We start from the raw sequence: 72,089 nt of genomic DNA, 5'->3' as shown, positions 1-72,089 counted from the left end.
GTGTTGTGGCTGGCTAGGCATGGGCATAGGCACTGTGCCCAGTACCTAGACTATGAGAACAGACTGCTGACTATGAACGGGCACAAACAAACCCCTATGCATCGGTGCTTTGAAGTCCAAGGAAGCTTCCAGGGTAGGACCTAGGACAAGAGACCATGGCATCATTGATATCAAGTCAATTCCTTCCCTTCTTTGGTGAGTTCAGTCAACCTCAATGGGGGAAAAAGTAGTTTACACACAGGCCTGCTTTTCTAAGACTCTCATCACACTTATCCCAAACCAGCTCTTCAGCTCATAAAAGAAAAAAAAAAAGAAATTTACTTCTTGAACCCAGTAGGCCTGGAGTTGGAGGGCATCTTTACAGTTTTCACTTGGGACATTTGTCTCGTTATAACCCTGGGCTGTTACATCTACCATGACCAAGAGGTAGAACCATAAAATACTAAAATTATTTTTTCACTAATCAAAATATAAGTGAAAGTAAATGTGTTCTTTCCAGAAGGTCACCATCGATGATTTTATGTTGAATCCAAATATGCTGACCTGTTCCAACTATTTCTAAAATAATTTTTGGAAGTGATATTCAGAGATATTTTATGAGCACACAAGAAAGTGTCATTTTATACTTACACCTCATTAATTGTATTTGGTTGCACTGAGTTTTAGTCATTTTCAGTATCACATTCATCCCCAGGGTATGAAAACTTGCCATCAAAGACTATATTCAAAGAATGAGAAACAGCTGAGGGGTCAAGTGAATAGGGAGAGTTTAATCCCATTTCAAGTACTGCTAACCTCATTTAAATGTGAAAAGTAAAGAAAGAGAAAGTGTTAGTTGCTCAGCTGTGTCCAACTCTTTGGGACCCCATGGACTGTAGCCTGCTAGGTTCCTCCTGAAGACCAACTGTAAAGGAGAAAATACTAACTTTGAAAGTCTATGTTTTAGGGAGGGAGAAGACTTTTTAACACATTTTCATTGAACTATAATTCACATAGCATAAAATTCCTTGAAAGTGTACAATTTTTCGTATAGTCACAGATTTGTACAACCATCACTACTAACTAATTTTAGAACATTTTCATCACCCTGAAAAGAAACTGCATTCCCCTAGCAATCATTCCTCATTTCCCCTCACTCCAGCTCTGGTAGCCACTAAGGTGCTTTCTGTTCCTATGGATTTTTCCCTATCTGGACATTTTACTTAAATATAACCATAAAATATGTGGGCCTCTGTTATCCTAAAATCACAGTTTTCAGTGGAGAATGTTGATACCGACTTTAGTCTTTCAATGACAAGAAGAAACAATTTCCTGAGTAAGTTTTCACATAGAACTGTAAGTAATAAAGCATTTTGCAATCAGGCAACTTTTTATTCCTAAATGTCCATAACATTTAAGAATAGTCATCAAGGGACTTCCCTTGTAGTCCAGTGGCTAGGACTCTGTACTCTCAATGAAGGAGGCCCAAGTTCAATCCTGGTCAGGGAACTAGATGCTGCATGCCACACCTGAAGATCTCACATGCTGAAAAAAAGACTGAGGATATTGCATGTGGCAACTAAGACCCGGTGCAGCAAAAAAAAAAAAAAAAGGACAGTTATCAAGTTATCAGTTTAAAATAGTTTTTGAGAGTTTGGTTTTAAAGAAAAAATGATAAAGAACTTTATTCAGTGTTAAAGCATGTCAGTGACAGAATGCAAATAAATTTCCTGATTCTCAAATTGAATTGTATTCTGTACATGTTCCTTAAATATAAGAAAGAACCTACTGATCCACAAATTTGTTTAGAATTTCTTCCATCATATCTCCCTTGTGATAACATATACAAGATAGTCATCCAGGAGAGTGAATAAGGATGAGAACATGATGTTCAGAAAATAAAATGAAAAGGCTAACATAATTAATACTAATAACTAAAATTTTAGTGGAGAGATCACATCACAGGCTCACAACTTCATAAAACAAAAAGAAGATAAAAATATCTTAATTTCCAAAAAGTAAAAGAGAACTTTTAAATGTAACTCAATATTAATTTTCAAAAGGCATTAGAGTTAAAATGCTGCTCATATATTATGGTGGAATGACAAGGAAATTGCCATTTGGTTCTTCCTTCCTCTTTCTCCCATCATGCTCCTTGCCTCTGTTTCTTTCTCCTACAATCATTAGATGCCTAGCACATTTATTGGCACTGGAATTCAGCCAGGAACAGGTCACATGGAACAAGTCAGAGATAGTCCTTGATCTGCTACCTTCAACATCGCAGGGAAGACATATTAGTCAAGTTTGAAGGTAATTAAAAGAAAAAGAAATCAATTTTTATTTTGCACTCAAATGACAAAAATAATCTTAGTCTAAGTGATTGTTAAGATTTTCAGTCTCTGCACCTTATATTAAAAATATCCCATCTCTTCTTCTGAGATGGCATCTGATTGCTAGCAATCACATTTAAAAATTTTTCTCATAGATATAATCCAGTAATGATACTACTAGCATGACTGCTAATTCTGTTTAGCAGAAGTTTTTACTATTTTTTCCTCTTTGTTCTTTTAAAAGCCAAACTGCTCTTTTTTCTGTCCAAACCAGAAATATTTAGATTTTTCTAACTTTAAATTTGAAACTGTTAACATATACTTTCATTCTGAAATATTTCAAGTCAAAAAGATTTGATAGAATGAGGTATCAGTGTACATTTCATCAGCCCCTGCAGGTTTTCCTAGGGCTTTCAAAGCAAAGTACTTCAAATTAGGGGGCTTAGAACAACAGAAATTTCTTGTCTCACAGTTTTAGAGACAAGAAGTTGAAATCAAAGTGTTGGCAAGGCTATCCACCCTCTGAAATCTGTAGAGAAGGATCCCTTTTGGCCTCTTTCTAGAGCCTTTGGTGGCAATCATTAATGTCTCTTGGCTTAGAGATGCACCATTCCAATTCTTAATCATCAAGTGGCCATTTTCCCTCTAGGCAGGTTTGTCTCTGTGTCCAAATTTCCTCGTTTCACATATTGGATTAGCCCCACCCTAATGACCTCCTTTTAATTTGATTATCTCTATAAAGAACCTATCTCCAATAAAATCACATTGTGAGGTACTGAACTGCAACATAACAATTCAACCTGTAATGGCCCCCAACCAAACTGATACATTTTTATTGACCATTGTGTTAAACAACTAGGCTTATTGAACCACTCTACTCTGCACTGTGTAAATCAGCTTTTTTTGTTAGAAAGTTTTACGGACTTTTGAAAGTCAATCTAAAAATTCTACAACTAAAATTTTTCTCCATTGTTCATGAAGAAGAGTCCTGAATTAAATACAAACTCTTAGGTCCAATTTTTTTAAATGTGGAAATTTCCATCACTTTGAAAAGAACTTGACAACACCAGAAAATTAATAAAGAAACATTAGTACAGCACAGAACTAGATTTCCTTTTTTCTTAGCATGACCTATTCCTTTATATCCAGATGACTTCAGCACCTGGATATGATGAGAAAGGTACAGTTAAGGCACTGGGAAATGTTGTTAGCTCTACCATGAGGAAGAATAATGGTAAATAGCTGAGTTTAAAAAACATCTATCAAGTGCAATCATGTGTAGCTATATCAGGCAGTGTGAGGATGCAAAGCTGACTACAACATGGGCTTACCTTTGAGGAATTTATCTCCCCCAAAGAAGAAATAAGATAAATGTTAAGATATCTATTACACAAAATATTTTCAAAAAACAGAGGAGGCAAAGATAGATTCCCATGGAAAATGAGAGAGAATAAAGTAGAACTTTTAAATAGTATATTTCCAACAGTCAAAGAGAGAATAATAGGGATTTAAATAGCTGTTTTAGATATTCTATGGCATTTTTAAGTATTAAAATAATAGTATTTTTGTGGTGGAACACTGTAACTTAGATTTTTTTAAACTGAAATCTTAAACTTTCATGTCTTGAGAAGTAGCCAAATGATTAAAAATTTGAACTGAACCAAGCATTCATTTTTAAAAGCATTTCCATTTCCCTATAGTACTCATGAGAGCAAAGAAAATGACAATGGACAAAGCAAGCGTCTATAACAAGACGATTTTTACTCAACCTCAAGAACAAGAAGTATGGTAGTATTTAAGTTTATGTAAGTAATTAAGAATCATGATTTCTATCTATACATAATGAATTACAGAGATAAAGATGACCCAGAATACTTTATTTGAAACAAAAACTAGAGCTGACTATCAATTGAAACATCTTCAAATACACACTGGCATATGCCCTTAAATATGCTAAAGTTTTTCACAAAGATGTCTTTAAAGTTATTAAACAAGAAATGGAGTTAATGGACAACTTCTGTTTGGAGTTAGCATATAATTAGAGCTTCACCATTTCCCTGCTAGGGCAAGGTCAGAAGAGTTACAAAAATAACTCAATGTTGGTACAATTAATGGATTTTATTGCTAAAGACTGTAACACTTTTAAATCATACTCATTTTCTTCATTTTCATTTTGTTAGTTTCATTTTATTTCATTAGCCTTTTATACAATATTTATTTTAGTAATTTTTATCTGCTGATATAGAGTGAGAGTAGTGGTAACCAGGCTGACAGGTAGGTGGATGCCTGATTGCAGAAGCTACAAAAGAATTCTAATCTAAGCATGATTAGAGTTTAAGGAGTGACATGAAGACAAAAAAGAGAGCAGCAAGGTAAGAAAAGAAGAGACCAAATGAAGTAGGTCCACTGAGACTTTTACCTGAATCACAGTCAGTAACATACTGGATGGTGATGTACAAGAAATGGCTGGACATACTGAGAAAGACTGTGCCACGCGTGGAGTTAAGTCTGCATTATCAACCACCTCGTCTATGGTCCATTTCCACGTACTTCACTGCCCCCATGTCCCAAAGAAAGCTTTTCTTTTTCAAAGATTTTTTAAAATTCTTGACTGAACTGTCCTTTTAAAATTTTACTTGTATGTATCACTGGCTCCTTGAATTCCACATCTAGAAGCCAACCCATCATTCCCACCCACAGCCTATACACACGCTATTCCTCCTGGATTCCCCATCTCACCTATGACAGTTCTGTCTTCCATAGCATCCAAATGAAAACTTCAACCTTTCCTAGTGGGTCACCCAGTCCAGTATAATTCACCTTTCAAGAATCCCTAGAAACTACTCGTTTTCCATTACCACTGGTAATCAAGACTCTTGCCTTTTCTTGCCTGGACAATATGATCATTCTAAATGGGTTTCCCTGCTTCTTTGAATCTTCTTCCTCCTCTCAATAATCTACTTTTCATCCTGCTACTAAAAAGACTTTTCTTAAATGCAAATATGACTTCATTAGGGCTTTGCTTTACATCACTGAGTATATTTTCATTTGTCTTCAAAAATTAAGAAGAAAAACTCCTTAATGTGAGTTATAAGTTCATCCAGTTTCCAGCCCCTGCTCATGCCTAGAGCTTCCTCTCCCATTGTGTTCCCATGTGTGCTAAGAGGCCAGCCTGCCAAACTGGTGCCTTGTAGTATCCTCGACAGCCCTTGCTCTGTAACAGCCTTTGTCACGCTATTCCCTTGCCTAGACTATCCTTCTCTGGGTTCCCCACTGTATTAAATTTCCTGTTGCTGGAAATGTACACTGACACCTCAAATTATCACAAACTTAGTGGTATAAAGCAACTTTACTTTCATTTCTCTCAAAATCTGGAGACCAAAAACTGAAATCAGTTTCACTAGGCTAAAGTCAAGGTGTCAACAGATCTGGTTCCTTTAAGGAGCTCCAGGGAAGGATCCATTTCCATTCCTTTTCCAGCTTCTGGAGACCATGAACAGCCCTTGGCTGGTGTTCCCTTCCTTACACATGACTCTAGCTTCTTGTTTCCATCTCCTCTTCTGTTGTCAAATCTCACTCTGCCTTCCTTTTATAAGAACACTTAGGATTACATTTAGGAACCGCCTGGATCATCTGGGATACTATTTTCATCTCAAGATCCTTAATTTAATTCTATCTGCAAAATTCCTTTGCTATAGAAGGTAACATTCACAGGTTCCAATGACAGGACCTGATTCAGCCTATAATGCCTAAAATTTTCTACCTCCACCTTTCTAGACATAATTTAAATGTTTTCCTCTCCTCTGGGAGACTTTCTTAGATTCTATTATCCATTACTATCCCCAGTGACTTACAACTGGGTATATCTCACTAAGGGATGCAACTGTCTGGACTTGGCTGAAACGGAGGGGTTTCCCACTCAAAACCAGGACTGGGCTTTCAGTGCTAAAACCAGAACACTACCAGGCAAACGGGGATGAGTCAGTTACCCCAAGTCCTCATTTTTCTTCCCACATCACACTCTGTTTAGCACTCATCACCCTGTATTATGATTTGTAATTCTCAGTTCTCTTTCATACTCTTTAGCTAGACTATCGGCAGGAATAGGCTGCTTTCCTGCAGATCCTTATGTCTCAGTTTCTGGCACACAGCAGATAAGCAGATGAATGTTAATGGAGTTTGTGGCTCAGCCCTGCAGTGGCAGCCAATCCAGGCAAAATGGAAATTTTTATCCTGTGACTAGAACAAAAACAAAACAGAACAGGACGCTAAACAGCCATATGGTGTGCTGTGTTCTCGTGGATATGTTTTCTTCTCTCATCTGCACTTGCAAATTTCAGTTAAACTAGACACAGTTCTTTGCAAGAATCCAAATAAATATTCACATTACAGAACACACTGTCTTCAAATAAATACAGGCTCTATTTATAGCTGATTGCTTTGCCACTTTCTGGTCTTGCCTGTTTCTTGAATGCTCCCTTGCCATAAATAAAGCAAACTGAAAAGAGATTTTCTGGGCATCCTATGAGATTTCTTTATTCTCTTAAATACTGATAAAATAACTGACCCGTTCTGGGAATTTACATCCTTGTTGTCAGCTGGAGAACCAGAGCTGTGACTCATTGTGATATCACTTCTCATTACCTACATCCAACTTTGTTTACCTTTACTTAAATTCCTTGGGAAAGGTGCCCTGCATCTTTGCTAGAGTTAATAGAAATGTAACTGAGTAAATATTAGACAGTAAGATTCAGACAAAGACATCATTTAGCCAAAGCCATTAATTCTACAGTGTCTGTTGAGAAAAAATATTTCTATTTCTGAATAGTAAATATATTTATATCCTGATATCAGTTATGACTATCCTGATAGTCATAGCTATGATTGGAATGATTTCTATTCCAATCAAATGAATGGAAACCCTGGACAGAATAAGAAAGAGGGGAAGAAAGAAACATACCTTTTTGCCTATATTTTTAAAAAGAAAAAGTAGAAACTCAAAACCTATTTGTGTTGCACAGAAAGCTGTGTAAGAAGAGACATTCTTGATGAATGAGAAAATGGAACTTTTAAATGAAGACTGACCATATTTTATCAATATATACCTAGATCTACAATAATCAGCTCTGCCTTTTAGATGGAATTGAATCACATCAACAAAAGTAAGGAATTCAGTATAAATTAGAGGGAAATATTTGGAAAAGCCCTCCCCCCACCCCCGAAATATAACAATGTAGTTAAAAGTAGATATATTTTAGTTTGGAAAGATATCTTAAACTCCGCTTAAGGTTTATAAATCTTGTCTTCAGCATACAATAAGAGAAGAAAGCTTTAAATGATTTTCCTTAAGAATATTATAGTTAAGTGAATTAATTTGGATTCTTCCCTGAATAGTGATAATCCATAAGGAATTAGATGGAGCTACTTAAATGTAGCCACTGAAGCCCTGATTTGAATCCTGCTGACAGCTCTTTAAGTTCACCTATTATTTACCCACAAATAAGTCACTACAATTATAATTTACCTCTAAACCCAATGATGAGTCATCTATCCAAAGACTACCAATTGGTTTTTACTACCTAGTGACCTGCAAGGCTGACATTTAAAACCAACTCTATAGAGAAAACCACATTTTTTCCATTTCTGTTGCTAATATATGAGGATATGAAGCTATTCAAAAGGAAATGTCTCCTCTCTTTTTCTATAGTCTGACTTTCTGGTTACCCTGCTCCATCAGATTAAAATTGAAAACTGAGATCAGTAAAGCTTGTTTAGATAATCTCTTTCATCTAACCATGAAATAAATTGGAAGGCTCAACTAAGGACATGTTAAATGTTAACTTTTATCAGGAATTGAGGCTGAAAGTTTTACCAGAACAGGGAAGTTACTTTGTGTGAACCCACAGTTACTGGCCTCTATTGTGTTTACAGAATATGGGGTAGCATTAATAATCCAAAATAGCTAAAAATCCACAAATAATTTGTCTTCACAATATTTTTTGTTTTGTTTTTATTTTTTTGATTTCTGATTCTCTAACTAGGTGAGGGTTTTACTGCTCAGAGTCCCTAACATCTTATCTTAGAGCTTTACGATTTTACAGTTGAAAGGGATCATGTAAGGCAGTGGCTCCCAGATTTTTAAATTACATTAACTAGTAAAAATTTCCTAAATTTGGTAACTGATTTAAAGTTGCCAACTTTGTAGTTTTGCCTTGGTATATTAAAAAACAAGGCAGAACAAATAACTACCAACTATCATCAGCATCACTTTATAAAAGAAAGAATATTTCTACTCCAAAAGAGAGTAGAAGGCTATAAACTTGAGAGAAGAGAGTGGGAGAGAGAGAAAGATATACTTGAAAACATTTGATTATCTAAAACACTTATCAACTTGCTTTTCTTTTTTATCACAGACTGGGTAGAATTTTGTCCAAAATGAACACTGATCCACAGACTACAGTTTGAAAACCAAAGATCTAATTTCATCTCCTAACCTTCAGCTGAAGAAATTAAAACTTGGGGTCACTTAGCCAAGTTCTCTGTATGAATTACAGTTAGGGAAGAGAGAGAAAGAGAGAGAGGGGGAAATTTATTTTAAGGAAATGGCTAATGTGATTGCAGGGAATGGCAAATCCAAACTCAGAAGGCCAGGCCATCAGATGTGAGTCAAAACGTTCAAAACTCAGGCAGAATTTCTATGTTGCCATCTTGAAACAGAATTCCTCCTTCTTCAGGAAACTTTGGCCTTTGTTCTTAAGACCTTTAGCTGATTAGATGACGTCCACCTATGCTATGAAGAGTTCTACTTTACTTTTTTATTTTAATTGTGGAAAAATATACATAACATAAAACTTACCATTTTAACCATTTTTATGTATACAGTTCAGTGCTGTTAGGAACATTCACACTGTTCTGTATCCATTACTACTACCCATCTCCAGAACTTCTTCATCCTCCCAGACAATCTGATTTACTAAAAGTCAACTGGTTATAAAAGTCAATCGTATCTTTAAAAAAATACCTTTGCAGTGACATCTAGACTTGTGTTTGACCAAACAACTGGCCACCATACTCTAGCAAAGTTGATACAAGAAAGTACTCATAACTGTCACAGACTTGATTAGTTTTGGGTGACCAAGTCTCCTGACTTCCCTCAGTATGCATTTTATCTTTCTTCACCTAACCCCACTCCATTTACGCTAATGCTACTTCTTTTATATACCATTAAAAGTCATTTACAGAATTAAACAAAATGGTTTATATATTTTAAACCTGATAATACCAAGTACATAATAAGATTATAAAAACAGACTTTATTCTTAGACCTGTAATGATTTATAAGTTACAGTTATAGTGCCATAGTTTAATACATTCCCATATTCAAAAGGAAAGTAGCAATTTCAGGCAGTGAACTAATTTATCAAAATGACAGGTAATGCAAAAATTAAAATATTTTATGATAAATTTATTTTATTTTTATAGTGAAGCTATTTAAAAAGCATTATGTAAAATTATATGGACATACTTATCTCAAAAAATAAATTAGATATAAAAATATGTCTGACTGAAAGATATAAAGCACTATTCTAAAATAATAATGGTTATATCTGATAATAATATTATAGATACATTTTTCCTTTTAATACTTTTCTTACAGTTTTTAGTCTTTTTAACAATGTTCATGTATTCACTTTTTGTAATCATAAAAATCAACTATACTTTTAAACCCAAAGAATAAAAATAAGTCTAACATTATGTTTGTGTCAGTATGCTATGCCAACATGCTCTTAAATTTTTTTCTAAATAACATAGATGTGTCCATTCAAATAAGTTGACACTTTCATTTTGGTTTCATCTTGGTTGAATGGTTTGATGAAAGTCCAAATCACATGCCAGTGAGCAAACTCACTGACCCACATGACCCTGTTCTGAAAAAAATTTTTAACTATATAATTGTGTTTCACAAACATTGAGGAGCAATAACTTTGGGAAGGAGGGAGTTTGGGAAGTTGATCATTTCTTGATCAACATTTGTGTAAAATGCATGTGCCAGAAATTCTAATGAAAAAAAAGGAATCTGACGTCAAACATTTCAGCCAATTATACTTTGTACTCTAGAAACACTTCCATGGGGAGGAGACCATCAGTTTGAGCAGATGTGTATTTTCTGTTTTCACAATGCAGTGTAGGCAGATTATAAAATAATAAATGTGTATGCAACTGTGTGAGTTTTTAATGTTTAAATGTGAATAATAAGGATCAAGCTTGTTTTAAGTTAATGGAACTTAGAAGTCAGACAGAAAATCATGCATTTTATTTCACTTCCCATGAGTCAGTTTTAAAAAGAATTAAAAGCTCAAGCAACTAAAAAGTTTACAGGAAAGAAAATGGAATCAACAGTGTCAAATTTTGTCCCGAATTCATCTCATATTAAAGAGCAAACAGATGCCTGGCCGTGTTAATAGAACTTTGGATCACAGTAATGAATAGCCTCCAAGATTAAATGGGTTGTTTTTTGTTTTCTTTTTAGTATTATTTATTTTAAATTTTATCACAAAAATTATGAAAGGAAAGAAAAGTACATAAGAGTAGAAAGGAAGAGTACAATATAGTAACAGCTGGGAATTTTTGCTTTGCAAGTTTCAAAAATTCAACCCAAGTTAGCTTAAGGAAAAGGAGAATTTATTGCTTCATATATCTGAAAAATCAAGGGAAGTGCTGGGTTCAGCCGTGGCTGGATCTGGGAACATATATGATGTCATGAAAACCTGGTCTTTCTTAATCTCCTGAACCTGCTTTCCTCCATTTTATTTTATTTTATTTTTGCTGGAGCATAGTTGCTTTACAATGTTGTGTTAGTTTCTGCTGTACAGCAAGGTGAATCAGACACATGAATACATAGAATCCTTCTTCCTTGGATTTCCTTCCCATAGGTCACAACAGAGCATTGAATAGAGTCTCTTCCTTTTAAATTTTGTTACTCAAAGTTCTCATTTGAAAACAACAGAAAACAATTATGGCTAGTATAAGCAGAAATTTTTATTAAAGGAGTTTAGCTAGCTCACAGCATCATCAGAAAGACTTGAGAAACTTTTAGCCAGAAACACATCCCAAGAGAGGAATAACAGCAAATTCATCACAGAGCACTTGTCCACATATGGTCGACCAGGAGACAAAAAGAAAGATGATAAATCATCTTTTAAATAGCAAAATACCAACTCTCCCTCACTAGCAGTTACCTAGAATCGTATTAAATATCACCAATGACAGGTATCACTCTCTGTAGAATCTAGAGTATGTAGGTAAGATAGTTCTGGAACCAGATTGTCCTGGTTCAAATCCCAGCTATTCCACTCAAACAACCATCTGACTTTGACCAAATTATTTAACATCCTGTGCCTCAGTCCTTTATTTGTAAAATGGAGGTAATACAGCCAATGGAGAGCCATGTGGGCTTCCCATGTAGTCCTAGTGGAAAAAATAATCTGCCTACCAAAGCAGGAGACACAAGAGATCTGGGTTCGATCCCTGGGTTGGGAAGATCCTGTGGAGGAGGAAATGGCAACCAACTCCAGTGTTCTTGCCTGGAGAATTCCATGGACAGAGGAGCCTGGTGGGCTACAGTTCATGGTGTTACAAAGAGTCGGACTCAACTGAAGCAACTTAGCATGCATGCCTACAAGGAGAGCTGTGTCCACATTTCCAGGCAGCTTCTACAGTTTAAGGCTGGTCACATATTTGCTGTCCACAGACAAAGGTGTTTTGTTTACCCAGTTGACTTACTCTCCTCACTCATGTCATGTGATTCCAAGGAGGAGCCACAGAGCCTCCCCAAGCCTCTTACACAAATCTGTTAGTCACAATACAGTTGCAACTGAAAGACAATTTAGTACCAATGCAATTTTATCATCAGTTTCCATATTTGACTTAGCAATTTTTACCTTTTACTAAACTGTTCTCATCATGTTAAATACTGAACCTGTGGCAGCAAAGCTGATTACATTCATACGTACTATGAGATGTACATTTTTGTCCCCTACCCTAAAATCATTGTCAAGTACCTTGAGTGGGGAACTGTCCTAGGCAGTTGCTATGCATCAGTGAACAAACAGAAAAATATTCCAGCTCTCCTAGGGCATATATTCGAACAAGGAAGTAAGAATGATATGAAAAGATTTCAGAAAGTTCTTTCAAATATCATGAATCGATGCTGTGAACTGAGATAGCAGAATCCAACATAACTAGGACATGGAATCCAATATATTCAATAATTCATGTCTGACTCATTCTGAGTTACTGCCACTTAAGGAGCTACTGAGATTGCTCACAAATAAATAAAAGAATCAATCTTTCCAGTTCATCTAATAACCATTCATTGCTCATTGAAATTTTGCAAAGAAAAAAATCACTCTGGATGCCTACTAATTAAGTAACTAATTAATAAAACTCTCCCTCCCTCACAAATTCTGATTAATGTGAAGCCCACATTAAACTCATATTAGTAAGTTCTGCTTATGTTACTCATCTTGATTTTGATTGCTTATCTAAGGCTAAGCAGTTAAAGTATAGCAGTTCCTGAATGATAGAAGTTCTCATTAGACAAATTGGTTAAAATAGGTCCACATTTTTAGGCGTGTGTTAAGTTATACACAATTGTGATCAGAAGCATCACTCAAAAGCAAAGAAAGTTTCTTTTCATATGACAAGAAATACTTTGTTTAATATGTGTAGGGATAAAATAGTCTTCTAAAAAGGTAAACTGGTTAACTAAAAGATTCTTGATTCCTGAATACCTTGATTAGATGAGTTTGGCTATTCATATTTGATTAGCAGTGGCTGGAGAGAGAGAAATTGTTCTGTATAATAAATAAAGACCAATGTTTATTTGTAGGGGCCTGAAAGAGAGGACATGAGAATCAAAGAAGAGAGGTAGAAGAGGGGCAACTAGGATGAACAAATCTCTGGCAATGGGATAGATAGATTGTGGGGACTTGATTATTTTTTTAAGCCTCTTCTTTTGTGTCTTTAATACACACAACATATATGAAATATAAATGTAAAATTCAATGAATTATCACAGAATAAATTCCTGTATAGCCATGACCTGAACCAAGAAGTAAAATATTATGAAACTAAGAGTTGATGTTTTGAAAAGATCGACAAAATTGACAAACTTGTAGCTAGACTAAAAAAAAAAAGACCTGACAAAAATCAAAAGAAAAAAAGAGTAATTATAAAAATAAAAAGGATTATAGGTATCTACTATGAACAATTATGTGCCAACAAATTGGATAACTTAAAATAAATGGATAATTTATTAGAATCATAAAGAAATTTTAAAAAATTTGAACTGACTTATAACCAGTAAGATTTAATCAGTAATCAAAATTCTCCAAAATACAAAGATCCAGGACCAAAAGGCCTCAACTGTAGAATTCTACCAAACATTTAAAGAAGAATTAATACCAATCTCTTAAACTCTTCCAAAGAATTTAAAATGAGGGCACACTTACAAACTCATTCTATGAGGCCAGCATTATGCTGATACCAAAGCCAAAGATATTACAAGATAAGAAAATTATAAATCAATATCCCTGATGCACATAGATGCAAAAATTCTCAACAAAAAAAAATACTCAGTAAACCAAATTCACCTTAAAAAGCTTATACGTCATAATTAAGTGGGTGTTATTCTTAGGATGCAAATATGGCTCAACCTACAAACAATAATCAATGTACTACATTATATTAACAGAACAAAGGATAAAAATCCCATGATCATCTCAACTGATGCAAAAATAGCATTTGACAAAATTAACATGGTTTCATGATAAAAAACATTCAACAACTGAGAGTAAAAGGAGATTACCTCAAATAATGATAGTCATATGATAAGCCTACTATAACTAACATCATATTCAATGGTGAAAAACTGAGAGCTTTTCCTCTAAGATCAGGAACTAGGCAAGATGCCTACTATCACCACTTTTACTCAACACAGTGTTGGAAGCCAAAGTAGTTAGGCAAGAAAAAGGTATTAAAGGCAAATAAATTAGCAAGGAAAAAATAAAAGTACTTCCATTCAGAGATGACACAATCTTGTTTGTAGAAAAGCCCAAAGACACTACACACACACAAACCTGTTCAACTTATAAACAAATTCAACAAAGCTTTAGGATAAAACATCAACACAAAAATTACTTGCATTTCTATACAATCTGAAAAGTAAATTAATAAGACAGTCTTATTTTTAATAGCATTTTTAAAAGCTATTTAAGAATAAATTTAAGAAGGTGAAAGTCATATATACCGAAAACTAAAATATATTGCCAAAAGAAATTAAAGAAGCCCACAAATCAATGGAAAGATATTCTATGTTCATGGATCAGAAGACTTAATATTGTTAAAAATGTTCATAGTATTCAAACTGATTTACAGACTCAGTACAATCCCTACCAAAATGCTAATTACGTTTTTTTGCAGAAATGTGATGAAAAATCTAAAATTCATATGGAATCTCAAAGAACCCTAAATAACTAAAGTAATACTCAAAAGGGACAAAATTAGAGCCTTGCATTGTTTGACTTCAAACATAGTACAAAGCTTCAATAATCAAAACTGTGTGGTACTGGCACAGAAACAGACACATGGACCAATGCAACAGAATAGAGAGCTCAGGTATGGTATATTTAAAAGTTGTTAAATCCTAAGAGGTCTCATCAGAAGGGAAAAGATACATTTTTTTCCTTCTTTTAATCTGTTTAAGATGATGGATGTTAACTAAATTTATTCTGGTTAATCATTCCATAATATATGTAAGTCAAGTAATTATACTATACATCTTTAACTTATACACTGTTATGTGTCAATTATATCTCAGTAAAACTGGAAGAAAAAGTAATAGAGAGCTCAGAAATAAATTTCACATATACACTCAAATGACATTTAACAAGGGTGCCAAAACTACAATATGAGGGAAGGATAGTCTCTTCAACAAATGTGTTGGCAAACTAGATATCCACATGCAAAAGAATGAAACTGGATCTTTACTGTATATTGTGTACAAAAATCCATTCAAAATGGAATAAAAATTTGAAACTATAGAAACCCTAGGAGAAAACACAAGAGAAAAACCTGATGGTATTGGTCTTTGCAATGATTTCTTAGCTATGACATGAAGACACAGGCAACAAAAGTAACAGAGACAAATGGAACTACATCAAACTAAAAAGCTTCTGCATGGAAAAGGAAAGTATCAACACAGTGAAAAGGCAACCTGCAGAAAGAGAAAAAATATCTGAAAACCATTTATCTAATAAGGAATATCTCAACAACAACAAAACCACATAACCTGATTTTGAAATGTGCAAAGGACTTGAAAGATATTTCTCTGAAGAAGATATATAGGTGGGCCAACAAGCATATGAAAAGATGCTCAACATCACTAATCAGCAGGGAAATGCAAATGAAAACCACAATGATATCAGCTCACATCCATTAGGATGGCCACTATCAAGAAAATCAGAAACAACAAGTACTGATTAAGTCGAGGAAAATAATAGAACCCACATGCACTGTTTTGAGAAAAAAATTATCTGGTCACTATAGTCTTGAGTATACTTATCTTCAATTGTGGCAGATGATGCCAAACTGTTGCCCAAAGTGACCATACCAGTTTACAGTCCCATCTGTTTGGGGACTCTGTAACCAGCCTATTGGTCTATTGTCAATTCTTGCACACACAAAAAAAACATTCAATTTTGTCACTTAACAGTAAATCTTTCTATCCAATAAAGTAAATCCTTTCACCTCATTTTTGTTCAATAGTATATACTCTGTGTCTTAGCATTTCCATTTGCATCTTAGATTCACCTTTTACCAAATGAGCTCTGGGAAACAATGATATGACCAATAATAGCAATCCCAACTATGTTTAATTTCATGAATATATAATGATACTCACTGGTTATCTATGGAGGGCATTAGGGCACCAACAGATAATTTTGAAAGCTATTAAATAAAGGGAAAAAAATCAAGCATTTAACAACACTTTTCTAAGTGAACTGTATCTCAAAGTAACCCAAGAGTTCATGAAAATTTTTTTTATAGAAGCATTGCAGCTAATAAAGGAAAAAGTATCAAAGAATTATAATATCACCATTTTGTAACCCCTAAAAAATAAATGATCTTCAATGACATTTAATATCACAAAAAGGACACATCTGGGTGTGGTGGATCTTCAAACACCACCACCTATGAAGTGTTCTCATGAAAGGAAACCTGAATCTGATCAAGACTATGTCAGTTTCCAGGAAACACTGGAGAACTGTTAAAAGGCACCACAGAGATTCAACTAACAAATTCCAGGTTGCTAACATTCTAGTGTACCAGTTTCGTCAACAAATAAGTTGTGGAGCTGGAAGGGCAGGAGCAAAATAGATAGGAGAATTTATATATTAAAAGATACTTGAGACATTGTTTTGGGGAAAAGTTCTCCACGGGTGTTTCTGAAAGTGTTGTGAGCAGAGGTATTAACTGTTTTGTTGTTGTTGTTGTTGTTCTATACTACATTTCAAGGATGTTTTTATAGTATAGATTTGAAAGACTGAAATAGTGTCTCCTTCCAGAGAAGAAAACAGGTATGGCTTGGGTCCACTACAATAATGACAATGTCTCCCTGCATGTTTGTGGCTGGCAGGTTAGCTTACAGTTTATTACAAAATTTTTGCATTTCCTAAACTTGAAGTTCTTCATCTGTACACTATGTACAGTGTGTACACCGTCTATGTATGATGTCTGTCTGGCCACTCCAGAGAGGTAAAGAGAAATGGAGGGAGAAAGAGAAGTATCTAATATACAAATCTGTTTGTTTGGAACAGTATCCGATTCCTTTCTTCTCTGGTAGTCTACTATAGACACTGAATGATGTGGTTTTGTGTAGGAAGGAAAGAAATATAAATTGGCAAAAGGATTAAATATCACATCTGGGTTGTTATGGTGCAGAGTGTTTATTAAAAGATATTTACAGCCTAAAAGCTGAGAGTTATGTTTTAGTCAGCAGACATATTGAGGACTCAAGACCAAGAGTCAGCATTGCAAATAACCCTGGGAAAACTGCTCTGAGGAGGTGAAGGGGGAACTAGAATATAAAGGAGTTTTGCAACAAAGGGCAGGAGGTAGAAACAAAAGATTACTGTTAATAAAAGAAAACTAGATGTCTCTAGTGAAGGAACTGAGCAGCTTTTCTATGTGTGGGAAGTTGTAAGAGTCTGGGCTCAGTGAAGTCATTCCTTTGATATGCACCTCAGCTTTCTGGGCCAATATCCTGTTTTCTCATCCTGAGTTTCCTCTGGGCTCACCATGGGGAGTGGCTGCAGTCTGATGATTACTGGATGGCAGGTATTCTTTGTTTCCTTCCTGAGTGCCCTCAGGGCTCACCAGCTCACTGTTGGCAGTGGTTGCAATTGCTGATGACTGTGACATCCTTTGTTTACTGATATGGCAGGCAATATTTTGTTTCTCAAGAGCATGAGAACAGGAGCCCAGGAAATGAAAGAGTTCCGAGAATTCACAGAAATGTTTGCTAGAGCTTTGGATATCCTCACTACATGAACCTCTGGGTGGCATTTGGGTTCAAATATAAAGAACCATGCAAGTGACATGTTATTCAGTTCCTCACCTGCTCTTTACCCATGCATTAAAAAACTTCTTTTGTTTGTGGTAATTTTAAACTCTGCTGCAAACACAATTATAAGAGCAAGTCAAAGTTAGAGATAACAGAGGAAACTGAGAGCCTTCTGCTTAGATAGAAGAAAAGGTAAGGAGGATGCTTCTAAGTCTGGTTTCTGTTTCTGTCTGTTTTTCTTTAAATTTATTTATTTTTAACTGGAGGATAATTGCTTTACAATATTGTGTCTGTTTTGATAAGCCAACTTATTTAGCATTCAATAACAGTTTATCCTTTATAGTGTGGAAAACACTTTACTAAAACACTTTAAAAAACACTTTACTAAAATTTCTGCGTGGAAAAACAACTTTATTCTTGCTATTCTTATATATTCTAGTCCCAAATCCCTTTTCCTTATTGAAACCTCTGCATTTTTTATTTTTTAAAATATCTCAAGTCTTCCTAGAAATATAACTTATATTACAGAACAGACTGCAAACTACAGCAGTGCAGACTGCATTGGAGGTAGACAACTAACAGACTGCTTTAGAAATTGTCTGGATCTGGACAGAAGACATCCATAACAGACTTAAAAATGTTTCAACACTTTTACCAGAATAGTTAGGCTATCAGAAATAATATGTGGTCTGACCAGAGAAATAAAAATTTGGCAGACACTTACTTGGGGAAAAAAAAAAAAACCTTCATGAAACCGAATAAGCCACACATCAGAACAAAATTTAGAAGATGCCAATACAAATATATTCTTCCTTCTCTAAATACAAAATAATTCTTTAATAAATTTATCTGTATAACGAGATTGTTCTGCCAACATGATCTCTATCACTGAAGATTTAACTTCATGTTTACCCACTGTGTTCCAGGAAATGCATGCTTTATAAGATGTTGATAGGATTCTCATAAAAGTATTTTCTATGCTGATCAATTTGGGTAGCTGTACATCCACCTCCTGGAAATTCACAATGTACATATTAAAGTCTCTAGGAATTCCTACAGTAAAGAAATGGGCTTAACTTAGCAATTAGCAAGTTTATTTTGGCCACTAAATTATGGAACACTTCTAATATCTTACTGAATTGCTCAGCAGAATGTTTGGAGAGAAACTGTAATTCAATATCCGGAAGCAATTCATCTCCACGCCCGTTTTGGGCTAAGAAGATAAGAGACCCAGAATTATTTTTCTAGAGTTTTGGATCTGATTAGTTGAGAGTGTGCTCACTAGCCCCTCTCTCATGGCATTCTGTCTTCCCTGGCTTTTTTTCCCATCAGTATTATTTTATTGAAGTATAATTGATTTACAATGTTGTGTTAATTTCTGCCATACAGCAAAGTGATTCAATTAAATATATATTCTTTAAAAATATTTTTCCCATTATGGTTTATCATAGTATATTGATATTGTGCTATACAGTACAGCCTTATTGTTTAGCCATTCTATATAGAAAAGCTTACAGGTTCTGTTTCTGTTTCATAGATAAGTTCATTTGTCAAATGTTAGATTCTACATGTAAGTGATATCATGTGGTATTTGTCTTTCTCTGTCTGACTTATTTCACTTAGTATGATAATCTGTATTTGCATCCATGTTGCTGCAAATGGCATGATTTCATTCTTTTTTATGGTTGAGTAGCTCATTGCATTGTTGTGTTCAGTAAGTCAAATGGGGAACAGACCCTGGCATGTGGATATCAGAAGTCACAGGTGCTGATTCTACCACCAGTAATTGTGAATCCTTGAGGAATTTAAAATCTCTAAACTTCTGTTACTTTATCAATAGAACAGAATTAATCTCTGATTTTTTTACTCAATATCAACAAGCATTAAAAGCCAGTTCTCAGGAAATTTACATTTTAGAAAGGAGGAGGGGCCAGAGGAGGGAGAAAGAGAGAGAGAGAGGATAAACAGATTTTATAAATATAAGAATAAATAAGAAAATATCAGCTAGTGATAAGTTCTGTAAGAAGAGTTAATATGGGATGATGTGATAATACCTGGATGACTATTTTTGATTGAATGGTTAGGGAAAGACCCTCTGAGGAGATGACATTTAAACTGAAATTTGAATGACAGGCAGGCAGATATTTGAGATGTGACTCTCAGGAGAAAGAGCAGTGAACGGTCTTAGAGAAGGAGGCAGAAACCAGAACAGGGATGGCTTTGCAAGTCATGCTATTTGGATTTTATTTCAAGTACAACAAAAAGCCACTGGAATGTTCCAAAGAGAGGAGTGACAGGATGCCTCCAACTTATGTCATAGCATGTTTATAAAGATTAGATGAAGTATTGTATATGAATCAGTCAGGGTTCAAGGAGGACATACTGAGACCAGGTAAGCTGAGGAGAACTTTTAAAAAGAGACCATTTGCCATGAGTAGGTTTTAGGGAACAACCCAGAAATATTTCTAGCTCAGTACCTGTGTGCTATTAACAAGGGAGCCCAAAGTCTAAGAGGACTGGCTATCCAAACCCAGAGAAGGCAGTTACATGGAGAATGTCAACTGAAAAGAACTTCAAGAAATGGACGCAGACAACCTGCACGATCACAAAGGAAAGAAGCCACCATCTCACGCTACTCTGCATCTTACTGGCTCAACCCCTTCAGGAGTCAGAAGTAAAGAAGTCCATTGATGAAGATCCACACAGAGAACGATGCGTGAAGATGGAGAAGCAGCAGGAAGTACCTCACACTCTCCACGCCTCTTGTCTCTCAGCATTCACTCCTGTCCTTTGCCCGGGTGAAAAACTTGTGTCCCCAATCAGTTACCATCCCTTCGAGGTTAATTCGGTCATGTCACCACCTGCAACCAAAAATGGTAACCACAAACAGTGTTCTTCATAAACTGAGTGGGAGGAAACATACAGAAAAGAAACAATTATTACAAGGCAAAGATGTTACAGTCTCTGCTTCTGTAACTGGTCACTAGATCTAAATTGTTAACACAGTGACTTTCTTCCAATCCCTAGTCCATGATTTCCCTGTCTTCTTAAAACACATTGGTTGGGTGGATGAGTCAAATCTTTAGTCCTACAGGACCTGGGTCCTTTAGAGGTCCTGTCTTTATCATATTGCCACAGTTTTCTATTGCCAAGGGCCATGGTGTAATAGGGTCCTAAGTAGCTAAGAGTCCACTTGAGTTCCAGAAATAGTTCTCACCACACTGAAATGAATAGCAATTACTCAATTTCCCCTTGATAATCAGGATCATCACCCCAGAGAGTATAATAACCTCTTCTCTATCTATTGCTTTAGTAGTCTAAAATGGCCAGAGGGAAGACTCATTTATAATTCAATGGAATTATTATTGAATTCCTTCATGGATGCACCCCTCCCTCCAGTAGTATAAACCCACTCAGACCAAGGGTGAACAGACAGGAAGAAAAAATTCCTCAATTATACATTTGGTATAATAGTTGGAAAGTCTGTTCTCAACTCCAACTCCAGATACACGGATACATGGAAGATAGTACCTTATATTGGATCTGGCTTAAGGTGTTAAGTGAATCTTGTACACAGCATCCTCACCTCTTAGGACTTTACTCCTGATGGTGCCAAAAATGAGCCTTCAGATGCCATCCCACGATTCCAGGAGACTAACATGAGCACCATGCATGGTACCATATTGAGAGCAAGCCACTGGCCTTTGGTACAGGTGAACTGGACACACAGTGATGCTGTCGACAAATCAGTCTTGATTTGAGTGTACCCCTGTTGGTGAGCCTAGACATAGTCTCCATTCCTGCCATCATATCTACTTAGTATATCGCCATTGACCAATCATATAGAAGTTAAGGGCAATAGGCTGACTGACATCCTGAGGAGTTATCATCTTATTCTCTTAATTTTCAAGAGCACTCATCCACCAGTATGATACCCTCTAGTGGGCCTTTACATGGAACACAAATATCCCCCCACCTCTGCTATGCTGAAAGGCCTATCCACATACCTCTCCCCAGACCTTGTCACCAACATCCCTATGTTTTACCTCCCAAAGCCTTAACTGCTGGCCTATCTAGTTTATATAAATTCATACTGCAGGCTAGCTCTCCTTCCATATTAACTGGACAATCAGATGACTGCTTAAAGTTCTGCCCATTGAAAATACTGTCTTTCATTGCTGTCTTTCAGTGCCACTCCTAAGTGAGGCTATACATGGTCACTGTCCATTTCTGTTTGATGCCCACATACTATGCATTCACAAACCATCCTCTTTTATCCACTTCCAGCTGGTCATAGGGAGTTCCCCATGACACTGTAGGTGTCATTTGAGGGAATGGCAGGAAAGCAGTAGCAACAGTGACATGGAAGTCTAAGCTACTCATTCATGCCATTTATTTACACTTTCTGACTCTCCTTGGCACTGTCTCACATACACCATTTTCATTTTATATTGGAATGGTATGTACATGTCTACATTATGGTGCAATGGATTGGGTGCAATGTTCTCTAAACATGCAGTTCGCAAACAGCAGTTTGGGTCACATTTTCACTTACATTCAAAGATCAGGTGTTCAGTCTTTACTATGCCCAGTAGCAAGTTAAAAGATATTTTTCAAGTGGAGAACAGTTGTCAGAAGAGGTCAAGTTTTCCAACCATATAAGGGTCTGCACTGTGAGCCTGAAGGAAGCCCTGTATACCTCTGCCTGAAACAAATACTTAACACCATCAGGTCTAACAGGTCACAAGTGTGACCAACACAGTCTTGCCAAAGAGCCTTTTTTGTTTTTCTTACTCCAAGCTCTGCTCAAAACTGGCAGCATTACACATTTTCCAATAAATGGTAAGACTAGCATCTCCACATGTGGTATATGTGGTCTCCCAGATCCAAAGAGGTTCACAAAGAGGTGCCTGTTCCTTGGAGTGAACCATGTAAGGCACAAGGACTTACATCTCAGTTTAGAAGGGGTATTCCAATACATCCAAGACAACTGATACCTAAGAAACTCCACCTACGTGACAGGCCCTTGAAATCAGTAGTTTTTCACTCTCCCTCTGACACATATCTCTTTTAAGATGGCACGTAGATGCTTCATAGTTGCTGTTCACTAGGTCCAAAAACATAATTTCATCAACTTAATGCACTAGCATCATGTGCTACAGAGAATTCAAGATGATTGAATTCCCCCTGAACCATATTATAAGAGGACTGAAGTGGGCTGACAGAGATTAGCTAGCCTTTAGGCAAGTCAGTATTCTCCTATCCCTGCTACTAGAAAGCAAAGTACATCTTACGAATTTAGCTGATAGAGATGTCAAAAAGCATTTACTAGGTCAACAGCTATGTACCAGGCAGGGGACTGTGCTTATTTCTTCCTTGAGTGAAGATATACCATCCAGAATTGCAACTGCAACCACATTATTATCTTCTTATATCTGTGATGATCTACAGCCATTAATAAAGGGTAAAATATAAAACAAAATCTTAATGAATTTCTCCCACTGCTAAATGGACTTACTAGCAAAAGCATGCAACTCAAAAGCATGCAATGCCCAACTGGCATTGGCAATGCCAGTGGGCAATGGCAACCCCACTCCAGTACTCTTGCCTGGAAAATCCTGTGGATGGGGAAGCCTGGTAGGCTGCAGTCCATAGGGTAGCTAAGAGTTGGACACGACTAATCGACTTCACTTTCACTTTTCACTTTCCTGCATTGGAGAAGGAAATGGCAACCCACTCCAGTGTTCTTGCCTGGAGAATCCCAGGGACAGGGAAGACTGGTCGGCTGCCGTCTATGGGGTTGCATAGAGTTGGACATGACTGAAGCGACTTAGCAGCAGCAAAAGCATGAAAAGATCATTTCCTCAAATAGAAATAATACCTGGCCTCTTTTTCATGAATGCTGGGATCTCTTGCCCAGGTAGGTGTTAATATACTGTGAGTTCAGGCCTAGAGTAGTAAGAAAGTAAATTGCCCTATTAGTGGTCGGTGGAGATCTTGGACTTTGAGGTCAAAGGGAGGTCTGATCGTACTCCAGGAGACAGTTGGTTTCCTTGAGTTTAAAAGGATGGTTAAATGGTGGTTTCCATAAGAAGTAGAATTCTGTATTTTATCCAGGGTAGCACCCTTGGGAATTGCCAGACCTCTGAATGGAGTGGCAGCATGGATCTGGAATTAAGCCACTCAGCACCCGCACATCATGCAGTGAGGGTGTGGACAGCTAAGCCAGTGGAATTTCCCATCTGGCAATGAGGGTAAAAGCTCAGGCACAGAGCACATCCATGGTGACTAGAACGGGCTCAGACCAGAGGCCAGGTCTCGTGTAATCCCAAGAGACAAGGAAAAAAGGTCCATGAAAAATTCTTGGATTTGGATATCACATTATTCTGACAACCTGCAGCTGAGACAGATTGCACATATTCAGTAAGACTCTGACAAGTATTTCGTCTGAGTGTATAAAGCATGTTGACACCTTGATATAAAAATACACAGAAAGTAGACTCCTAACCATACTCTGACAATGTGTCTAAACCCATGGATGATAATGCAGAAGTGAGCTAATGACAATGGGACGGCCCTTTGCTTTCCTTCTCTTTGTCTGTCACTCTTGCTTTCATGCTGCTTCTTCTCAAGTCTTTTCATAATAGTCATAACAGTCATGTCAAAATGCCAATATTAAATATAGTTTAAGAAGCACTACTATTGGAACACTGTATTCAAAGGAAAGGTTGATCCCCTGCTGCTCACATCCCTTGGATCAAAAAATCTTATTTTAAAAAGAACTAAAACTAAAATATTTTGTATAATATTTTCACAAGGGATATTTTTTAAATCACCCTTGCTATAAAAACAATGTAGCTCACTCCATCAGGCCAGAGTTAATTAAAGGCAGACCTCTCTACACACTTTGAGAAGTAATTTGCCCAATGTCTGTGGCTTTCTGCATTATTCTAGCTCCAGCACAAAGAAAGCATTCTCTGCTTGCGTCTTGCCAGTTGCATAATGGCTAAAAAACTAGCAAGAGAATTTTTAGCCCAAAGTTGGAAGCTATGTTTTATTGGATTTTAAAAACACCCAAGAATTACACATTTTTTACAAAGTCAATGGTTCCTCTCTAGTTGGCAAAACTAATGGCATCTTATTTAACTCAATAGATGTTATACTTGGAATCTACCTGTCAGTTCACATTCTCCTCTTAGGGCTTGAAAGGATGCAAATCCCTAGAGTTTTTTTTTTTTTGTTCTAGATCAAGGAATACTTAAGCATACAAAAAACTGCAGAATCATCCCAAAAATAACTCTATAAAAAATATTTTTTAAATCCTACTGCATGATAGTCATGGAAACCAAGAACATTTAAATCATGGCCATTATCGATTCAAGAGTCATGACATTCCACAAAGGAAAAAAGAAGAAAAATTGGCATCTAGGTCATTATATGGTACAAGCTGGGATGCTCAGGGGTTTAAAGGCAAAAGACTCAAAATGCCCCCCAGAAGCTTCTGTATACATATTTTTATAATTTATTCCCATTTGCTCTCATTTTTCTGCTTGTGGCCCAATAATGATGTAATAGGATCTGGAAACATCATTCATCAAAACAGCAGGTAAAGGTTTTTTCATCAACATGAACTTATACATGGTACATGGTATGGCAGGAGGTCACTGCTTTTTGGATCTATGAGCATCAAAATTTTGTTTTAGTTTAACTAAAATGCTATACTCTGGTGTCTCTCTAGATCATGAATGTTCAAACACTTGGAAATAGTGTTCTCTAGGATGTTGTCCAGAGAACTTAGAGGTCCAGTGCTGGATGCCTCTAAGAGGTGTTTGTTTCTAATATGTACCTTTACAGCTTTTGCAAAGAGGAGTCCATGTCTGCCTCCTGGGACACCACAGCCTTAGAGCTGTAACAAGCAACTATAAAAAGGTGATTTCTCTCAGGATTCATAGTCAATGTTTTAAAGCTTCCTTTTCTTTCTTCAGCCAAAATTTGAGAGAATTTATACACCCTTAAAAGTTGCAAATGAAAGAGTACCACTAAAAACAGCACAGTGGGAAGCGCTGGTAGAGAAGCTTTCAAATCTACTATCAATAAGGGAACTGAGTAAACAGAGATAAATATGACCCGTGAGAGCCCTTCTATAATTGCTTTAATTAAGTAGCATCCTAAGTGAACCTAAAATTAGTGAAATGTATTAGAATCAGGACCAGATGCCTCACTCGTAGCTTGCTGACCAAGAAATGAGATCCTCAAAGTTCACACTGGTGCTAAGAATCTAAATGTATCTTCAATAGATGGATAAAGGATACTTCATTCTTTTCAGAATTTATCTTCTCTGTAGTACTCTTGCGGCACAAGAACAGTGTGTTGCAGGTTTGGGCACAGTTCCTTTGCAAAGAAAGACTTCAGTGGTAATAGTCATTGTTGATTAGTTTTGGGGGGCAGTTCTGCTTTATCCCCATGAAAGCAATGTGAATTCAAGCTTGATGTAAGACCTAAAGTAACCCCATGTTGGCAAATATTTTATGATTAAAATGAAAACACATAGATTTTACTTCTGAATTGATGATGGACTCCTCGGAGATTAAAAAACAATACAGAGCAAAGATTCAGTTTCTAGTTTCAGGGCAACCATATCTTCCTTTGTCACTGACAATTGCCTGCAATTTATCATCTCCCCAAAAAGGACTGCATAGGCCACAGTTTGGAGAAGTCAATGGCACCCCACTCCAGTACGCTTGCCTGGAAAATCCCATGGACAGAGGAGCCTGGTAGGCTGCAGTCCACGGGGTCACTAAGAGTCAGACACGACTGAGCAACTTCACTTTCACTTTTCACTTTCATGCACTGGAGAAGGCAATGGCAACCCACTCCAGTGTTCTTGCCTAGAGAATCCCAGGGATGGGGGAGCCTGGTGGGCTGCCATCTATGTGGTCGCACAGAGTCGGACACGACTAAAGTGACTTAGCAGCAGCAGCAGCAGCAGGCCCACAGTTACTGCACCAAAAAATGCTAATTTGTTTGCTCCCATTCTCCATCTCCAGCCACACCACTCTCATAACTTCTGATTCCTGTTGTTACATAAATTAAACTTGTAATCAAACTCATGTGTCTGTGTGGTAGGGGAAGGGACAGTAAATGAGTTGGGAGTGTTTCTTCCTACCTACCTGTCATCAACCTGAAAAGATTTGATTGAAGTTGGATTGTTTGTTTTACTAGAAAAGACTTACTAAAAGGAAGTCAAGTAATGTTATGGGTTGGGTAAGGCTGGTCAAGGCAATTTAATTGACCAGAACAGCATTCCTTTAAGAAAGAGCTCACTACTTTCTTCAGGACCATGTCTGTGTTCTTCTAAGAACAGACATGTATGATCCATCCTGGTTGCACACTGGCAAGGCAAGTCTGAATTAAAACAAAAGATGTCTACTTGTAGGTACCTCCTATCTAATATAACTGATTTAATCAAGTCAAGAGTAGAGAGATGTACAGTTCAGTTCAGTCGCTCAGTCGTGTCCGACTCTTTGCGACCCCATGAATCACAGCACGCCAGGCCTCCCTGTCCATTGCCAACTTCCAGAGTTCACTCAGACTCACGTCCATCGATTCCGTGATGCCATCCAGCCATCTCATCCTCTGTTGCCCCCTTTTCCTCCTGCCCCCAATCCCTCCCAGCATCAGAGTCTTTTCCAATGAGTCAACTCTTCACATGAGGTGGCCAAAGTACTGGAGTTTCAGTTTTAGCATCAGTCCTTCCAAAGAAATCCCAAGGCGGATCTCCTTCAGAATGGACTGGTTGGATCTCCTTGCAGTCCAAGGGACTCTCAAGAGTCTTCTCCAACACCACAGTTCAAAGCATCAGTTCTTCGGTGCTCAGCCTTCTTCACAGTCCAACTCTCACATCCATACAGGACCACTGGAAAAACCATAGCCTTGACTAGACAGACCTTAGTCAGCAAAGTAATGTCTCTGCTTTTGAATATACGATCTAGGTTGGTCACAACTTTCCTTCCAAGGAGTAATTGTCTTTTAATTTCATGGCTGCAGTCACCATCTGCAGTGATTTTGGAGCCCCAAAAAATAAAGTCTGACACTGTTTCCACTGTTTCCTCATCTATTTCCCATGAAGTGATGGGACCGGATGCCATGATCTTCGTTTTCTGAATGTTGAGCTTTAAGCCAACTTTTTCACTCTCCTCTTTCACTTTCATCAAGAGGCTTTTTAGTTTCTTTTCACTTTCTGCCACGAGGGGGGTGTCATCTGCATATCTGAGGTTATTGATATTTCTCCTGGCAATCTTGATTCCAGCTTGTGTTTCTTCCAGCCCAGCGTTTCTCATGATGTACTCTGCATAGAAGTTAAATAAGCAGGGTGACAGTATACAGCCTTGACGTACTCCTTTTCCTGTTTGGAATCAGTCTGTTGTTTCATGTCCAGTTCTAACTGCTGCTTCCTGACCTGCATACAGATTTCTCAAGAGGCAGGTCAGGTGGTCTGGTTTTCCCATCTCTTTCAGAATTTTTCACAGTTTATTGTGATCCACACACTCAGAGGCTTTGGCATAGTCAATAAAGCAGAAATAGATGTTTTTCTGGAACTCTCTTGCTTTTTCCATGATCCAGCAGATGTTGGCAATTTGATCTCTGCTTCCTCTGCCTTTTCTTAATCCAGCTTGAACATTTGGAAGTTCACAGTTCATGTATTGCTGAAGCCTGACTTAGAGAATTTTGAGCATTACTTTACCAGCGTGTGAGATGAGTGCAACTGTGCAGTAGTTTGAGCATTCTTTGGCATTGTCTTTCTTTGGGATTGGAATGAAAACTGACCTTTTCCAGTTCTGTGGCCACTGCTGAGTTTTCCAAATTTGCTGGCATATTGAGTGCAGTAGTTTCACAGCATCATCTTTCAGGATTTGAAATAGCTCAACTCAAATTCCATCACCCGCACTAGCTTTGTTCACAGCGATGCTTTCCAAGGCCCACTTGACTTCACATTCCAGGATGTCTGGCTCTAGATTAGTGATCACACCATCATGATTATCTGGGTTGTGAAGTTCTTTTTTGCACAGTTCTTCTGTGTATTCCTGCCACCTCTTTTTAATATCTTCTGCTTCTGTTAGGTCCATACTGTTTCTGTCCTTTATCGAGCCCATCTTTGCATGAAATGTTCCCTTGGTATCTCTAATTTTCTTGAAGAGCTCTCTAGTCTTTCCCATTCTGTTGTTTTCCTCTGTTTCTTTGCATTGATCGCTGAAGAAGGCTTTCTTATCTCTTCTTGCTATTCTCTGGAACTCTGCATTCAGATGCTTATATCTTTCCTTTTCTCCTTTGCTTTTCACCTCTCTTCTTTTCACAGCTATTTGTAAGGCCTCCCCAGACAGCCAAATTTGGCCTTGGAATGCGGAATGAAGCAGGGCAAAGACTAATAGAGTTTTGCCAAGAAAATGCACTGGTCATAGCAAACACCCTCTTCCAACAACACAAGAGAAGACGCTACACATGGACATCACCAGATGGTCAACACCAAAATCAGATTGATTATATTCTTTGCAGCCAAAGATGGAGAAGCTCTATACAGTCAACAAAAACAAGACCAGGAGCTGACTGTGGCTCAGAACATGAACTACTTATTACCAAATTCAGACTGAAATTGAAGAAAGTAGGGAAAACCGCTAGACCATTCAGGTATGACCTAAATCAAATCACTATGATTATACAGTGGAAGTGAGAAATAGATTTAAGGGCCTAGATCTGATAGATAGAGTGCCTGATGAACTATGGAATGAGGCTCGTGACATTGTACAGGAGACAGGGATCAAGACCATCCCCATGGAAAACAAATGCAAAAAAGCAAAATGGCTGTCTGGGGAAGGATGTACAAGTGAAACCAAACCCGGTACTTGAACAACTTCATGGAACAATATCAGAAGATCTAGTAAAATATATCAGATTAAAGACATCTTTCTCTTCCCAAACTCACTACAATGACCATAAAAATACCAAAACTTGTAAATTCAGAGAGAGAAAATAGAAGATGCTGACCCATTAGAAGACAGGAAGTAGAAGGAGTGGTAATAACTGAAATGGCTGATACAGGTGTGGCATCCGAAGGAGGAAGTGTGACAGTCCTGCCAGGATAAGAAAGGCTTAGGGCACTGGTTATTGACGGTGGGATAAGGTGTGAGGTTGATAGCAGGAGGCCAGTTGAAAGCCAGGTAATTTCCTCCACTTGGTTGATCAGGGCAAATATTCCTCCTTATCCCCACCACCTACACTGCAACATATAAACCAAAGGTAAATTTCCTGGAGACATTCAATCAGAAAGGCTTCAGACTGGAAACACTGGCTTCAATGAGTATGCAGAGACTTGGGGCTGAAAGTGAGATTAAGTGAAGTCTGCTTAGGTTTTCATTGCCTTCCCCCATTGAAACTTCTCTCTAGTTTCAAATGCTGGGAGCCAGAAATGTATCTACCATGTGTGTATGGTGTTAGGAAGTGTTCTAATTTCATTCTTTTATATGCAGCTGTCCAGTTTTCCCAGCACCATTTATTGAAGAGGCTGTTTTTGCCCCAGTGTATATTTTTGCCTCCTTTGTCAAAAATAAGGTCCCATAGGTGCATGGGTTTAATTCTGGGCTTTCTATCTTGTTCCATTGGCCTATATTTCTGTTTTTATGCCAGTACCAATACTGTCTTGATGACTATAACTTTGTAGGATAAGCTGAAGTCAGGAAGGTTGATTCCTCCAGCTCCACTCTTCTTTCTCAAGACTGCTTTGATTATTCTGGGTCTTTTGTGTTTCCATATCAATTGTAAAAGTTTTTGTTCTAGTTCTGTGAAAAATGTCATTGGTAATTTGATAGGTATCACATTGAATCTGTAGATTGCATTTGGTACTATAGCCATTTTCACAATATTGATTCTTCCTACCCAGGAACATGGAATATCTTTGACTTTTTTCATTAGTGTCTTATAGTTTTCTGTGTACCATTCTTTTGTCTCCTTAGGTAAGTTTATTCCTAGATATTTAATTTTTTTTGGTCACAATGGTGAAGGGGATTGATTCCTTAAATTCTCTTTCTGATTTTTCATTGTTAGTATATAGAAATGCAAATGATTTCTGTGTATTGATTTTGTATCCTGCAACTTTGCTAAATTCACTGATTAGCTCTAGTAATTTTCTGACACTATCTTTAGGGTTGTCTATGTACAGTATCATGTCATCTGCAAACAATGAGAGCTTTACTTCTTCTTTTCCAATCTGGACTACTTTTATTTCTTTTTCTTCTCTGACTGCTGTAGCTAGGACTTCCAGAACTATGTTGAATAATAGTGGTGAAAGTGGACACCTTTGTCTTGTTCCTCATCTTAGGGGGAATGCTTTCAGTTTTTCACCATTGAGAATAATGCTTGCCACAGGCTTATCATATATGGTTTTTACCATGTTGAGGTATGTTCCTTATGCCCATTTTTTGAAGAGTTTTAATCATAAATGGGTGCTGAATTTTGTCAAAGGTTTTTTTTTGCATCTATTGAGATGATCATATGGTTTTTGTCTTTCAGTTTGTTAATATGGTGTATCACATTGATTGATTTGTGTATGTTGAAGAATCCTTACATCCCTGGGATAAACCCAACTTGATCATGGTGTATGAGCTTTTTGATGTGCTGCAAAATTCTGTTTGCTCAAATTTTGTTGAGGATTTTTGCATCTATGCTTATCAGTGATATTGGCCTGCAGTTTGTGTGTGTGTGTGTGTGTGTGTGTGTGTGTGTGTGTGTGTGTGTGTGTGTGATCTTTGTCTGGTTTTGGTAGCAGGGTGATGGTGGCCTCATAGAATGAGTTTGGAAGTATTCCTTCCTCCGCAATTTTTTCAAAGAGTTTTAGAAGGATAGGCATTAGCTCTTCTCTAAATATTTGATAGAATTCTGTGAAGTCATCTGGTCTTGGGCTTTTGTTTTTTGGGAGATTTTTTATCACAGCTTCAATTTCAATGCTTGTGATTGGGTTGTTCATAATTTGTATTTCTTCCTGGTTCAGTCTTGGAAGATTGAACTTTTCTAAGAATCTGTCCATTTCTTCCTGGTTATCTATTTTATTGCCATATAGTTGTTCATAGTAGTCTTTCATAATCCTTAGTATTTCTGTATTGTCTGTTGTAACCTTTCCTTTTTCATTTCTAATTTTGTTGATTTGATTCTTCTCTTTCTTTTTCTTGATGAGTCTGGCTAAAGGCTTGCCAATTTTGTTTATCTTCTCAAAGAACCAGCTTTTACTTTTATTAATCTTTACTATTGTTTCTTTAATTTCTTTTTCATTTATTTCTGCTTGGATCTTTATGATTTCCTTCCTTCTACTAATTTTGGGGATTTTTTTGTTCTGTTTCCAGTTGTTTTAGGTGTAAAGTTAGGTTGTCCATTCAATGTTTTTCTTATTTCTTGAGGTAGGATTGTATTGTTATACACTTCCCTCTTAGAACTGCTTTTGCTGCATCCCATAGGTTTTGAATTGTTGTGTTTTCATTGTCATTTGTTTCTAGAAATTTTTTATTTCCCTTTTGATTTCTTCAGTAACCTGTTGGTTATTAAGAAATGTGTTGTTTAATCTCCATGTGTTTGTGTTTCTTACACTTTTTTCCTTGTAATTGATATCTAGTCTCAAAGCACTGTGGTCAGAGAAGATGCTTGATATGATTTCAATTTTCTTAAATTTACTGAGGTTTGATTTGTGACCCAAGATGTGATCTATCCTGGAAAATGTCCTATGTGTGCTTGAGAAGAAGGTGTATTCTTCTGCATTTAGATGGAATGTCCTGAAGAAATCAATAAGACCTATCTCATCTAATGTATCATTTAAGACTTGTGTTTCCTTGTCAATTTTCTCTTTTGATGATCTGTCCATTGGTGTGAGTGGGGTGTTAAAGTCTCCTACTATTATTGTGTTACTGTCAATTTTTCCTTTTATAACTGTTAGTGTTTGTCTTATGTATTGTGGTGCTCCTATGTTGGATGCATAGATATTAACAATTGTTATGTCTTCCTCTTGGATTGATCCCTTGATCATTTGTAGTGTCCTTCCATATCTCTTGAAATCTTCTTTATTTTAAGGTCTATTTTGTCTGATATAAGGATTGCTATTCCAGCTTTCTTTTGCTCTGCATTTGCATGGGATATAGTTGTCCATCCTCTCACTTTCAGTCTATATGTGTCTTGAGGTCTGAAGGGGTTTTTTTGTAGACAGTATATATGGGTCTTGCTTCTGTATTCATTCAGCCAGTCTGTGTCTTTTGGTTGGAGCATTTAACCCATTTACATTTAAAAAATTATTGATATATATGTTCCTATTGCCATTTTCTTACATGGGGTTGATTTTGTAGATCTTTTTTCTTCTTTTGTATTTCTTGACTATATAAGAACATTTAACATTTGTTGTAAAGCTGGTTTGGTGCTACTGAATTCTCTTAACTTTTGCTTGTCTGAAAAGCTTTTTATTTCTCCATCAGTTTTGAAGGAGATCCTTACTGGGTACAGTAATCTTGGTTGTAGAGTTTTCCCTTCCAATACTTTAAATATATCCTGCCATTTCCTTCTGGCCTAGAGAGTTTCTGCTGAAAGACCAGCTGTTAAGCGTATGGTGTTTCCCTTGTATGTTCCTTGTTGCTTCTCCCTTGCTGCTTTTCTTTCTGTTTAGTCTTTGTTAGTTTGATTAGTATGTGCCTTGGAATGTTTCTCCTTGGGTTTATCCTGTACGGGACGTTTTGTGCCGTTTGGACTCGATCAACTATTTCCTTTTCCATGTTGGGGAAATTTTCAACTATAATCTCTTCAGAATTTTTCTTATATCCTTTCTTTTTCTCTTCTTCTTCTGGGACCCATATAATTCGAATGTTGGTGTGTTTGCTATTGTCCCAGAGGACTCTGAGATGATCCTCAGTTCTTTTCATTCTTTTTACTTTATTCTGCTCTTCAGAAGTTATTTCCACTGCTTTCTCTTCCAACTCACTGATTTGCTCTCCTGCTTCAGATATTCTGCTCTTGATTCCTTCTAGAGTATTTTTAATTTCAGTAATTGTACTGTTTTTCTGTATGTTTATTCTTTAATTCTCCTAGGCCTTTATTAATTGATTCTTGCATTTTCTCCATTTTGTTTTCAAGGTTTTTGATCATCTTTACTATCCTTATTCTGAATTCTTTCTCAGGTAGTTTGCCTATTTCCTCTTCATTTATTTGGACTCCTAGTTTGTTCCTTCATTTGTGTAGTATTTCTGTGCCTTTTCATTATTATTTTTTAAACTTATTGTATATGAAGTCTCGTTTTCCCAGGCTTCAAGGAAAGTTAAATTCTCTCCTTAAAGGAGTTTGAAATCTTTCTTCCTTTTTGTTTCTGCCCTCCTAAGGTTGGTCCAGTGGTTTGTGTAAGCTTTATATAGAGTGAGATTTGTGCTGAGTTTTTCTTTGTTTTTCTTCTGACGTGCAAGGCTGAGTGAGGTGGTAATCCTGTCTGCTGATGACTGGGTTTGTATATTTGTTTTGTTTGTTGTTTAGACAAGGCATCCTGCCCAGGGTGCTACTGGGGGTTAGGTGATACTGGGTCTTGATTTCAAGTGGTTTCGTTTTTGTGAGTTCTCACTACTTGATACTCCCTAGGGTTAATTCTCTGGTAGTCTAGGGTCGTGGAGTCAGTGCTCCCACTCCAAAGTCTCAGAGCTTGATCTCCCAGACAGGGACGTAGATCCTCTGGAAGGTGCAGTGGCTGTGAGCTGGAATTTAGGGATTGTGGAACAATCCCAGGGTGAGGGCTGCTGTTGACTGTGGAGAGACGGATCAAGGGGATACAAGGGAGGAGACTGTGGTGGGAAATGCCTGTGGAGGAAAGCTGGGCAACCATGGAAGCAAGGCGATCTGTATTGTTTTTCAGTTAGGTTTTCTCCTAGAAGAGGATGACTATATGAAGAGTTTGAATCCTAAATGCTAATTATTGCTGAATATTTTTTAAATTTTCAAAAATTAATAAATGTTACATTAAAGGAGAATTTAAAATGCAAGTCTGAGCATGTCACCACTCTGTTCAACATCCTTCTTTGGCTTTCCACACAGCCTATCATATACATTTAGAGGTGGAATCAATCTATGAGTCCTCATTCCTACAGCTTCACTCTGCAGCGGTATGTTGGAAATGTTCAGAAGAATTCTGCCACGTGTATTAGCAAACATATATAAAAGTAGTTGTTAGCAAACATGTATAAAAACACTCACTGATAAATGTTTTGAGAAAGAAATGAATCATACTTCCTTGTTCTGTTGAAATTTTCTGATGGGGAGTTCTGTTAAAGAATCATGCCAATGAAAAGATAGTTGAACTAATTTCCTAGTCCAGTCTACTCTTATCTTTAGGATAATACATAAAAGAAGAACTACTTGCAGGAAAACATTTTGTTCAGAAAGTACCCTCTCCTCTTATCCACACTGTCTGAGGTACAAAGATCATCATGTGGATTTTAACATATTACCCAAGTCTACTAGTTCTTTAAAAATGTCAGTGTAAGCAATGAATCACTGTAGCACTGGATATCTAGAATTTCTGAGACAAACCATAACTTGAATGGAACATCCCAGCCCTGTAGAGTGGGAATGTCATTAAGACAGTGTTATTTTGTAAAACAAACATTGGAATGAATCCTTGTTCATGTATTACTTTCAGTTTCTGGGTAATGACAGCAGTATCATGGGTAATATTTATGTGAAAGGGCAATCAGAGGTAATATTTATATGGGCACCAAGTTGTGGGATGACACATAGAAGATACGTCATCTCGTTAGCAGAGCTCTCCTTCATCCTTATCCAAGCAGAATTCATTGGATACTCATTTGTTTACACTATCATTATTTTATCTCTCAACACATTGCATAGTAATCAGTTCAGACCCTTGCCATGCCACTTACCCTTTGTGCAACCCTGGGTTGGGAAGATCCCCTACTGAAGGAAATGGCAATCCATTGCAGTATTCTTGCCTGAGAAATCCCATGGACAGAGAAGCCTATCGGGCTACAGTCCATGGGACTGCAAGAGTCTTAATGACTAAACAACATGGGGCTGTTAGTAGGATTTAAGCATTCAATAAAAATTAGCTATTGATTATGTTTATGCCTCTCTTCCCTACCATAATGACTTAGGAAAGAAGGAATTCAGAAGAACCAAATATTAATAATACTCATCAAGCATTTAACTTAGATACCTATATACAATGATTCTTTATTATAGGCAGATTAGGGTCCAAAAGTTCCAGTTCTGATGACATTTTAACTGGGCCCTAATGACACACACACAGAAATGCATGAAAGGCAATATCAGCACAATCAAAGGTTTTGTTCTTAAACCCCTTTTCAACCTATGTTTATTTCCTTTGGACCCTAGCCACCGTGCTTCATTCTCTTGTCTCTCCTACTGGGTTTTTCATCTTGATTCACCTTTTGAACTGTCTCTTGGTTCATGAATGTTTCATTTCTTTCCCAAAACCTTCACCGACTTGCGGCTTCCTGGAATAGTGTCTCATTATTTACTGTCCTTTGGCACTGACCCAGGACTCCTTCCCTTCAGGGCTTCCCACCAACCACTGTGCCCCTCCCCCGGCCGTATAGGGTCCTGACTGGCATGACTTTTTTTCACCCTGCTGAAACCAGGAGGGGCTGGCCACAATTGCCAATATGTAAACTGATGTCAACTAGAATGGGAAAGTAAAATGCAAAATTACTAACAGTAATCTTAGAGGATTATGATTTAGGGATAATCCCCCAAATATTCTTTTTCATATTTAGAAAGGGTCAAGAGGAACGTAAACTTGGACAGACCTTATGGTATCCAAATATTAAAGACAAGACTTAAGAGTGTTGACAATTCCAAACTCTTGTGAGAGTTTGAAAAGTGGAAGTCTCTTATTTCTACTATTCTTGTGCAGTAAAAAGAGTGGAGACAGTAGGACCTGGCAGACAGAGATTAAATTCAGATTCTGTCATTAAGAGACTCTCACCAGTTAACTTTCGTCTGCATGTTTAATAATATCTACCTTACAGGAATGCTGTAAAGATTAAACACAATATAGATCAATTGTTCAATAAAGACTTCTTGAGTGATGAGTGCCAAGAGCGCCCTTGAATTGAAAAGGAAGTCTTCAGTTCCAAGTGGAATTGAAGGAAGAGCTGTCAGGAGAGACTGTGGACGGAGAGGCATGGTGAGTTAGGTGTTACTTTGACTTACTGATGGTGGGTAACAGTTATGCAATGGATAAACTTTTATTTAAAAGAAAAATCCTGAAATGCATGTATTAGCAACTGACAAGGTATTCCCTTTTCTCTGAGTTAATTTTTATGAGTTTTTTTTTGTAACTTAAGTGAATAAATTCAAGAGAAGATATATGAGTTGGAAGAAGGAAAAACTAAGCATCTCAGCCAACTCCTTCCCATTGGGTCTTGAGGGAACTCTGGGACAAGGAGAATAATTATTTGTGTTCCTCACATGTACAAAGACTGATGGAGTACTGCCATAGAAATTATTTATATTGGAGGAGAAATTATACTTTTGAAACTTTCACCTGAGCTAAAAAAAAATGAAATCTGAAAATAGATATCATTTTGTTTCAAACATACAGAGAGGTTTTTTAATAGAAAACAAAGTTGTTCTGCTTTAGAAAAGGAATTGAAATTTGGGGATTGAAAACTGGCAATAGAACATAAAAGAAAGGACTTGGGAAATAGTAGACTTAATTGTGTCCCTCTCCCTCCAAGTTCTTATGTTGAAGGCTTAAACCCTCAGAATGTAACTGCATTCTTGTGTTGAAGGCTTAAACCCTCAGAATGTGACTGCATTTGAAGACAGATCTTTACAAAGATGATTCAGTGCAAACGAAGCTGTTAGGGTAGGCTACATTCTGACCGGTGTCCACAAAAGAAAAGGGGATTAGACACATGAGAGTCCCCAGGGATGCATGCACAGAGGAAAGGCCATGCCAGGACACAGGGGGAAGATGGTCATCTGCAAACCAAGGAGAGAGACCTCAGGAGAAATAAAATCTGCCAGCACCTTGATCTTGAATTCCAGAGCTCAGAGACAATAAATTTCTGTTTTTAAGCTACCTGATCTGTGATATTCTGTTCTGGCAGCCTGAGCAAACTAATATGAGAGACAACAGGGAAAGGTCAGGAGATGGAGGGTGAGGCCTTGACCAAAAGTGAAGGCAGCAAGCCCAAGGAGACAAAGCCAGTAAAAAATGGTGGATGGATGACAAATAGAGGCCATGGTAGGACCATGATGACTCCTGTTAAATTTTAATTTTTGGCTTGTAGTCTTTTCACTGTAAAACTTTTGAAACTTCAGCATGGTCTGCTAAATATAAATGCCTTTTGTTATTGGTATTTTAGTAAATAAAGGAATGGGACAGAGTTTAGAATGGAGAAAAGTGACTCAGAGAAAGGACTATAGTTGCAAGAATCAAGAGAGAAGTTAAAAACTAAAAATCAGCAGATCCAGGTATCAAAGCAAGAGGAGACAATGGAGATTTGACGACATCCAAACAGCTGCTGGTATAACCTGACAGTACTATACGAATACCCTGTGGGAAGATACATATCTACTCTAAAGAGCCCAGAGGGATTTTAGAGTTCCTGGAAAGTGAATCTTAGGTAGATATGAAAAAAAAAAATGTTTTATAGGTAGTTACCACTTGGCATATTACCTTACACTGAATTTCACATTAATGCAAGACCCAGTGAGACTGAGCTCAGATTCCTTCTGAAAAGCTCCAGTGAAGTAGATTGTCAGCATTGTGCTACCATAGCAATAGCAGAAAATAGGCACTTAGGTAATATGTGTTTCATCTCTGCTTAGGCTTCCCTGATGGCTCAGCAGGTAAAGAAACTGCCTGTAATGCAGGAGACACAGGAGAGGCAGGTTCAATCCCTGGGTTAGGAAGATCCCCTGGAGGAGGAAATGATGACCCACTCCAGTGTTCTTACCTGAAAAATCCCATGGACAGAGTAGCCTGAGGGACTATGGTCCAAAGGTTCCCAAAGAGTTAGACACAACTGAGAGACTAAACATAACCTTGATTAGACTAATGTCTCAGCACTCATCTTTGTCTTGATAGACTGTCACACAGTCACTAATAAATAAACATCCTAGTACATAATGAAGAATAAATATCCCAGTACACTGATGTAAAAGATAGTGAAAAGAATGAAAATGGACTGAAATGATTCTCACATTCTAAATACTTCAGTACCTCTAAAGTACAATTAGATAACTGTCTTGTCTAACATATAAAACAAAGTACTGTTTAACAGACTACTTAATTTTACATTTCACTTTATTTTTCCAGTCAGCTAAAGAAGTGCTTCTATATAAAAGGAATAGAATTTTCCATCTAGTGACCACTTTTTGAAGAAGAAAAATTTTTTATTATTGAATTTTGCCTCTAGTAATTACTATTCTAAATAATGACTTTGGGGTGCTCAAGAACTGCTCTTGTTATAATCATAATCTTTGTCATTTTAGGTTTTCCAGTATAATTCCTAACTTCTAAAATTGTAATGTGGATAGTACAAGTTTTGTCAATTCAGCAAAATGTACATATATGCTGTGGTGAGGGTTTCATCTTCTTAATGCTATGCTTATGGGCAGGAAAAAAACAAAGTTTGCCAACAAATAAACTGTCATTATCGCTTGGTCAATAGTAGACTTTCCTAGACTTCTGTTCAACTACTTAAACAGGAAGTTAAAGAGATAAGAGCTTTCTCACAAACCTAACTTTATATATTTGAAAAAAATGTTTAAACTAGAAACCAAAAATAACTGCTTATTTAGCTCCAAGTTACTTTCCAAATTTCTATACCTTATAAGTTATTTGACTGCATTTTACAAAGGAGTATGCTTTCCATTATTTTCTAAAAAGACAAAAATTAAAGTTTTATAACGACCAAATTTGAATATAAGTACATTGATAATTAATACTATGAACACAATCCACTACTTTAATACATTTATCATTCAGCTCACTTCAGCCGCTCAGTCGTGTCCAACTCTTTGCGACCCCATGAATCGCAGCACACCAGGCCTCCCTGTCCATCACCAGCTCCCGGAGTTCACTCAGATGCGCGTCCAGCGAGTCAGTGATGCCATCCAGCCATCTCATCCTCTGTCGTTCCCTTCTCCTCCTGCCCCCAATCCCTCCCAGCATCACAGTCTTTTCCAATGAGTCAACTCTTTGCATGAGGTGGCCAAAGTACTGCAGTTTCAGCTTCAGCATCATTCCTTCCAAAGAACACCCAGGGCTGATCTCCTTCAGAATGGACTTGTTGGATCTCCTTGAGTCCAAGGGACTCTCAAGAGTCTTCTCCAACACCACAGTTCAAAAGCATCAATTCTTCGGCACTCAGCTTTCTTCACAGTCCAACTCTCACATCTGTACATGACCACTGGAAAAATCATAGCCTTGAGTAGACGGACATATGTTGGCAAAGCAATGTGTTTGCTTTTGAATATGCTGTCTAGGTTGGTCATAACTTTCCTTCCAAGGAGTAAGCATCTTTTAATTTCACGGCTGCAATCACCATCTGCAGTGATTTTGGAGCCCCCAAAACTACAATGTTATATTGCATATTTATTTGTTAACTTTGTCGCAATTAGCTTTGTCACTAAAATTCAGACTCTGAAGGCAGAGACTTTGTATGGTTCACTCCAGTTTTGTTAATGGAATGAATTAATTTCTGATAGTTATTAGTATGTGCGTATATATCACATTCCTTTTGTTCTAGAAATAATTAAATTAATTGCACCATAAAATTAAGCTACAAAATTAAATATTTGTCACTTCATAACTACAAAGCTTAACAAAATTAATCAAAAGATATTTTGTGACCACTTTGGGTAATACATTGCTCATATATTACTTTTTTATGTTCAAATACATAGGCAGAAAATAGATGACATAGTAATAAAGATCCTTCTTAAGACCATATATCTCTCAAGATGATGAGATAACAAAAGGATGCATTTTGCAAAAATGTGATTATCTTGTCTTGAACTTTCAGTATATTTTTAAATGGAAATGCATCCAAAAAATTCCATACACATTATGAACAAAACTAAACTTCTTAAGTATAAATTTCAATTGACAATTATCCTTTCCTGTTTCAAGCTTTCCAGTAATTAACAAATCATTTCTGCATTATCTTCATTATACTGAGCATGCTAAATAATATGAATAAATCTACTGTGTCTAGTCAAGCACTATAGTCCAGAAAAAAGTGATTGTTAAAAACCATTTGACCAATGAAATTAGATGTGGTATAGTCAGGCTCTCTTCTTTTATTTTGGGGGAGATCAGGGGATATGCTGTGGCCAATGGTTTGGCTGGGTGATCAGGGACTTGGAAGAAACATGATTGGGAAACTGGGGGCAAAGAAACTAGGGGAAGAGATATATGGATCAATGACCAGAATAGCAAAAGATTGTGAAGGTATTTGTGTCCTATGTGAATCCTCACCAGCAGAGGCATATTGTAATAACCAGTAGCAGAGGATGATGTGTTCTGTTGACACCAGTCAGCCACATTCTCTAGTCATCACTGTAATCACCCAGTGGGCTCATGAGCAGGCCTGGAGGTTATGCATGGGCTCAGCAGCACAATTCCCATTCACCAAGGCCCAACCTGCTATGCCCACTGCTGAGCACCTGATCTGCAGCAGCAGAGATCAATGCTGAGTCCCCTTACGGTGCCACTCCCCAGCACAATCAACCAGCTCCCAGATAGCCAGTTTATTACATTGGAACATTTCCATTATGGAAGTGAAAGGTCGTTGCTGAGCTGTGAAAGACACCAGGATTCTTGGCAATCAGAGGAGAAGAATTCAATTCGGGGCCACTGGCAAGGCTTGATCACTCAGAGCTTTTGTGTAATAAAATTTTATTAAAGTATAAAAGAAATAGAGAAACCTTCTGACAAAGACATCAGGAGCGGGCAGAAAGAATGAGGTCTGCTAGTCTTTAGCCAGATGTTATACAGCTACTAGCAGTCTGCTAATTGGAGAAAGGAAATGTCTCAAAACTCAGAGACTGGCACCAAGCCCCTCAACCACAACATGCACTTTGAGATAACATTGGCACAAGGTGAGTTGTCCCAGGCCATAAAATGACTGACATGAATCTTGAAGAAAGGCAGGTTTCCAAGCAAATGGAGCCTTCCCTAAGGCTCCCTTCTGCTATGAATGTTCACTGAGTTCCAGTCAGATTGGCCTGCAATCAGCTCCTCATACACACCCACCGTCCTTTCTTTCCTTGGGGCCTTTGTGCATGCTGACCTCTCTCTCTCAAACACTCTTTCCTCTGCTTTTACAGCCAGTTCCTGCCCATGCTTTATATATCTATTCCTCAAAGAGGCCTTTCTTGAACACACTATCCAAATAACTTATTTGTAATTACCAAATCTGTTTGTTTAGATTCACTCGCTGTATTTTTTTTTTCCTTTTTTCCCACCCTCATCCAATTGAGGGGGAGAAGAGATGTGAGTTACCATAAAAGGGGGCATTTTTATGTTCTACAATAACTTAGAGAGAAATATTACTACTTTGAGGATGGCCTAGAAAAACTGTGTAGGAGAGATGCTGCTCCTTACACACAGTGGGTGAGATGGCATTCCTCCATGTCCAGGTGGCTCATGCAATGTGTGAACATTCAGGACAAAGGGAAGAGTTGTCCCATGTGAGTCTAACTTCCTGTCTCCCATTAGCTTTGTAATGTAAGTGCCTAGTTGTCAATCTCACTACCTTCACTATGTTCATTTTTCTTTCCTCTGTTCATAAACTAGTTATTAAAATGTTGTGATTCATCACATTTACCTTAGCTGTTCTGAGGCTTCATCCTTCTGAATGTTTGCAAAATGGCACAGTCACATGGGAGGCAGGAGTCCAGGGGCAGTGGTACAGTCACAAATCCATAGAATATGTAAATGAAGCCAGAAGAAAGAGTGAGACGGCTGAGAGAGTAGTATTGAAACTAATACATTAACATATGTAAAGTAGACAGCCAATGGGAACTTACTGTATGATGCAGGGAACCCAAAGCTGGTGCTCTGTGAAGACCTAGAAGGGTGGGATGGGGAGGGAAGTGGGAGCGCAGTTTAGGAGGTGAGGGACCTATGGCTGAATCATGTTGATGTATGGTGGACACCATCATAATACTGTAGAGTAATTATCCTCCAATTAGAAATAATCTTCTTTTAATGGTACAGAGTGTCATGGGAGGTGCGAGTCCAGGAGCAGTGGGTATGGTAACAATTCCACAGACTGTGTAAATAAAAGCAGGAGAAAGACAGTCAGATGGGTTTTTTGAGCCCCCCACCCCCACTCAGGCCCAGGCACATAATGACTGTTCACCCTCATCGCTTTTACTCACAACCATGTACTCTCATTTCTTGTTCTGTAAATTTTGCTCTACACTCATCTTTAATCAATGTTCTGTGCTACCACTCCACACGTGAGAAAGTGAGGGCATTAAACTATTCAAAAGCCACAGGTGTTTCCCAATTCTAAGGAGGAGGTATTGGTGTCAAAATACGGCCCGTGTTCTACCTGAAGTGTCACAGGTATATCACTGGGTTTACTATAAAAAACAGTTCAACACTTAATGAGCTCAAAATCACTTGCCATATTTTCCTAGATTCATGGGACTATCCCACTGGCTTGGAAATTTGTTCCAGTCAGATGAATTGTGAGAGATGGAAACACCAGCTTATTTGAGCCACCAAGTATTAACTTTGTTCTAGCAGGGGAAATTATGACTGTAAGGTCCCTGACAGTATGAACACGGTTATTTACACTTTCCTAAACTTGAGTGTATTTACAAATAGTGCCACTTAGCTATTTTTAATTAAGTCTTTCATTTCCACAGTTCTCATACAGGAAATCCTGCATGGACCTGATCCACCATTTAAGTCATTCTAGCAGAACTTGGTCAAAATCTGCTAAAAATTTGTGTTTCAATGATGATAGTGATAGAATGCATGTCCACTCAAAATACAGCTGGTAGCCTTTATTGCTGGGTTAATATCTGTTAATATGAAGACTGAGACTACCACCCATCAGAAGGAAGGAAGGTGGGGATAGAAAGAGGGAAAGAGAGAGAGAGGGAAAGTTTCTATCAATTGTTTTCTATCTAAACACTTTTTAAAATTTTCATTTTCACTTCTTATGGAAAAGGTGATGGTGCTCAGTTAAGACATGTGCTTATTTTCCTAAATAGCTCATAATTTTCCATCAGTTAACAAAAAAGTCATTTGACTTAAGTACGCTAAAAATGCTCAAGAAACAGGGAACGTAAGATGAGTATTAATCACAGTTTCAGACCTAATATATGTGCAGCTAAATGTGGTGACTGTTTTGCTGCAGATTCCCCAACACCAGTTGTTCTGCTTTCTTTGCCACCGTAACAGAGTCACTTTTTTCTTCAATATGTACGTGCAGAATGTGCCTGTAGAAAGGAATTTCATTTTTTAGTGTTTTAAATATTTTTCTATTACTATCTATTTGTCAAATCTCCCAGCTGTCAATACAGTGGTTTTTTTTTTTTCTTCTCCTTGGGCTCGTAAGCTAGAAGTTATAAACCAATATAATTTTTACATCTAATATCATATACAAATGTATGCATTTATCTAAAATATATTTTCTATGCTTTGAACTTAACACAGCTCTAAAATCACAGGTATCACTTCTGAGCTATAATAATGTTTAGCTTTTATTGTTTACTGAATTACAGGTGATGGTCTAAGCTGTATATGTAGGCCCACATTTAATCCTCACAACAGAGTTCTGAAGGAGGTGTTATTTCTGCCCCTACTTAACAAAGGAGGCCCAGAGAAGTTAACTTGCTCAAGATGCCTCAATTAGGAAATGGTCAAAGCAGCGTAACAGCAAAGCTCTTGTGGAAAATGGTAAACTATATAGCAATAACGCCTTAGGACATTTAAGAAAGGCATTTATATTTGATGCCAGAAAGCAGTGAGTGGATCTGTGACTTCCACAAATTCTAGTTCAGGGTTTGACCTTGCCTAACAGGTCAGCTAACAAGGCCCTTAGCTCACAAGATGAAAGGCAAATTTTCTGGAGTAAGGCATTTTACACTTATACTAACCAAGGCTATGTTTGTACCACCCTTCCATCAGGTTTGTGCCATTGCTGCTCATTTGTCAAGGTCACTGCTTTCACTATGAAAGATTTTTCCTATCCTTTGAGGGCAAACAAAGAGTTCACTGAGAGGCTGTGATTATTAATATTTACTATGTCTATAACAAATATCATTTTCTATATTGTCTATGGCTTATGATTTCACTCAAATAACTGAAACGTGTTACCGAACCTACAGGGTGATGAGCAAGATTTCTGAGAAAATAGATTTTTAAATCCCCCTTTAATCAAAGCTATTGCCCTTCTCTATTATCCTCTCAAGAGGATAGCTTATTATCTGATTCCATGTCATCTTCCTATTTTCCCCCTTATCTCTGAACTCCTTTTCCCCTTCCATTTCATTCTTTGTTCTCTTCTCCCTTACATATTCATTTTAAGAATTATTGATCTAGAAATGATAGCATCTCCCCTCCACTAGAAAGAATGGAATTGTCTGTATTCCTTAACAAAATAATGGAAGACTTTGTTTGAGGCCAAGTGCAGGTTCATGCTCTACTAGCCAAACATTCTTAGGAATCGTTTTCTCTGGAAGATCCTGATCCAGAGCACTCTTGAAACAGAAATTATTAGTGCTATAGGAACAGTTGTTCACTCATTTATTTGAAATTCCCTGAAGATGATGTCAAGGAGAAAAGAACATGGATCTTTGATTTTCTGATATTCTCTTTAAAATTTCCATGTTCCCTGTATCGAGCTAGGTCTATCCAGAAAACTAGAAACCAGTACATAAAACAGAAAGACTTTAACACAGGGCTACCATGGAGAGGCCAAACAGGCTCCATGAGGCAAACCCTCAGGGGCCATGCCCTCCTGAAACCAGAGCAGAGAATGGGAATGGCAAGAGAGTCCAGGGCCTGGGGCCACCAGGGGAAGGCTAAGGATAGGGGGAAGGCTAAGGCTAGGAGGAAGTCATGGATTCTGTCAGAGCTGCTGCCCAATGCAGAGAAAGAGGAGAAATCCCAGGCTGCTCCCTTCTTCCAGCCTGCCTATCTCCTGTCAACACCATCCTTTAACTTTTGAAAGTAGCCAAAGGCAGGATGATGCAGGGGCTGGGGGGATGTGCTTGGGAATGCGGCCTATGGGGCCATTCTCTCTGATTCAGAGCTGAGCCCAGAGAATGAGAGGACTGGAGCTGACAGCAATCAGGTCCTGGACGGCACACACTCCTATCTTCCACTTTTCTGTGGCTACACAGTCATCTTTTCCCCACTAGAGAGCTATTAGTCAATCTAAAAAAAGTGGAACTTTAGAACTCATGTGGTAATTGGTCAGTCATCCAATCACATTACATCATCAAGATAAATTTCAAGGAATAATGTGTTTAAAACTGCAAAAAATTCTCCTAAATCAATGTACAAAGGACCTTGACACAAAGCTCCATCTCTAGGACATTTACTGAAATTTAGTTGCAGACTATTTCCTTATTGAGTTTTGTTTTTCTATTTTCCTGGAAAATAGTTACAAAGTCAAATTTGGCAAACTTATACTGATAAATCATATTCTGCAAAATTACATTTCTTTTTTATACTTCCACAGAGAGATTTCAGTGATTATTTCAGAAGGGTAGAAAAGTTGATGAAGACACAAAGAAAATAATGCAATGTTTGAACTCTAAATTTAAAATTTTTTTTTAATTTCTCAGTTTTCAGAAAAACATTCTAGTCTAAGCATTCACTATAGTTTTAAATTAAACTATAATTTAATTATAAATTAAAATTTATCATTTTAAAAACTTTGTTGTTCAGTTACTAAGTTGTGTCTGACTCTTTGCAATCCCATGGACTGCAGCATGCCAGGCTTCCTTCTCCATCACTATTTCCCAGAGTTTGCTCAAACCCATGTCCATTGAGTCAGTGATGCCATCCAACCACCTCACCCTCTGGTGCCCCCTTCTTCTCCTGCCCTCAGTGTTTCCCAGCATCAGAGTCTTTTCCAATAAACCGGCTCTTTGCATTAGGTGGCCAAAGTATTGGGGCTTCAGCTTTAGCATCAGTCCTTCCAATGAATATTCAGGGTTGATTTCCTTTAGGATTAACTGGTTTGATCTCCTTGCTATTCAAGAGACTCTCAGGAGTCTTCTCCGGCTCCACAATTCGAAAGCACCAATTCTTCAGCACTCAGCTTTCCTTATGGTCCAATTCTCACATCCATACATGACTACTGGGAAAACCTTAGCTTTGACTATATGGACTTTAGTCAGCAAAGTAATGTCTCTGCTTTTAAATATGCTTTCTAGAATTGTCATAGCTTTTCTTCCAAGGAGCAAGCGTCTTTTAATTTCATGGCTGCAGTCACCATCTGCAATGACATCGGAGCCCAAGAAAATAAAATCCATCACTGTTTTCACTTTTTCCCCATCTATTTGCCATGAAGTGATGGGACTGGATGCCATGATCTTAGTTTTTTGTATGTTGAATGTTAAGCTAGCTTTTCCACTCTCTTCTTTCACCCTCATCAAGAGGCTCTTCAGTTCCTCTTCACTTTGTGCCATTAGAGTGGTATCATACCCATATCTGAAGTTGTTGATATTTCTCGCAGCAATCTTGATTCCAACTCATGAGTCATCCAGTCCAGCATTTTGCATGATGCACTATGCATATAATTTAAATAAGCAGGGTGACAATATACAGCCTTGATGAACTCCTTTCCCAATTTTGAACCAGTCTGTTGTTCCCTGTCCGGTTCTAACTATTGCTTCTTGACCTGCATACAGGTTTCTCAGGAGGCAGGTAACGTGGTCTGGTATTCCCATTTCTTTCGGAATTTTTCAGTTTGTTGTAATCCACACAGTCAAGGGCTTTAGCATAGTCAATGAAGCAGAAGTAGATGTTTTTTTCTGGAATTCCCTAGCTTTTTCTATGATCTAATGGATATTGGCAATTTGATCTCTGGTTCCTCTGTCTTTTCTAAATCCAGCTTGCACATCTGAACTTTTCAGTTCATGTACTGTTGAAGCTTAGCTTGAAGGATTCTGGGCATTACCTTGCTAGCATGTGAAATGAGCACAATTGTGTGGCAGTTTGAACATTCTTTGGCATTGCCCTTCTTTGGGAATGGAATGAAAACTGACCTTTTCCAGTCCTGTGGACTCTGCTGAGTTTTCCAATTTTGGTTAAAAAAAAAAAAGACAAAACACCCAAAACACTAAATTTAAATTTAACAAGGCTTCTTATATTTTCATTTGCTAAATCTGGCAACACTGTTTTATCATGGTTTAAAAATGGCTTAATTATCAAACATACTGAATAGAGATTGCCACCTAATGAGATTATCCAGGCATCAGAAAACAAACTAATATCTATCATTCTTATAAATAATTTAGTAAGTTTTCTGAATAAAACAATTCAGTTCAGAAATAAATAATCCAATAAATAAATAGGAAACAAATCTGTGACATTTAGGAAAATTATGTTTGAGTCCTGATCCTATGACTACATGAACATATGCCATTGGAATACCATTTATCCTCTATAACTTTATAAAATTATTCTAATTTCTTTTTCTTGGAAGAAAACAAAGGTACAGATTAAACTATTTAATTTCCTTTATGCTCATTTCTCTCACACTCCCTTCCATAGAAGTAATTACTGCTATAGTATGAATATTTTTTGTCTTTTCAAAATTCTATATTGAAGCCTAATCCCTAGCATGTAGACTTTAGGAGGAAGAGTCTTTGGGAGGTTCTTAGGTCATAAGGGTAGATTACTTATGAATAGTACTAGAGACCCCAGAGAGCTCCCTAGTCAATTCTGCCATATGAAGACACAGCAAAAAGGTGGCCATCTATGAATAAGGAAGTAGGCTCTCATCAGACATCTAATCCGCCAGTGTCTTGTCTGGGACTTTTCAGCCTCCAGAACTGTGAGAAATCAATCTTTGTTGTTTATATGCCACGCAGTATTGTTATAGCACCTTGAACAAAGACAAATCATTGATCTGTATCATTCCCAACATTTTGTGTGCATTTATAGACATATATGTATTTATGCGCATGTCATTTTTTACTAAAAAAATATTTCACACATTATTCTGAGACTTCATTTTCATTTGTCTTCAATGCCTAAAATTATTTATTTCATTTAATAATAATACACACAGGTGTGACAAGCAGACTCTAAAATGACCTCTCTAAGATCCCCAACTCCTGGTATTCATGCCCTCAAGTAATTCCCTACTTGAGTGTGGGATGGTCTAATGACTTGTTTTAGCAGAAACAGGCAAAGATGTCCCACAAAAGTATACGATGTAAAATTTTGACTTCTGTGTTGCTTTCAGACTCCTATTGCCTTCTCGGCTTGCATGCTTTGATGAAGAAAGCTGTCATGTTGCAGAGGAACATAGGCCCCCAGCCAACAAACAACTGTGAACTGAGGCTCTCAATCCAAAAGTCCTCGAGGAGCTGAATACTGCCAATAATCATGTAAGCCTGGAAGCAGGTCCTTTCACAGTCAAGTCTTCCAGTGAGACTCCAACCTCAGCCAACACTTCACTTACAGCTTGTGAGGGCCCTGATACAAGGGACCCTGCTGAGCCATTCCTGGCTTCCTGACCTACAGAAACTCTGAGGTAATAAATGTGTGTTATTTTTAGCTTCTAAAAGTGTGGTTATATTTCTGTTCAGTAATAAGTAACTAATACACATACAATACAAAATTTAAAACCTATACAAGTTAGGTCTGTGAAAATTTAAGTCTCCTTTGCATCCTTGTCTCTAGCCAATCAGATCCCTTTCCCACAAACACCATTGCAAGGTCAGTTCACATCATCAATGTGAAAGCACTTTAAATGTTTACAAGACAATAAATAAAGGTATTAAAATTATTCATACTAAAATTCCCAGATTTACAAGAGATACTAAGATTTTGAGTTCCTGGAGAGTAGGAACAACAGGTGTCATTATACAATTATCTCACAAGGGATCATATGGACGAGGCAGAAGAAGTGACAGGTTTCAGACGAGCACAAAGAAGAAGGGCTATTTACACACAAGAGAAATTCCAAAGACATTTACCAGATTGTATCCAATGAACAATTACTCATAATCAGAAAGAGTTCCAAAGATCATTAAATGCTTGTCTTTAATACAGTTGATTCAGTGTCCTGTGCTCACTGTAAAGCAGGACATTATGAGGATGAGAGAAAACAAAATAGAAAGCGTTGTATTGCATGATTCAAAGCCAGGTCCCTTTATCGGACACCACATATGGAATACTGTTCACAACTCAAAATTGGCTTGAAGTAGCTAGAAATGACAGTGCTAGAACCAGGGTGAGAGACTGACTCACATCCCTCCAATTAAAATAAATAAATTTAAAAAAAAGAGAGATTTTAAAAAGAAAGATCTTTCCTCTGGAACAGGAGTAAGCCCTTAAAGGGACAGATGGTATTCAATATTTTAAGCTTTGCAGGCCAGATGGTCTCTATTCCAACTACTCAACACTACCCTCGTAGCTCTAAAGCAGCCATGAAAAGTGAAAGTGAAGTCACTCAGTCGTGTCCGACTCCTTGCCACCCTATGGACTGTAGCCTGCCAGGCTCCTCTGTCCATGGAATTCTCCAGGCAAGAACACTGGAATGGGTTGCCATTTCCTTCTCCAAAAGCAGCCATCAGTCAGTTCAGTTCAGTAGCTCAGTCGTGTCCGACTCTTTGCGACCCCATGAATCACAGCACGCCAGGCCTCCCTGTCCATCACCAACTCCCGGAGTTCACTCAGATTCATGTCCATCGAGTCAGTGATGCCATCCAGCCATCTCATCCTCTGTCATCCCTTTCTCCTCCTGCCCCCAATCCCTCCCAGGATCACAGTCTTTTCCAATGAGTCAACTCTTCGCATGAGGTGGCCAAAGTACTGGAGTTTCAGTTTTAGCATCAGTCCTTCCAAAGAAATCCCAGGGCTGATCTCCTTCAGAATGGACTGGTTGGATCTCCTTGCAGTCCAAGGGACTCTCAAGAGTCTTCTCCAACACCACAGTTCAAAAGCATCAATTTTTCAGCACTCAGCCTTCTTCACAGTCCAACTCTCACATCCATATGTGACCATTGGAAAAACCATAGCCTTGACTAGACAGACCTTAGTCAGCAAAGTAATGTCTCTGCTTTTGAATATACTATCTAGTTTGATCATCGCTTTCTTTCCAAGGAGTAAGTGTCTTTTAATTTCATGGCTGCAGTCACCATCTGCAGTGATTTTGGAGCCCCAAAAAATAAAGTCTGACACTGTTTCCACTGTTTCCTCGTCTATTTCCCATGAAGTGATGGGACCGGATGCCATGATCTTCGTTTTCTGAATGTTAAGCTTTAAGCCAACTTTTTCACTCTCCTCTTTCACTTTCATCAAGAGGCTTTTGAGTTCCTCTTCACTTTCTGCCATAAGGGTGGTGTCATCTGCATATCTGAGGTTATTGATATTTCTCCCGGCAATCTTGATTGCAGCCTGTGCTTCTTCCAGTCCAGCGTTTCTCATGATGTACTCTGCACAGAAGTTAAATAAGCAGGGTGACAATATACAGCCTTGACGTACTCCTTTTCCTATTTGGAACCAGTCTGTTGTTCCATGTCCAGTTCTAACTCTTGCTTCCTGACCTGCATACAGATTTCTCAAGAGGCAGGTCAGGTGGTCTGGTTTTCCCATCTCTTTCAGAATTTTCCACAGTTTATTGTGATCCACACAGTCAAAGGCTTTGGCATAATCAATAAAGCAGAAATAGATGTTTTTCTGGAACTCCCTTGCTTTTTCCATGATCCAGCAGATGTTGGCAATATGATCTCTGGTTCCTCTGCCTTTTCTAAAACCAGCTTGAACATCAGGAGTTCACAGTTCATGTATTGCTGAAGCGTGGCTTGGAGAATTTTGAGCATTACTTTACTAGCATGTGAGATGAGTGCAATTGTGTGGTAGTTTGAGCATTCTTTGGCATTGCCTTTCTTTGGGATTGGAATGAAAACTGACCTTTTCCAGTGGCCACTGCTGAGTTTTCCAAATTTGCTGGCATATTGAGTGCAGCACTTTCACAGCATCATCTTTCAGGATTTGAAATAGCTCAGCTGGAATGCCATCACCTCCACTAGTTTGTTCGTACTGATGCTTTTTAAGGCCCACTTGACTTCACATTCCAGTAAGTCCGGCTCTAAATGAGTGATCACACCATCGTGATTATCCAGGTTGTGAAGATCTTTTTTGTACAGTTCTTCTGTGTATTCTTGCCACCTCTTCTTAATAGTTTCTGCTTCTGTTAGGTCCATATCATTTCTGTCCTTTATTGAGCCCATCTTTGCATGAAATGTTCCCTTGGTATCTCTAATTTTCTTGACGAGATCTCCAGTCTTTCCCATTCTGTTGTTTTCCTTTATTTCTTAAATAAATGGGCATGGCCATGTTCCAATAAGACTTTATTTACAAAAATAAGTAGTGGATTTGGCTCAAGAGCTTGCTGAGAGATATCCAGAAAGGTATAACAAAAGGTAAATACAGTTGATGTCTTTCAGTTTGGCACCTGGTTAAAAACAGATACCAAGAAGAAGTCCCCCAGCTCATGCCAATTCCCATAATGCATTCTGAATACACTGATATGACTATATTTGAAGACACCTTTCTTTCTTTTATTTTTTATTGAAGTATAGTTGATTTACAATGTTGTATTAGTTTCTGGTTCACAGCAATGTGATTCAGTTATGTGTATATATTCCTTTTCATATTTTTTTCCTTTATAGAATATTATAAGATATTGAATATAGTTCCCTGTGCTGTTCAGTAGGTCCTTGTTTATCTATTTTGTATATGGTAATGTGTATCTGTTCATCCCAAATTCCTAATTTATCCCCCTCCCTTTTCCCTTTGGTAACCATAAATTTTTTCTGTCTGTGAGTCTGTTTCTGTTTTGTAAATAAGTTCATTTGTATCATTTTTTTTAGATTCTACATATAAGTGATACTAATGATATTTGTCTTTGATTTACCTCACTTAGTCTATGATAATCTCTAGGTCCATCCTTATTGCTGCAAATGGCAGTCTTCCACTCTTCTTCACGAATGCTGAGTAGCATTCGTGTGTGTGTGCGTGTGTGTGTGTGTGTGTGTGTGTGTGTGTGTGCCACAGGAGATACCTTTTTATTTGAACTGAGACTGGTACTCTAATCTCCATTTTTAGTTATTTTCTGCCATCTAGAATCTAAGCAGTCTTAGAACTAGAAGAGAGCCACAAGTTAAGAACTACCCCTCCTTTTCTCAATGCCCTGCCCTGTTACCATTTCTCTTCCAGGTACTTGGGAGATTCTAGGAAGGCAATGGCACCCCACTTCAGCACTCTTGCCTGGAAAATCCCACGGACGGAGGAGCCTGGTAGACCGCAGTCCATGGGGTCGCTAAGAGTTGGACACGACTGAGCGACTTCACTTTCACTTTTCACTTTTATGCACTGGAGAAGGAAATGGCAACCCACTCCAGTGTTCTTGCCTGGAGAATCCCAGGGACAGGGGAGCCTGGTGGGCTGCCATCTATGGGGTCGCACAGAATTGGACACAACTGAAACGACTTAGCAGCAGCAGCAGCAGCAGCAGGACTATAACCATAGCTTAGATTGGGAAATGCTATCTTTAATAAAGTTCTCCTCTTTATCTTTTGGGATTCCTACTACCTATTTTTTTTTTCAAATAAAATTTTTTATTAGCTCAACAGTATATACAATCCACATTTTAAATTTTTATTGACTAAATTAGTGTTTTTAAGCATTTAGTACTAAGTTATATTGCTTCAAGGCAACTAAAATTAATATTTATAAGCTCACATATATAGTGACATTTTATCATTTTCTATTTTTCTGCTAAATTTACTCAAACATCTGTAAGTTTTATTAATTTCATAGCATTTTCCCTAGATCTCTCAAGTATTTATTATATATTTTTATGTTTTATGGGTTTTTGCTTAAAAAAGGAAAAAGACTCCAATCCTTCCTATGAAAGAGCTACACACAGATAGCTTTATGTTCACACATACCTGGTACAGTGGAATAAAATTTAACTGAATTTATTTCCCAATCCTAGTTCTCTTGCTCATGCGGTTAACACTCAGGAGAGAAGATAGGACCACCAGAAATAAATCAGTTGCCCAATTTAATGAAAATACTATGAAAGTAAAATATATTAATAGACTTCCTGTGTGTATGATTCTTATCTTTTTCCTTAAAAAGAAGTTAAATGCTTTCATTAATTTACATCCCCAAGCACTCAAAGATTATGAGGTTTAAATGAAAGTGTGTCTCTTTCATCTTTCTAAATTCAGAATACTATCACCTCTAAAATACAAACCAGATCCTTAAGTGACCAAGCTTGATGAAGCAAGATATAAGTCTGAAATCTTACTAGAGGTTAAGACACCACAATTTTACTTGTGTCTGAACCAACTCCACATAAACAAAAATAAAGTGAAACCCCAGCCTGAGACACTCTGGCACTGTCTAAAAGCGGGAAAGGGCTGCTCTCCTGACCCCAGCCTCCACTTCCTCCCAACCTAGACGAGTGGGTGTACCAGCTCTGCTGAGATGCCATATGCCACTTCTTTCTCTGCCTCACTAAGAATTCTGGCTCACCTCCTGGCTAAGCTATGATCCACAGACCAAAAGACCACTACGGTTTGGGGAATATCAGTGAAATATACAGGAAAGTGTCAAAACTCCAGCTCCCAACCATAGACAGTTTCTAACTTAATCTACCGTTTCCTCTAATTATGGTCATCTCTATAGTGGGAACCATGGTAAAATGTTTTTAAACTCTTTAAGTTTCCTCGAATTTACCACTTACACAATATTTAATCTGGTAAAAGGCAACTGAAACTAAAATTAATCTATAAATACATTCCTAGCAGCGAAGAGAAGTCATCCAAAACCTTCAGAGGATATGACTTCAAGTCCTCAAATATAACTAGGTAAATTGATTTTAATTTTATCCCTGCTTGCCCACCCACCCCTTGATGAACACAAGGCCCAAAAGCAAAAGGTACCCAAACAACCCTAATTAGTCATCTAATTAAGAAGTAAAAGCAAATGATACTGTGCGAATAGTCAGAAGTTCCAATATCAATTTATTATTTATTGGGAGATAACTGTAGCCTCTCTCTTTTCACAGGCAAACTAACTGAATATTTAATAGAGCTTGTGGTATAGTCAACAAAGACCTCAGGTTCCCTGGTTTCCAACATCGGACTCTGTTCACTAAAACCTGTACCAAGGCTAATACTCCTCTGTTAAATGTGGGAAAAACAAATAGACAATCAAGAGAAACCTGTTAACCTCATCACTTAAAATATCTACTGATACTACACATCATCTCCTTTTAGAATTGATGTACTTAATGTATAAAGTAATTAACTCCAATTTAATAGATGAGAATTTCACAAAGATTTATTCAGTGTTTTAGAAATGGGGAATCAAAAATGAATAGAAATTTAAATAAACAGAAATTATAAAATAGAAATCATATATATATGTATAATATATACATGTGAGTCATGGTATCACAATTTAAATCCAAACTCATGTGTCTAATGATCTGTTAGCATTCAAAAACTATGGACTAAGAATTATGATGCGTACAGAGTTGCATTAATCTGTTACACCTATTATTTTAACAGATAACAGGAATATATGGTAATAGAAACATGTTTTTCCTTCATACAGTATTCAATACCAGGGTCCCTAGTCAACAGACAGTTCAAGCTATCTCCTTGGATTTCTGCCCTCCAAAAATGCTTCATAGTTCTTTCCATTCAGCCAAACAGTGAAGAAGACTATGGAGGAGACATACTTAGTTTTGAGGCACTTCAGCTTGAATGTGAAACATACAACTTTGTTTCACATTTCATTGGCAACAGCTAGTCACTCAGCCACACCGAGCTGCAAGGAAGGCTGGGAAGTATAGTTTCAGCTGGGCAGCTGCTTCCCAGCAACTACTTGAAGATTATGAATCTTCAGTGTACAGCCAGCAGTTACTTACCACAACTATTATGGTAGGTATATAAGTGCTTAGTCATTCAGTCACGCTGGACTCTGCAACTGTAGCCTTTCAGGTTTCCAGTCCATGAGGATTCTCCAGGCAAGAATAGCGGAGTGGGTTGCTGTGCTCTCCCTCAGGTATCAGTTCAATTCGGTCTCTCAGTTGTATCTGGCTCTTTGTGACCCCATGGACCACAGCACACCAGGCTTCCCTGTCCATCACCAACTTCCAGAGCTTGCTCAAACTTATGTCCATTCAGTCAGTGATGCCATCCAACCATCTCTTCCTCTGTAGTCCCTTTTCTCCTCCTGCTTTCAATCTTTCCCAGCATTAGGGTCTTTTAGAATTAGTCAGTTCTTTGCATCAGGTGGCCAATTTATTGCAGTTTCAGCTGTAGCATCAGTCCTTCCAATGAATATTCAGGACTGATTTCCTTCAGGATTGACTGGTTTGATCTTGCTGTCCAAGGGACTCTCAAGAGTCTTCTCCAACAACACAGTTCTAGAGCATCAGTTCCTCAGCACTCAGCTTTCTCTATGGTCCAACTCTCACATCTATACATGACTATTAGAAAAACCATCACTTTGACAATATGGGCTTTGTCAGTAAAATAATGTCTCTGCTTTTTAATATGCTGTCTAGATTTGTCATAGCTTTTCTTCCAAGGAGCAAGTGTCTTTTAATTCATGGCTGCAGTCACCATCTGCAGATTTTGGAGCCCAAGAAAATAAAAGTCTCTCACTGTTTCCATTGTTTCCCCATCTGTTTGCCATGAAGTGATGGAACTGGATGCCACGATCTTAGTTTTTTGAATGCTGAGTATAAAAGTACTAAATGTAGTAAACATAAGGCTAACTATGAAATATGCCTTTGTCTTGATTTTTGGTCCCTGTCAAAATATGATGAGTGATTCACTCAAAATTTAGCTAATCAAAACAACTAATATTTAAAGTCATCATATGTATTAAGTATGGGATTCCCAGGTGGCACTGGTGGTAAAGAACCCGCCTGTCAACACAGGAGACGTAAGAGATGTGGGTTCAATCTCTGGGTCAGAAAGATCCCCTGGAGAAGTGGGTTGCCTGGCAACCCACTCCATTATTCTTGCCTGGAGAATCCCACGGACAGAGAAGTACAGTCTCTAGGGTCAAAAGAGCCAGACACAACTGAAGCAACTTAGCACACACACATGCAATGATATTAACCCACAATCAGTAATCATTGAATTGCTGATTCACAACAGTATGAGATTAGGGGAGACGTACTAACCTTCTATCACACTGTGTGGCTCATGACTATACCATGACATTAGCTGCATAGCATATGTGGAAAAATAAAGCTTTACATTTTTATTAGATTTGAGCCTATTAATGAACATGTTATTCACCCTCTAAAGGACTTCTCATCAATATCATTGTAACTTACAACTTTTGCTCTATGCTTGTTTTTTTTTTTTTGAGAAAGATTGGTCAAAGTTGAATGCTTCTAATTTTGATTCACATCTTAGAAGTTAGTCTCTCAAAACTACAATTCAAAAAGATACATATATACCTATGTTCACAGCAACACTATTCACAATAGCCAAAACATGGAAACAGCCTAAATGTCCATCTGTAGATGAGTGGATAAAGATGTGGTACACAGATACAACGGAATACTACCTAGCCATAAAAAATGGATAATGCCATTTGAAGCAACATGAATGGACTTAGAGAGTATCACACTAAGTAAATTAGAAAGAGAAAGATGAATACCATATGATATCACTTATAAGTAGAATATAAAATATGACACAAATGAACCTACCTATGAAACAGAAACAGACTCACAGAGAAAGGCTTGTTGTTGCCAAGGGGGAGAGGGGAAGGGGCGATTGGGAGTTTGGGGTTAGCAGATAAAAACCATTACGTAGAGAATGGATAAACAAGGTCCTACTGTATAGCATAGGGAATAATATTTAATATGCTGTGATAAGCCATAATGAAAAAGAATTTTTAAAAAAGAATGCATAAATATATGTATAACTGAATCACTTTGCAGTACAAGAGGAATTAATACAACATTGTAAATCAACCTTTTTTTTTTTTTTAAATAAAAAGATGCCTGATGCACTATGGACAGAGGTTCGTGACATTGTACAGGACACAGGGATCAAGACCATCCCCATGGAAAAGAAGTGTAAAAAAGCAAAATGGCAGTCTGAGGAGCCCTTACAAATAGCTGTGAAAAGAAGAGAAGTGAAAACCAAAGGAGAAAAGGAAAGACATAAGCATCTGAATGCAGAGTTCCAAAGAATAGCAAGAAGAGATAAGAAAGCCTTCTTCAGCCATATATTAGGAGGTATTTCTCTACTCTTTAAAAAAAAAAAAGGTTTTACTTTTATTAATATTATTATAAAATTATATAAAAATTTTTATCCATGATTTAAAAGATAGCAAAAAACACATGATAGTTTACTAAAAAACACCTTGAAGACTCTTCAACTTTTCACATTAGGGGTTCTTTGTGTTTAAATCTTCCCTTTTTACTGATGGACCTATTTGCAGGGCAGGAATAGAGATGCAGACATAGAGAACACACTTGTGGACACAGCAGAGGAAGGAAAGAGTGGGATTAATTGAGAGAGTAACATTGATATATACACCCTACAGTGGGTAAAACAAATAGCTAGTGAGAGGTTTGCTGTGTAACACAGGGAGCTCAGCCCAGTGCTCTGTGATGACCTAGAAGGGTGGGATGAGGGGCAGGGTAGGAGCAAGGCTCAAGAGGAAGCAATATATGTATACTTATGGCTGATTCACACTGTTATATGGCAGAAACCAACACAGCATTGTGAAGCAATTATACTCCAATTAAAAATAAATTTTTTAAAAGTCTTCTTTTTCTGGTTTTTAACCTGAACTTCTCTTACAAGCTTGACATCATCTCTATTTTTAAAACCTGTTTGTTTTTTCTATTGTTTTGGCAATATTGTATTACTCATGGGCCTATAAAAAAACAAAATTGCAAACTTTTAGAGCTTTTAAAAATCATCTCAATTAACTTTATCAAGAAACCTGAGACCCAGACAAGTTAAAGAGCTTGGCCAGAACCTCTTAGAGAATGAAAGAAGGGGCTGGCTCTTCAAAGTCTGCGATAGCATTTTTAAATGTATATATAAGTTGTTCTGAGGACCCAGCAGTTGTGCAGCTCTCTGGAGCTGATAGTAAAATTAAGTGTTAGTTGTAGCCCCCATAGGTATAAGCATTATTAAAGTAGTGTTCCTTCATTCACTGTTGTCCATTTACTGAGTACTGAGCGACTTCACTTTCACTTTTCACTTTCATGCGTTGGAGAGGGGAAATGGCAACCCACTCCAGTGTTCTTGCCTGGAGAATCCCAGGGACGGGGGACCCTGCTGGGCTGCCATCTCTGGGGTCGCACAGAGTCGGACACGACTGAAGTGACTTAGCAGCAGCAGGAAAATACAGATGCAAACATGAATAAGATCCATATAGACTCAAGCATAGCACCCACGCATTGTATTGATACACAAGAACTATATGCTCAGAATTAGTTGCTATGGATGGAGAGTTGAGTGCTTACTCATTAACAGTTTATTGAATATTTATTTACTCTATAACAATTCTATGGGTCTAAAATGAAACTTTTTTCTTTTAAGTGACATTAATGTTTTAAGTGACATTAATGTTTGCCAACTAAGGTCCGTCTAGTCAAGGCTATGGTTTTTCCAGTAGTCATGTATGGATGTGAGAAGGCAGCTGAGCGCCGAAGAATTGATGCTTTTGAACTGTGGTGTTGGAGAAGGCTCTTGAGAGTCCCTTGGACTGCAAGGAGATCCAACCAGTCCATTCTGAAGATCAGCCCTGGGTGTTCTTCGGAAGGAATGATGCTAAAGCTGAAACTCCAGTACTTTGGCCACCTCATGCGAAGAGTTGACTCATTGGAAAAGACTTTGATGCTGGGAGGGATTGGGGGCAGGAGCAGAAGGGGATGAGAGAGGATGAGATGGCTGGATGGCATCACTGACTCGATGGACATGAATCTGAGTGAACTCCGGGAGTTGGTGATGGACAGGGAGGCCTGGCGTGCTGCAATTCATGGAGTTGCAAAGAGTTGGACATGACTGAGCGGCTGAACTGAACTGAACTGAATGTTTACCAATAGACTATTTTTTAAGGAGCTGAATTTTGTTGCCTAATTTATTGAGCAATAGGATACAAAGTTTGGGGGATTTTTTTTTTTAAATTTCTGAAATATTCTAATTTCATGTCTGAACTTTTAAAAAAAACTTCAAATGAGTTCCCTTTTATGGCTGAGTAATATTCCATTGTATGTATGTATCACAACTTCTTTATCCATTCATCTGTTGATGGGCATCTAGGTTGCTTCCATGTCTTGGCTGTTGTATACAGTGCTGCAATGAACATTGGAGGACATGTGTCTTTTTCAATTATAGTTTTCTCAGGGTATATATCCAGTAATGGGATTGCTGGGTCATATGATAGCTTTATTCCTAGTTTCTAAAGTATTATCCATACTGCTCTCCATAGTGGTGGTATCAATTTACATTCCCACCAACAGTGCCAGAGAGTTCCCTTTTGAGTCAGCTGTAGTGAGGTGGATGAACCTATTGCCTGTTATACAGAGCAAAGTAAGTCAGAAAGAGAAAAACAAATATCATATATTAATGTATACATAAGGAATCTAGAAAAATAGTACTAATGAACCCATTTGCAGGATAGGAAAGATCCAGACATAGATAACAGACTTGTGGACACAGTGGTGGAAGAGAGTGGGACAAACTGAGAGGGCAGCACTGAAACACATACATGACCGTATGTAAAGCAGATAGTTAATGGGAAGTTGCTGTATAACACAGGGAGTTCTACTCGGTGCTCTGTGACAACTTAGAGGGGGAGGGGGAAGGTCCAAGAGGGAGGGGATATATGTATACTTATGGCTCATTCATGTTGTATGGCAGAAGCCAACAAAATATCGTAAAGCAATTAACCTTCAATTAAAAACAAATTTTAAAAACCCCTTATCATCAACCCTTGTTTCCCTCCAATAAATAATTCCCTTCTTCCCTAGACCACATATGAGTAAATAATTGAATAGTAGGCTTCCAATTAAATATAATTCCCAACTTCTCAATGACAGATAGCAATGGCACAAGATCAGCTTTTTATGTGAACCTTTACTCAAGGGAAAAAATATTTACAGAGCTGAAAAAGTCAAAATTATTGATTATACTTAGTAAAATATAATTACAAATATCCAAATAAACTAGAAGTCAATATTATAAAGTCCACCAAAACAGTTGGACACAAATTTTCTTATTATATGAAAATTTTCATGTAATTTGTGGGAAAAAAAACATAATGTTCTTTATGCCTCCATACATTCTCTTACAGTGTTTATGATCACAACTCACTCTTCATTTCACTTTAACACTAAACTTATTCTCTTTCTGGATACAAATTTTACAAGGAATTTGATCATGTTGACCTTTTGATTATATCAACCAAGCATTAAACTAATTCAAGAATGGAAATAGTGTGGAAATGCTACAGATCAAGCCTTTCTTGATTGATTTAAGTTGATTCAAGTCATTCAACATGCTAATTCTGACAGCTGGAAAATCTTACTCAGAAAAAAAATTAGTGTCAGCAGCATCTTTGAGTATGAAAAGCTGGAAGCAGGAGTCTCTTCAAAAATCAGATTGGGGATTTCTCAGTGTCTTAGTGTCAAGAACCCGCCTGCCAACCTAAGAGACCCTCAGGTGCAACTAATCCTGTGAGCCACAACTATTGAGCCTGGGCTCTAGAGCGGGGGTAACTGCAGATACTGAAGCCTGCTCTAGAGCCCGTGCTCCGCAGCAAGAGACGCCACTGCAACGTGAAGCCCAGGCATTACAACTAGAGAAAAGCCCAGCAGCAACAAAGACCCACCTCGGCCAAAATAAATACGTAAAATTATTCAAAATAATTAGAATGACGCACTATACATCTCATACTTTACAGAACTGTCTCTGCCACAAACCGTTTTATCCTCTCATCTCTGAACATGCCAGACGTGTTCTTTAACCATGAATTCACAAGCCTTTACTCTGAGTGAGCCTTGCGATCAGTAACCTCTTGAGCAAGTGTGTTAAAGAGGGAAGGAGTCCACAGCTTACACCTGGGGTTGCCGAAGACAACACAGCAGAAAAGAATGTTTTTCTTCTCGTGGCCTCTGTGTCCCCCGTTAATGTGTAGTGGGTCATTGTTGGGAAATATATCCTCACCTGACATTCCAAGAAATGGAGGGCCTCAGGGTTATTTTATAGCTCAGTCATTAAATGCATGAACGTTCCATCCTGCCGGAAATCACTGACGCAGCCAGACTGTGAAGTCCTTCTCAGAAACGCTGCCACCGTGTGGTAATTTGGAGCTATGACCGGAAGAGCCGTATGGGTCATATGGTTCATCTCAAGATGGCTGGGCTCCAGCAGAATCTATTCCCATAAACTTTCTAACTTCCTATTAAATCATTCCCGTGGGCACAGAGTAAACCATAGTGAATCCTGTGGAAATCTTGGGTTTTTTTTTTTTAGAATGTGTGAGCTTCCCTCCACTACATTGACAATATGACAGTTATGCGGGTAATGTGTTTAAAGGGAAACAACAGTTTTTAAGAGCAGAAATAAGAAATCTGTTTTTGCAACTTTATAACCTATGTTTTTATATTTTCTAGAGATAGCTGCCATTTGAGTTGTTAAAATGTGTGCTTAGAACCCACAAGTCAAAAACATCAATTTATTTGAAGTGCATCCAATTTAAAAGAGACATATTCCACCTGCTCCCCACCCTCAGCCTGCCACCAAATACCTACAAACCTATGGATTTAATCAATTAAATTTTGATTTTTTTAAAAATGTGTTTTATTAAATAATCAAAACATTATTTAATTAATATTTATATTAAAAGGAAAATTGGGGGGACTTCTCTGGTGCCCTGGCATCTAAGACTCCACACTCCCAAAGCAGGGGGCCAGGGTTTGATCCCTGATGAGAAAATTAGATCCCACATGCCGCAACCAAGAGATCCTACATGCACCTAGGACCTGGTGCTGCCAAATAAAAGTTTTCTAAAAAGCAATTTTGGTAAATAGGAACTGACATCTTACATAGGGCCATTTATAATAAATAGGGCCATTTATCTTTACTCTCACTTTTTACATGATTCTTACAATGGAAGTGTGAGATAAATGAATAGTGCAATCCTCATTTCACAGCTGAGAAAGGTAGATGAAGAGGTTAAGTAATCTTGAAACAATATTAAATGTTTAAAATGAACTGAGAGCTCTGCTACCCCTAATTTCTGTTCCAATATTCAACCTTCATCCATAATTTTCTTTCAAACACCTTTTAAGTGCCCAGTAGTTTTTTTAATATAGAATTTTTATTTTCATATTCAGTAACCAAATTGTATATCCTGAGAGAAAAATTAGAAAATGACAAGAAATCTAAGCCAGTCCTTCAGAGGCGTGCAAATTATCCTGTTGACATACAGTATAAAAATCTTACATCCGATCTCATTACAATAAACCATTCCATTTAGAGTTGATACAAATCATGACTACCTTCTTCAAAAAATCTTAATAATTCTTAACATACAATTAAATATGGTTAAAATATGCAGGGTATTTGCAAATATGTGGGAGGTATTTTTACTTTTACGCATTCTAATTCACTTAAATCTCCCAAAAACCCCACGAACTCTGCATTTGACAAAGGAAGAAACAAGTATAGATATGCTAAATGATTTGCCCAAGGTCATACAGCTAATTTGTGCAGAGTAGAATTCAAAGCCACATGATGGCTCCTGAAACAGCACTTTCAAGCAGTAACCCTGCTCTCGGTCATAAACTGCTTTACTTCTGCCACACTGAGAATAAATTACCATTCTTTTGTTTTATATAGCAGCTATCAGATCCATCAGCTCCAAATAATTCAAACCATGCAACAAATATCCATGTCCTTGAAAGTCATTGTGAATCCAATTTAATGAACGTGACTGGGGATTTTAATGTTTCTAATGCCTTTTGTCTAAATGACAAGCTGCTGCACACTTGAAACTCAAAATGAAGCTTAAGTAAAAATGGAGGAAGGGTATCTGAACTCTTTGTGGGTATCTGAACTCTTTTTATGTATCTGAACTCTTTGTTGGTATCTGAACTCTTTTTATGTATCTGAACAATAGCCTGGTACCTCTTAAATAAGTATAATTCCTTTGCATGTATCACATTAATCTATTATTTAAACCAAAAGAAACAAGACTATTCTGTTTAATTTTATCTAGGACTGATTTAGATAATATCTTCTTCTAACTCAGAAATAAACTCTTTTCCCTCCCCCTACGTTTTCATGGGCCCCCTAGATGCCCTTCCAGGATGCTGAGAGTCGGTGCTATGAACGAAAAAGATAGTTAATGATATTGTACATAAGTAATGTTTTAACTGCAGGGTAGTGGGTTTTTGTGTGCGTGTACACGCGTGTGTGTGCATATGTTTGTTCTGTGACCACAAAACCAGAGGGGGAAGTGTGGGAGCAAGTGGGCTGGGTAGTGGCAAATGCCTCATGACACATCTCTCCGCCCCTTGTGTAGGTGGAGAGCATCTGGAGCAGCCTTTAAATTCTGGGAGATCCTGGTTGTCAGCAGCAGGGAGAGCAGGCCAGGAGGGCAGCACTGAGCACTGCATCAGCATCACAGGGGACTGGACTCTTCTCTGCCGCTGCAGACCAAGGTAAGCCTGCAGTTTGCTACTTGACTTCTGTCCTCTCTGTGCGCTGCCTCATTTCGCTGGAAAGGTCAGTTTGTAAGGAAAAGAGTACAATGGTAAACGCTTTTAATCAGACTTGAGTTGTTCTTGTCTTTTGAATATGCATGCCAGATCCAGGGCTGATGTCCTGCAGGAAAGGTGGCTGGTTATTTTGAAAGACAGTCGAATATAAATCTTCAAAATATTTCCATGGAGTCCTCAAAAGAACTGAGACTACTTTTTTTCAGTCAGGAAATAAAAGAAAAATTCTATGCCCCTTTGGGATGATTGTATATACATCATTTTAAATGGATAGATGACCAAGCATTTTAATAGGAAAATGCTTTTTAGTATTCATATAAGCTGATGTTAATGCTAATTTTTAATGATTTGATTTATCCCTTTTTCAAGGAAAAAAACTTTTTCTGAATATTTTCACCTCTGTATTTAGCTATTAAAATTTCACCCAAATATCTATATGATACTGTTTAGACTTACAAATAGAAAAGCTGTTGACTTCAGTGTTTTCGTTTTCATTTCAAACTTCTAGAATACCTTGAATTACTAACTTTAGAGACAGCTTCATTTCACCTAAGTAATACCTTTTAAATAATTGAAAATCACATTTGAAATGCACATTGGAAAATGGAGACAGCAAGTTTCTCTTTCTTATATTTATTTTCTCTCTTCGTGTTTTTCTTCTCTGAAAAGTAAATATTCTCATTCTTGCTTTATTATTTTAATTCAATTACTGCTGATCTGTTTTTAGGTTTAGATAGCTGGAGATATCAGGAAGTAATGGTGTAATCTCTGAAACTCTAAATGTTTAAGTCGAATAAATATAGACTTGTAAAATTCCTCTCTCCCTTGCCTAATAGTGAGAGATGGAAAATAGAGATGGCAGTACAAATATTAACTCAAAAGATCATAATATTTAAAAGAAATTAGTTGAGTATTTCCACACAAAATACATATTTGTTTGTGATGATTTTGTAATGTGGTAGCCTAAAAAAAAGTATCACTGTTTTGACCTTAGAAAAGATAAAATATTTCTTACAAAATATTTTGCAGAAAAAATCATGACCATGAGAATTGCAGTGATTTGCTTCTGCCTCTTGGGCATTGCCTCCGCCCTTCCAGTGAGTACAACTGAATCTTTTTTAAAAAAAAAGTCCTTAAAATAAATGAATTGTGTGTTTCAATGTTGCTAGGAACACGTTCACACTGTAATCTTTCTTCACCTTTCTATTTCAAAGGTTAAACCAACCAGTTCTGGCAGCTCTGAGGAAAAGCAGGTAAGCATCTTTTCGGTTTATTATATAGTTATTTATGCAACTGCTGCAAGATGTACTACAAACATATGACAATTTTACTTATTTGCACAAATAAAATAACTGAAAAGTATTTATTGGGTGCCTGCTAGGGTTCTAGTGCAGTACCAAGCATAGCATTGCTTTTAATTAATACAGTCTCTTAAAACTAAACGAGATTTCTTAATACAATAAAATGATGCTTTAGGTCGATCATTTCTATAAAATGAGTTCTGTGAAGTTGTGTGACTTTATATTCACAGTATCTCTGAAGATATTTGCTAAGAAACCCATTATCTTAAAAAAAGTATATTTATGCTGTTTGTATCTATTGTGCTTATCAGATGACTTTAGATTTTTCTAACCAAACATAAGACCAAATCAAACTCTTCATAATTATTCCACCCAGCACCATAGATGTACCTGTCCCTCCACAATAGGTGAAAGCGTGCCAGTCAAACAACAAACGGGTATTGTCCCAAGGAGCTTGAACAAAAAGGCACACAGGGTTCAATTCCAGATAAACAGAATAAAGGCCAATACAGAGCTGTCTGAGGTCACTGCAGTTAGATTGCTCAGTGAAGATGTTAGGAGAAGTACTGCATTGGGTGTTTAGATATGCAAATAGGCATGTGTAAGTGTGTCTGTTTTCCAACTGATCTAAGAACACAAGTATTGAAATCACAATAATAAGCCAGAAAATTAACATTTCCAGAGAAAATAGAGGTCACACTCTTTGAGGCAAGAATTAGTGCCTTTTTAATAGAATAAAATAGGGCACATGAAGCTATGGCAGTGTAAGTGGTTAAATGTTAACTAAGAGATAAGTGGAGATCAGAATCTTCTAGAATCCTAGAAATGTAGAGCTAGTAGGAAGTATGGAAAGTCTAGAAAGAGACACCCCTGAAGATGAAAACACTTGTTATCTATGAGTGATATGATTACTGAACAATTTTAGTTTGTTTTTCTTATCTGTATGTTCTTCATATTACTTTTTAAAAGTTATAAATTTATCTTATAAATACAGATAAAGAATGATTACATATATCATCAGGAAAATATATTAATTATATATCAATTATAACATTTCTGTAAATATTATATATATATTTATATAAATACATATTTTAAAGAAAAAAACAGGGAACCTTTGAACTCATCTACAGCAACAGTTTTCACATTTTTTAGTTAAAGAAAACCCTTCTTTCAGCAAAAACCTTCATAGAAGTCCAATATGAAACTGCTCTGGTTAGAGCCAGACATGGGGAAACCCAAAGTGCTACTGACTAGTTTCCTTCCTTTCTTCCCCTCCTTGCCTGTGAAAGAATTCTTGAAACCCCTAGGGTAACTCTTCTCAGTGACAGAGATGTGAAGTGATTGCCCTGGGCCATGCAGCCCACCAGATGACACTTATTTAGAGCAATTTCCACTCCTCTGCACTAGCATCTTATTGCTGTTTCCCAGATAAATAATTTGGCTGAGTGAAAGATCATTCCATTCATGTCTTTGGCAGCTTACAACAAGAGAACTTTTATGCAGTGGTGTTGATATTAGATTTCTGCACTGTCCACAGGTAGCCATAAACACGTGTGGCTGTTGGACACTCACAATGTAGCTAGTGCCAGAGAAGATAGTTTTCTTTATTAACTTAAATAGCCATGTGTTTCATGGCTAGAGGATACCATTCACCACAGCACAGCCTGAGAGAGTTTCTTCTTACATAGAGGAAAGAAAAAAGGAAGACCAGTGCTAATTAAGGGCAGTTCTGCTTTAGTTGTGTTTCGTCTGAGGAATTTCAGCTATCAGACATAGAACAGGAAGGCAGTGTATCATCAGTGTGAGGAGCCACTGGAGTTAAACCCTGGCTCTGCTACTTATTATCACTTAACTTTATTGTGGGCTTCCCATCTGGTGGCTCAGATGCTAAAGAGTCTGCCTGCAGTGCAGGAGACTTGGGCTTGATCCCTGGATCAGTCAGGAAGATCCCCTGGAGAAAGGAATGGCTATCTACTCCAGTATTCTTGCCTGGAGAATTCCGTGGACAGAGGCTGAAGGAATAATAATGATGATGATTATGATACTCATCTCAGGATTAAATGAATTAGTATTTATAAGTTACTTTGAAAGTATGCCTGGCTTACAGTAAGTGCTATGTAAAAGTCTGTTAAATGAATCTATCAGAAAGAATAATTATGAAAGATATCACTAAGGTTCTAATTGACTAAAAAATGCATATTATGCTTATCTTTCAAGATTGGGGAAGAATAGTTGTTATTTCAGCTTATCACTTAGAGACCCTTGTTTCTTTAAAAGATAATAATAATAATGACAAATATGCAACTCTCTTTTGTAGCTTAACAACAAATACCCAGATGCTGTAGCCACATGGCTAAAGCCTGACCCATCTCAGAAGCAGACTTTCCTAGAACCCCAGGTATTTTTCATTTTAATTAAGTCTAAATATTAAAATTCTCACAATTAAAGAACAACCACTCCAAAAAATAGCCACCAAGCAGGCCATTTGAGCTGGTTAAATGGATCTTTCCTGCCTGTCGCGCTTCCCTGATAGCTCAGTTGGTAAAGAATCCGCCTGCAACGGCTTCCTGGTGGCTCAGACAGTAAAGCATCTGCCTGCAAACTGGGAGACCCGGGTTCAGTCCCTGGGTCGGGAAGATTCCCTGGAGAAGGAAATGGCAACCCACTCTAGTACTCTTGCCTGGAAAATTGCCATGGACTGAGGAGCCTGGTAGGCTACAGTCCACGGGGTCACAAAGAGTCGGACACGACTGAGCAACTTCACTCCACTTTCCTGCCTGTTTGTAAAAGTGAGCTTAGGACACCAATGGATCTGTCAGGTTGTCTGCCCGCTTAATCCTTCCACCAAAGAGGCTAGAAAAATAAGACCTGCTTTGGATGGAAAAAGCTAACTTTTGAATAAAAAGTTAAGTTGTATGATGCACACTGATTTGTGTCTTCTCTTCTTCAGAATTCTGTGTCCTCTGAGGAAACTGATGACAACAAACAAAATGTGAGTTTTCGCTTTGATTCTGATGTCTGCTGTGCCTTAGACTCAGGAAGGCACTCTTTCTCCTAGTGACATTGCCCGGGTTCAAATTCTGGCAAAACTCCGTTAGCAAATCCTCCAGGAACTAGTTTTTATTGGGACTATTCATATATTTGCTGAGCAAAGGGATAAGTTAAATTTGCTTAAGATTCTATTTGAAGATACTGAGACTCTATAAAAGAAGTTAGATAAATGACCCAGGATATTTGCAAATCAGAAGTGTAATAGACATTAACTGGTTAACTGAGCTATAGTTTCTACACATGGATAAGTCACCTTTTGATTATCCAGGCTAATAGGGAGGTGATTTTCATTTGGGGGGTGTGCATGAATACATGGATTCTCTGATCCCCTGAGAATTTTCATTTCAAATAGAAAAGGTAACCTCACAATTATGTATGTGTATTTATTGGATTATTGAATTTGGAAATTAGTGTTTAATATGAACCAGGAAAAACAGTATCATTGATACAAGTATTATAACTCATACGTTTGGCTTGAAAATATCTATGAAAATAGTTTTTATGAGAAAGCAAGAAAAATGCCTTAGAATAGGATTCCATTTACCCTTGTGTTAAAGGGGAAATTGGAATAAGCTCATTTTAGCATTTAAAAGCCATTAAGTGCTTTGTTGTGAATACAAAGATTCTAAAACTGAATAAAGATAGTAAAATGCTAATGCAGTGTAAAGACTAAGGGGCAATAAAAACCCTGACACCCATTTTTCTGGCCATCTTGATTTCTAGACCCTCCCGAGTAAGTCCAATGAGAGCCCTGAGCAAACAGACGATCTAGATGATGATGATGAAAACAGCCAGGAAGTCAACTCTGATGACTCTGACGATGCTAACCCTGATGACTCTGACCATTCCAACGAGTCTCACCATTCTGATGAATCTGATGAAGCTGATTTTCCCACTGACATTCCAACAATCGCAGTTTTCACTCCACCTTTCCCTACGGAAAGCACAAATGATGGCCGAGGTGATAGTGTGGCTTATGGACTGAAGTCAAAATCGAAGAAGTTCCGCCGATCTAACGTTGAGGTAAGTCTTGAATAGACACATCAGATGGTTATGATTAGAGCCCAACTCTAGGAAACTAGAGTCTGCGTGCTCACTTATGTATTCATTCAGCAAGTATTATCACTTTATTATCACTGAATACAAAACCTTTCCCACTTGGTTTTTGCATTCAAGTCCACATAATTTCTCCTTAATCTTGTCTCTCAATCACAATGCAATTTTTCCAAATCCTGCTTATAAAGCACTTATTGTATTCACTTTTTTAATTGAAAAAGACTTCGGAAAAGAGTCATTATTTTCACAATATAGTGGTCATATCTTGAAGTTAAACACCTAAGAACTAGAGAGTTGCAAATCACACTGACTTTATAGTCAAAGGATCTGGATATGGCATATAGCCTTGCCATTTTACTATTGACCTTACTTTTAACTTTCGATCCATTTTCTCTTTATGTAAAACAGATAATGAGACCTACCTCATAGATTTCCTCACATACATAATTCATGTACTTATTAAACTAAAGGAGATGACATAATGAAAGAACTTGGTTTTTTAAAAGGTAACATGCTAGTATTTTCCTTTTTTGCCTCAGCCAGATTTAGGCATTTTTATAGAATACTTCGGTGTGGAAGTTAGAAGGCATTAGAGAATACAGTGCTTCCCTCCCTAGCTGTTCACTGAATTCTGCTCCTGTTTGTGCTGTGATTCAGAGTCCAGATGCCACAGAGGAGGACTTCACATCACACATAGAGAGTGAGGAGATGCATGACGCACCTAAGAAGACGAGTCAGCTGACTGACCACAGCGAAGAAACCAACAGTGACGAGCTTTCCAAAGAACTCACGCCAAAGGCCAAGGATGAGAGCAAGCATTCCAATCGGATCGAGAGTCAGGAAAATTCCAAACTCAGCCAAGAATTCCATAGCCTTGAAGACAAGCTAGACCTAGATCATAAGAGTGAAGAAGACAAGCGCCTGAAAATCCGCATTTCTCATGAATTAGATAGTGCCTCTTCTGAGGTCAACTGAAAGGAGAAAATACAAGTTCTTACTTTGCTTTTAGTAAAAAGAAAAGGAGATGTTAAAGCAGGGTGGGAGACAATATGAAATGCGTATTTCTCAGCTTAGTTGGTGAATGTATATGTGTGTAGATCTGGAAACAGATCATGTTTTTGATCATTAGTTTAGTGTGTGGCTTCATGGTAACACCCTTATAAACTAAAAGCTTCACGGTTTAGTCTATGTTCTTTCCACATAAAAAATGCAAACCATCACAGCATTTTAATGTTTGCTACCCTTTTATGGATAGAAATTCATGTAGAAGCAAACAAAATACTGTTACACACTTTTAAGAAGGAATATAAAATTTCACGTCACTATGATCTTTGGTTTTTTAAATTAGTATATATTTTGTTGTGATTACTTTTTCTGTTGTGAATAAATCTTTTATCTTGAATGTAATGAGAGTCTGGTGGTATCAGTTGTGTTTCTTATTTGGTTTCCTACAGTTGCCTAGCAATTATAAATGTAATCATTTTAATTACATTAACATGCTGGACATAATACAGAGCAATCTAAGACCTGCTGGGTCAATTATACAGACTCTGACTGAGCTAAAGTTCCTGTCGAGGAAAGAAGAGTCAAGCAGGGGTTGATATTCAATCAGGAATGCTCCAACCATGCAAGGGTCCGTGGGTCACTTCCACTCGATGAAAGCAGCCTTTTTCTAATTTTC

The 72,089-nt window shown here is 37.6% G+C and overlaps 1 protein-coding gene across 1 annotated transcript; it reads left to right on the top strand.

Moving 5' to 3' along the window:
- Positions 1 to 17,996: 17,996 nt before the first annotated feature.
- Positions 17,997 to 71,783, top strand: SPP1 (secreted phosphoprotein 1). The gene is made up of 9 exons (XM_068974819.1): positions 17,997 to 18,126; positions 49,440 to 49,730; positions 64,802 to 64,940; positions 66,027 to 66,094; positions 66,212 to 66,250; positions 68,619 to 68,699; positions 69,252 to 69,293; positions 70,076 to 70,375; positions 71,066 to 71,783. Exons 4-9 carry the CDS (start codon positions 66,035 to 66,037, stop codon positions 71,381 to 71,383), a joined length of 840 nt encoding a protein of 279 aa, XP_068830920.1. The 5' UTR covers positions 17,997 to 18,126; positions 49,440 to 49,730; positions 64,802 to 64,940; positions 66,027 to 66,034; the 3' UTR covers positions 71,384 to 71,783.
- The last annotated feature ends 306 nt before the right edge of the window (positions 71,784 to 72,089 follow it).

This window comes from Capricornis sumatraensis, chromosome 7 (genome assembly GCF_032405125.1).
Source record: "Capricornis sumatraensis isolate serow.1 chromosome 7, serow.2, whole genome shotgun sequence".
Classification (NCBI taxonomy): Eukaryota; Metazoa; Chordata; class Mammalia; order Artiodactyla; family Bovidae; genus Capricornis; species Capricornis sumatraensis.
This window is presented reverse-complemented; position numbering and strand designations above follow the sequence as displayed.

Bases quoted from the DNA above. Each gene is read 5' to 3' on its own strand.
- SPP1 (XM_068974819.1), top strand. From the start codon at position 66,035: ATGACCATGAGAATTGCAGTGATTTGCTTCTGCCTCTTGGGCATTGCC. The intron at 66,251-68,618 runs GTAAGCATCTTT...TCTCTTTTGTAG, and splicing joins GCAGCTCTGAGGAAAAGCAG to CTTAACAACAAATACCCAGA. The intron at 68,700-69,251 runs GTATTTTTCATT...TCTCTTCTTCAG, and splicing joins AGACTTTCCTAGAACCCCAG to AATTCTGTGTCCTCTGAGGA.